This window comes from Hippocampus zosterae, chromosome 11, assembly GCF_025434085.1.
Source record: "Hippocampus zosterae strain Florida chromosome 11, ASM2543408v3, whole genome shotgun sequence".
Taxonomy (NCBI): domain Eukaryota; kingdom Metazoa; phylum Chordata; class Actinopteri; order Syngnathiformes; family Syngnathidae; genus Hippocampus; species Hippocampus zosterae.
The window spans coordinates 4,340,817-4,406,405 of record NC_067461.1 but is presented as its reverse complement, the minus strand read 5'-3'; the positions used below and the strand labels follow the sequence as shown (position 1 = coordinate 4,406,405).

The 65,589-nt window shown below is 47.7% G+C and overlaps 2 protein-coding genes across 13 annotated transcripts; one reads left to right on the top strand and one right to left on the bottom strand.

The window, feature by feature from the left end:
• The first annotated feature begins 7,411 nt into the window (after positions 1 to 7,411).
• On the top strand, positions 7,412 to 19,016 carry LOC127610583 (transcription factor COE3-like). Of its 2 annotated transcripts, none has more exons than XM_052080896.1 (6): positions 7,412 to 8,540; positions 13,702 to 13,767; positions 13,974 to 14,145; positions 14,571 to 14,756; positions 15,520 to 15,687; positions 16,769 to 19,016. In XM_052080896.1, exons 1-6 carry the CDS (start codon positions 8,412 to 8,414, stop codon positions 16,798 to 16,800), a joined length of 753 nt encoding a protein of 250 aa, XP_051936856.1. In that variant the 5' UTR covers positions 7,412 to 8,411; the 3' UTR covers positions 16,801 to 19,016. The 2 variants fall into 2 exon arrangements, with proteins under 2 accessions (XP_051936856.1, XP_051936857.1); XM_052080897.1 differs by having other exon boundaries at positions 7,416 to 8,540; positions 15,520 to 15,609.
• Positions 19,017 to 27,137: 8,121 nt separating this feature from the next.
• On the bottom strand, positions 27,138 to 51,111 carry mgmt (O-6-methylguanine-DNA methyltransferase). Of its 11 annotated transcripts, XM_052080915.1 has the most exons (6): positions 50,740 to 50,781; positions 50,573 to 50,666; positions 47,991 to 48,139; positions 34,880 to 35,043; positions 30,330 to 30,469; positions 27,138 to 27,411 (listed from the first exon to the last, which is right to left on the bottom strand). In XM_052080915.1, the coding sequence occupies exons 3-6, from the start codon at positions 48,125 to 48,127 to the stop codon at positions 27,247 to 27,249; spliced, it is 606 nt and encodes a 201-aa protein (XP_051936875.1). In that variant the 5' UTR covers positions 48,128 to 48,139; positions 50,573 to 50,666; positions 50,740 to 50,781; the 3' UTR covers positions 27,138 to 27,246. The 11 variants fall into 11 exon arrangements, with proteins under 11 accessions (XP_051936875.1, XP_051936878.1, XP_051936876.1 ...); XM_052080918.1 differs by lacking the exons at positions 50,573 to 50,666; positions 50,740 to 50,781 and adding an exon at positions 51,028 to 51,111 and having other exon boundaries at positions 47,991 to 48,136; XM_052080916.1 differs by lacking the exons at positions 50,573 to 50,666; positions 50,740 to 50,781 and adding an exon at positions 51,028 to 51,100.
• Positions 51,112 to 65,589: the final 14,478 nt, after the last annotated feature.

Below are 65,589 nucleotides of genomic sequence, written 5' to 3'. Positions count from 1 at the left end.
CACTCGGCCTCTATTTATCCTAATCAGTGACATCCACATAAGCAGGACTGCTTAAAATGAACCCCCTTCCGCGCCCTAGAAAACGCACATTTACCAGGACCCCCATTTGTCACGGGCAAATTGAGGGTCAGTAAACTTCGCTTGTATCCTCCAGTGGGGGGATCCGCGGGACATGCATCATGACGTTAGCGGAGGATGATTGGCGAAGGCGAGCTGTCACACATTTGTCAGGGGGAAGGAACATTATTTGCTAATTTCCCAAGCTGGGCACTGACAGGGTGCTTCGTCTTCAGACCTTTGGTGACCAGCATGGCTTCTCGGCTATTAGTACAAGTCAAGTGGTTTTTGTTTTTTTCCCCCACCCTCTCTCCTCCCCTTCTCACTGTAAAGCGGCAATAATAGGATAGGAGGCGCGATTCGTTCGACCTAACAGGCTGGCGGCGCACTTGGTTGAAGGATTTTGGCTGGAGCTCGACGCCCCCATGCAGCGAGCTGCTCTTGCCAGGGCGGCCGAGTTGAGCCCAGACAGCCCTTGAGGGCCTGATGGATCACAAACTTTACTCGTCAAGGTGACGCCATCGACTCCACTGCACCGAAATCTGACAAAATGGGTATGAGGCAGTCATTCATCAACATAAGGACAAAGGGGTCACGCGCGGGCTTCATTCGATAGAGGTGGCGGATCGGGAAATGTCGGGCCGGTGAAGGATGGAAAAGCAAGATGGGGGGGTGGGTGGGGGGTGAGCTTTATTTTTATTTTTTTACAGTTCAAGTCATTGTCGGTGTGGTATTAACTCAATCAGTACCAGCCAATTCTGGACCAAGACGTTTAAAAACGTCTTTGGGAGTGAATGAGTTAATGCTGAGGTGGGGGGTGGGGGGGGGCGTATTAGTAGTAGGGTTTCACTGAAGGAAGTCAAGTCAAGTCAACAATATTTATAGAGCACTTTCAAGCAGCCATCGCTGCGATTTAACATACACAATAAACAGTAAGACAAATCGGTAATAAAGGCGGTAGAAAGCACCAAGCAATAAAATCAAGAACAAATCTAAGTCATGCTGAGTCGAACGCCAAAGAATACAAGTGAGTTTTGAGGAGGGCTTTAAGATGGCCGTCAGAGCTTGTTCCAGTATGGCGCTAAATACTCCGGACAACTCAAATTAAGCCCGCTCCACAACTTTATGCACTCTTGGACGCTGCTCAAGTTTAATTTTATTTTTTTTAATCTGATGGAGCCCTGCGCTCTTCTGTAAATCAGGCCCTATCCTTCGGACTCCTCTCCACCCTCGCCCAACCCCTTTGAAGTCCCAGATTCAGCAGCTGATCAGATGCGGCGTTTCCGTTTCATTTCCTGAGCCTGCAAGGGTTGGGTTCGGAACCGCCATCGGATGCCGCCCTAGTGATGGGGTGGGGCCTACTGCAAAGATATGCCTCAATCAAAGGCCTTCGGGAAGGCATGTAAACAGATGCACCGGTATGGGGTGGGTGCTGGGGGGGTATAATTACATTTCCAATATTATTACTATAGAAGCGGAGGCGATGAACTGCTGCCACGAGAGCGGACTGAACAGGCATTGCTAAAAAACAAAAAGTCATGGCCACAGCCAAGTGGGTTGTAACCAGTTGGCAGCGGCCTAGTAGCATGTGTCAAGCCGTGTTATCCAATCGCAATACCTGCCTGTCTCATTACAAGCGGGATATTTAGCGGCGGCTCGGCGGGAGCGGAGCGGACTCCCGACTGCCAAGCTAGACGGAGGGGTGTCGTTTGAAGGCCTTGTGAGCTTGCGTGTGGAGCGCGACAAGGTCCCACAGAGGAAGGTCCTTGTGTCCAATTAGGGGGCTGACGTGACACGTGGCCGCGCTCCCCCACTGTCAGCCAGCTTGTCAGGTAGGCTTTGAGAAGCACACTGTGGGGGCATTATTCCACCGCATGTTATCAGCAAGTGACCTGTGAAATCCGACTCCAGGAAATTGATTGAAATAAGTACTTGGCCATGTATCCCCCCCCTCCACCCCTTTCTCTCCTCCCACCCCCGCCACCTTTCTAATACATCTCTGTGCAAAATGCATTGTGGGAGGAAAATGAAAGCGCGGTTGTATGTTTTCTCCACACTAAAGGATGGTAAGTCATTGATTTCATTTTAATTGGACAGACTTTTTGCCCCCCCCCCCCCAAGTGTCGTTGGAGGTGTGTTTTCTAATGGCCCTGAGAATGGATTGTCCTTAGTGAGTCACGGCATCAGTTGCCTGCCACTGGAAAGACAGACAGAGGAGGCAGGGTGGGGTGCAGGGAGTTGGGGGGGGGGGGGGTCTGGTCTTGATAGACGAGGATCTTTCCCCTCCTCTTGCCCCATTTTCGAAGCCATCCACACCCAGCGGGCTTGAAAAGAGCCCCCCCTCCCCCGCCTCTCCTCCATTGCCGCATTTTGATTGAAATTCATCGGCGAGTTTATTGAGAAATGAATGAGGGAGGCAGCGCGGTATTGACTTGGGGAGGAAAACACAACTCATCTTGAATGAGGGGGGGGAAAACGCAGTCGTAATTTAGCCGCCATCGATCCGCGCCTCCCCCGTCCATGTATTGATCTTCATTTTACAATATTAATTTGCGCTCGCAATCAGCTGTGAAGGGAACCCATTTGATTTCTGTCGGCCGGTAATGCGCGAAGGTCCGCCGTTGTCCTCAGAGAGGCGGCACACATACTTGAGATGTCATTCAAAGAGGGTTGAACAGGTGTCGGTCATAACACCGGCGAAAATGAAAGCGGTGCGGAATTATGGATGCCGGATCCGTACCGACGCTCCCTTTTAACCGTGTTAATGACATTTTCTCCGTTTGCAGGAGCAAATTCCGCGGCGGAGTGTTAACCGTCTGGCCATTTCCATCCTTGTGGGCTTCAAAGTTCATGAAATTTCAATGAACATTGATTTCTCTCCATTGATTTATCTTAACTGCAGATCTTTGAAATTTTAATTTCCTGTTCATCTCGAGGCCGCCGGAGGTGGAATCGCTCGCTCAATGATAACTGGCAACTGTGGATGGAGATGATATGGTCAGTGTCAAAGCAGACGAGGTTTGCTTTGCGTGGGTGTGCAGTGATGGATTCCAATTTGCCTTTGGTTTGAAACGCTCTTTTTCATCTGCATGCGTGTTTTGCCGCTCTCCCGGCGCCGTTTCCTACCGCGGAGTGCAAAAGCGTGGCATCTGGATATGTTTTTTTTTTTTGTTTGTTTGTATGTCCAACATCCGACCGTCAAGCCCTGGCCGGGGCTAACGCGGAGCGAACGGGCCCCGGTCGGCCGGCTTTGCGAGCGAAGCCTGATAAGGCGAGCTCTCTTCGCTGGGACGTTTGCTGACGCCGTTTGCTGACGCCGTTTTCCCTCCGAGCCGCGTCCTCCGAACAGATGTGCGGGTTGCCTCCGAGGCTTCGCTCGCACCGTTTGACAAGTCACAAATGCAATAACACTTGAATGAACTTCTGCCTGCGCTGTTTATCTGCCCCCCCTCCCTCCCTCTCTCTTTCCAACTCCCACTCCACCTCTAATTTGTGTTAAGGGGAAAAGGGGGGGTGTTGGGGGGGGGGGGAGAAATAACTGCTCAATGGTGTAGGAGGAGTGGAGATAAGCTCGAAGCAGTTAAGTATAATTAGCGAAAGTAATAGCTGGCAAATGGCAACAAGGCTAGGTTTTTATCTCCTGGAAAGATAGAGTTATCGTAATAAGCTGTAATGGCTGGCAGGAATGCTGGGATGCGGCGCAAGCTTCCATTCAGGCTCGTAGACTTAACAAGGAACAATTTCCCTTAAATTTACTGCTTTGCTCTAACATTTCCCAATGTTTACGTCCCGATTACGGTCAGTCGAAACATGTGCTCGATTCGCCTCCGTATGGAGCGAGGGCGCACGGCGGCGTCATCGCCATGTCAGCGCTTTTGGGCTGCCAATGTGGCAAAGGCGATTTTAGTACGGAGCCAAATCGGCTTTCTGAAGGAAATGGTCAGCGGGCCGACGATTAGGGCGTCCGATCAAAACAAGATGGGGAAGTGCGCATTCCCGTCTGAGGGTCCGGCGGGCCGGCGGGCGGGCGTCTTGTACGCTGTGCGCAACGCTGAAAATTGGAACCCAGACGGTCGCAGCTGCACACCGAGTCATGCATTCCATTTCTTCATATTCTGAAACTTGATCATGCGCTCGCAAGAGGAGCGGGAAGGTCACCAAAGCTTTCGCAAAACAGCATTCCGCAAAGACAGAATCATCGGGAATGACACTCGGGTCCTTTCTTTGTAATGATCGGCGGAATTTGACGCACGCCTCCTAATCTAATCATCGCGGATATTAAACTGTGGAAAAAAAAAAAGCTTGGTTTAAACAATTATATCTGTATGACTACGAGGGAGAGGGGTGGGGGGTGGGGGGGAAACACACCAGCAACGTAATTGAACAGACCGTGTAACCTGTCTAAATTTGAACAGAAGATGAGCAAGAAAATGAAAATTCTATTAGCCCAAAATGCCCCCCCCCCCATCGCTCGCTTTCCCGTGGTCTTCATCTGCTCTCCAAAGTATTCAAATGCAAGTCCTGCCTTACCTCCCCGTGTCTCTTTTTCTCTAATTATCCGTGAGGTCAGTAAGCAAAATGGGGAAGAAGCCAGGAGATCAATACAAATTATCCCTGAGCAAACCAGTGCTGACAGTTTGAATTGCAGCATATGTTTACCCAAAATCAGGCAATTTATCTTAATATCAGCCCAGTAATGCAGCAGGGGTCAGAGGTCACACAATCTCTCCACCTCATAATTACCCACCTCTAAAACAGGAAAGTGGTATTGATTGGCCGCGGGCCGGGAAGCGGGCGTGACTGGAACGTGCCAGCAAAACACCCCCCTCACCCCCCACCATCTGAACAACCCACCACCGCCACCACCCGTATCATAGCTATCCCCTGCCCTCTTCAGCCCCCCCCCCCTCCACTTGGCTAGACTCCCCACCCAGGGAAGGATTTATGGGATGTCTGCGGAGGGTTTCATGTTTCCATGCAGCGATTGAAAGCCCTCGCGGAAAGGGGGCAGGATGGGCTTCGGCATTCCCCGCCCAACCCCCCCCCCCACTCTCCTATGCCCCTTGATCATATTATGAAAACACATTTTGGTCATCCTACGGCGAAATAATGACAATACGGAGAGTTTTCTTTTCGCAAAGTTCAATGGCGCTGGCTGAGTGGCGTGCCAACCTCCTCCGAGGCCAAACAAAACATTCAGAGTCATAGATACCCAACTTTGTGCTTTTTGTGCCAGATTTTTATTTATTTTTTTTTGCTATTGAAGTTCATGCGTGGCTCAGTGGCAACATTTGGAAGAAAGGGATCAAGGATGTCCAACTTGAAGACTTTTTGTTTGTCAAGACATTTTCAAGGCCGCCAGGGCCAAATTGAAGACCTCTCATTTTCGTCTCACTGGAGCGGGCGATATGGGCTTATTCGCAATATCTTAAGATACGCTGCAGTTATGTTTTCGCGGTTACACCAAAGAAGTAGAAAAGACTTAAACGGCAACGACGCTAACTCAACATTTCAAGGATTCAAACCGGTAAAAAAGTCGGGCGATGCCCCCCCCCCACCCCCCAGATTAAAGCCCGATGGAAGAACAACCTAAGAAAATGGTTTCGGAGCAAACAATTTGTATTTGTATATTTGCAATCATTTATATTGGACAGTTGTTCCAACTCAAAAGTTGCGTCTGATCACAGAGGTGCAATGGGGGCATTTTTTTAGGGACTTTAAATTGCGCATCGAAGGATTAAGTGCAATTGCAAACGGACAATTAAGGCAGGTGACTTTAGAAAAATCGAATGTAAGCCTTTTTCGGGATCTATTGACACCTCGGTTTTCTCCGCTATTTGCATGCCTTTTGGACCCCGCCTCCAAATTTCATCCCTCCACGAAATCGGTTGCCGAATTTCTGCGCAGCCCCCCCACATGGAAAAACCATCTAAAAAAACTCCAGTGGAAAAGACGGAAGAGAGAGCGCCACTTGTCACTGTGTACAATCATTCCGGGAGAAATCAGGATGAAAGAAAATCCTTGTACAGAGGACAAAAAAAAAAAAAAAAAAAAATAATAATAATAATAAAATCGGTGGCGCGGCGCGCAGGTATGGCATTTCTTTTCCCCGTCTGCATATAAGTGCCCGGGTATATATCATCGGCGGCTCTTACGGGATTATCGACATTGTCGGCGTCCGCCTGCGCCGGCGTACATGCGGCGCCTACAAAACTGTCAAGTCATCAACTGACAGCGGCGTTTAGCGCTAATGCAAGTCTCCATCAACTGTCACAAGCATTTGCATGAAATCAATAGCAGATGGCGGTCCGTGTCACCAATTTCATTACGCCGGGGTTGTTACAAAGATCATCTCCATGATAGATGAGAGAGAGCGCGCCGTGTCGTCACACGCCGGCTCGCCGCCCGGCTCGGCCGGTGTGTTTTCATTCGCAGACGTGAGCGCTTAAGCCTGGAGGCCTTCTTTCAGGATATCCTATTCTCCCAAATCGCAACCCCCCCCCCCCCCGCAAGTCTCTCCGGCATCGTTATCATTGGCGACGCCGCGTCACACCGAGCAACCTCTCCCGGCCGAGGTCTCGTCCCACGTAGCGTGCTCGCGCGCCATTCCGGCTGCGTTTCCCAGCATGCCTGGCGGCTGGAGCAGGCCCCAGCTGAGGCGGAGGACAGGAGAGCGCGTGATGTATCGCCCCGAGAGCGCCCACTGACAGCCTCTGATGATGGATGGCCTGATTATGGAGTGCTTTTTACACATACACAATTTACATCACACAGAGCGGCGGGGTCTGGCGGGGGGGGGGCGTATGCGCGTTCGCCTTGCGCACGCCCGGGCAGGTGCATGTGTGTATGTGTGTGCGCACGTGCATGCACTCACAGATAAGAATGAGGCTGGAAATAACAAAGGAAAGTGGGGGCAAATTCCTCGCTACTGCCTTGTCATGTACGATCGATACGGCAGATCAATCCTTTATTAGGGGGGGGGGAAGATGGCGTTTGTCCACTCGGCGAGGCGGGCCCTTTTGTCGCCTTCGCTACGCATGATGAGCTGCCAAATTAGATTTCCAGTGGTGTATGTTACTCAGGTGAGCTGGGGGAAAATGAAGCTGCATATGACTGTAGTTGCAGGGGGGTTGGGGGGGGGGGCACTACGCTAGATCCTTGCTATCGATTAGCGGCCTGCGTCGGCCACGCTTGAACACGTAATTGCTGCGTTTGATCACGCTCGAGCTGGCAATTACTGTAGTTGCAGAAGTGGAGCGCAAAAGGTGCGGGGTTTGCATTGCGTATTTAGATGCCGGCGGCGGTGGGCGGGACGGTGAGGGTATCGTCAGGCCTCGCGCGTACGTTTGTCGCCTTTCTGTGCCGTGGAGCGGGTTCGGCGAGCTGCGCGGCGTTAATGTCGAAATGACATGCTGAATAATGAGTGATGGGCCAAATTACAGGCTGAACAATGAATAGAGGAAGACACTTCTTATTAGTCTCCATAGAAAGCCGTTGATTTATGAAGCGCCTCGCTCGGCGGAGTTACTCTCCTGAAAATGATATCTACATTGAGAAGTGATGTTCTCTATTAAGTCGCGCCCCCCTCCCCGCTCCCACACCTCCTTTTTGCACTGCTCTCCTCCCTCCCTCCTTTCTCTACGATGCGTGCACGTGATTGTTTAGAACCGGGCGGGCGCCGCGAGGAAGCCTTCAATTACCCATTAGGACTGTCAAGACATAAAGCGGGCCGCGCTCTCACCAAAAGTCTTGGTTATGATTCATTTACTTTGTGCCCCCCCTGATTCATCGGCCAATATGCCTCATGCTCCAGATTACTATTTGAGGGGTGGGAAAGATTGATGGCTCTGTGGGATCCGCCGCCGTATTTCACGGGCGCTCTGCTCGCGGTACGGTTCGGTCGGCGGGCCAAGTGTGAGATGACAGCGGCTTACACTAGATCAATGTGTGGACAGCCTTTCACAGATTATTAAAGCTCGGTTAGATTAAAAAAAAAAAAAAAAGGCCGGCTCTGTAGTTTAGCTGAAGTCATTATTCTACATTGGATCAGAAAGGGGGGAGGGTCCCTTGCAAAGGATCCCCGGCGCTGATGTAGGTCATCACGGCTGCTAATGGAATAACACTCTGTGACACGAGTGTCACAAGTAACTGTGTCATTTTTTTCCATCGCCACACACGAAGCCGCTGCCCCCCCCACCCCCCCACACTTTTTCATGAAGCGATTTGACACCCCCGGAGGTTTTGTTGAAATTAGCCATTCTGAAATGACTTTTGTACTGTAAACGCTAACAGATTGCTCAATTACTGTCTTCCTGTCTGCGTAACCCCCCCCCCCAACCCCCCCCCCCCCCTTTATGAAAACCGCTCATAACGCTCCTCTCGCCTCTCGCGCAGCCCTCAACGAACCCACCATCGACTATGGTTTCCAGAGGCTGCAGAAGGTCATCCCAAGACACCCCGGCGACCCCGAAAGGTTACCAAAGGTCAGTGCACCGTCTCGGGGAAAAAAAAAAAAACCCGCGTAAACCGCGGCCAAGGCGAGCATTTCACAGTTAGCGACCGACACGCGAGGCTTTAAAAAGGAACAGCTTTGCCTCACATATGTGGCTTAGCCACTAGCCGGCGTGGTAATTGCATTGGTTTAGTGTTAGAGGAGAGAGGCGTAAACTCTCTGTGCGGTAAAATAGCTCAATCAGGCGTTTTCCTCTCCAGTAGTCTGTGGAGATGCTAATCTGGTCAGAAACGACATCGGCGCCCTCATTACCCCACTCATGTTTTCCTTTCATTTTCTGCGGCTCGATTTGGTTTAATCTTTTGTTTACAGAACCCCGTGCCGTAAAACCCCCTCGTCTTACTGCCGCTAATAGACAAAGACCGCGTGTTCTGATGCTGCGGCTTTTCTTATTGTTTTCCCGTTTGAACCCGGGCGAAGCGGTTGAAAGCTAACGTCGCCGCGTCTGAGATGCGCTTGCGTGGCACGTAAACGGGCGGCGATATTGCCGCCGCCGCCGCGCCGGAACGGGGTGATCGTTCTCCCGCTGAGATGAAACTCTTTGATTCCATTACACTTTTTGTCCCCCCCCCCCCCCACCCCACACTCGATGTTTTTGAGTCTCTGGCTCCATCCACTTCCCATTGATAAAATCTCTCTCTGCGCTGTCACTAATTGCTACCATGCCGGTTGCCATTTCGGTGACTGACGCTCCAGATGTGTCAAGCGTCATCATATGACTGATTAGCCCCATTCAAAGTCGCGCAAGTAAAGCGGCGGCCACCTTAAGAGTTTTAATAACACCGTAAAACCTTTCAAGACCTTATCTATGAAATCCCAGCATGCAACACGGCAATATCATTAACGTCCAACGGACAATTTAATAAAGACCAAGACTGAAGCGCTCGCTTCAAAATGTTTGACCGGGGCCACGCGGAGAAAAGCGGAGCGTCGCAGCTAGCCCTTGCTTCGCTATATGAAGTGTTTCAATTAGAAGCCCGTCCCCTCGGAGACGGGACGTAACACCTTGGCATGAAATGTGACTCTAATTTTAGCGGGTAAACCCTGAGCGTTCAGATCCACTTTTGTGAAGACGGCGGGCATTCCCGGTCAATGCGGGCTGTGCTACTTCTGTTCTATAAAGTCACCGTGCCTTTGCAAAAAAAAAAAAAAAAAGAAAAACCACAGGCGCATTGTTAAACACGACTTTATTACGGAGAAAGCAGACTTCTTTCCATGAATACAAAGCGTTGCCGGCAGTGAGACAGCTCTTGACACCGGACCCGAGATTAGTTTCCCGGGCGCGTGTATACTTAATATAGCGCGGTCTCCCGGCCTTTGCATGAAACAATCACAGAGTGAGATGAAACCCTGCACTTCCAATAAACAACATAAATATTTGATTTGCTCTCTAATGGACCCAAATATGGGGTTCAGGGGGCATGTAAATGATCCCACCAAGTGATTCGTCATTGTTAAGCTTGCCATCCGAGGGTCAGCGCTAGGGGTCAAAAGCACATTCCCAATAAAAAGAGCCGGCGGCGGCGGCGGCGGCGGCTGCCGGGGCTCGCATGTACATCTGGAATGAGAACAGAAACGGCATGTCGACAGCGGCCATTACTGGCTGCAGGTGAGGTGGGTTGGGGGTGGGGTGCGGTGGTGGGGGGGTCTATAAAAAGGAGATAAAGCTGGAGCTGGAGGACGCGGGGTGTGCATTAGCAGAAAGGCAAATCGACACCCAACCCACTTCACCCCCCCCACCCCCACCACCCCACCCGCCCATGACTTCACCCTCCAGTTGATAATATTACTGCGCTATTGATTTCCACCAGCCTTCTCCCTGGGACCAGTAAGACACGTGGTAATTGTAAGGAGACAGAAAGCCAATATGGGAGTGCTCATGGATAGCGAGGGATGCACGCTAATATTGTTGCTACACAGAGAGGAGAGGGGGGTGGGGGGGGGGGGGAATAAAAAACATGGCGGGAGAGTGGAGGTGGCGATGGGCGGGAGGAGGGGGCGGTGGGGGGGGGGGGAGCTGTCTCTGATTGAAGTTTACCTCGTAATTCTAAGACAACATCGTAGATGACAGTCTGACCCTGTGGGAGGAGTGCAGACATAAAAATTCAATGCAAAGTCCAGGGTGAATATGAAAAGTAATAAGTGTGAGCAGTCAAGTGATGAGAAAGGAGATTGGTTTGCGGGCATTGCGTTAAGTGAAGAGAGACTTTGGAATTCCACCCCCCCCCCCCCCCCCCCCCCACACACACACACCCCTCAACACCCTTTTTAAGATCTTGTTATAAAACAATTTTCTGTTCATAATATAAAAAAGACAATTTATAATACCATTTTGTGCCCTCTGGCAGTAATGGACAAATAGACTGGATATCACATTATATCACACTCAATTTCTCTCTCTCTGTAACAAATTAGATTCATTATGAAATTAAAAGTGGAAAAACTCAATATTGTTTTATTATTAAGCTGATTGCCTCGGATTCTTTACTTTCCCCCCCCCCTCCGCCGCCCCAAAATGAGCATAAGCCCCATTCTTTTCCAATTCCTCGCGTAATCCGCCAGGAGAAAATATTACAAATGTGCTCATGTCAAGCAATTACCCATGTATTTAAATGAATCTCTCTTCCTGTGCTCTTTGAAGTACCTTCGTCTAATGGCCCCGCGCTTCTAAATGCATTCATTACCTCGGGCTAGAGCTAACAGAGTAATTGCCTTACAGTTTTATAATGGCATTAGCACTCCAAGCTACATAACCTAGGCCCTCTTTTATTAACTGCGATAATATAAATACAACATCCGCGTTAATCTACCGCCGCTCCACGAATCACATTCTTTGCGACCCCCCCGTTTTTTTTCCCCGCTTGTTTTACGACAACGCGTCATTTGTTATGACCCCCCCAACTCCGCCACCCCCCTCGTTTTTGCGCGCGACGCGCCCGAAAGCGGCGTCTAAATCTTGGGTGATCTGTCATGTGAGCGGCTCCATTTAAACAGTTGTTGAACACGAGACCTTTTATGCAAAGCGAGGCAAAGACCGGGCGGAAATCGGTCACGCGTTTGTCAGCGAACAAAAGGAATCATTTGAGGCCTTTAATTGTTTCAATTTAGCATGGCGTGTTCTGATATGTCTCCATGACATGAAAGCCAATTACACTTATTCTGGAGTAGCATTCGGATTTACATGGAAATGCCCCCGGAACACTATTCCGCGCTAATCGTATTCACAGCGTGAGCTGATCCGCATGAAGGCGTCTCGTCGGCAGACAACAAACTTGGTCCTTGATTGGGTGCGGCACTTCTCATCATCCTCGGATATGACTGGGCTGCCACTTAAGCATAGACCCGCCAGTCGGCTCGGTTAGTTAAGACACCGCCGCGGTAAACGACAGATTAAGGATGAGAGGCAATATCGTTTCCTCTCCTCCTTTTTTTCTTTTTTTTTTCTCCCCCTCCCAAGCTGTCCTTATGTCACTGCTGCAAAGTGCCATATGGACAAGGAGCGGCGAGGACGTTTTACAGCGAATGAAACATGGCCGGCGTACGAGACACTCTTAATTGCTTTAATTGTTGCTTAAAATTGAGAGCCGTGTAGGAGAAGCTGGAAATATGATAGAATAGATTATTGGTAATTATTAACCGCAGACAAAAGGAGAAAGAAAGCCACTTTATCTCACTCAGCGAGCGCGGGAGAAATCTGTTCTGCCTGATGAGAACACATCAAGACAGCTGGTCCTCTCATTTAGCCTACCTGCCTCACGACAACCGTAATTCTTTATTTGTATGCAAACGAGATGCATGCGACGTGGAGCATACACACCAATTTCAGAGGTAAATGCCCATTCTAAGAACCACCCATCCGGTAACTTGGGCTGGATTAAGCGATATGTTTCTATAAGAAAGCGTGGCCGCGTTGCTGGAAGTGACTTCTACAGTGATTCATCTTGATAAATCAAGCGCCGCGCTAGATATGCTCCTCGGGATGAAAGGACCCGTAAACACGGCCGGCGCGCGCACGCTAGCGCTAGCGCTACACACGAGGCGCCGGGCGGATGGAGGCCAAGCGTTGGAGGGCCGCCGTTTGAAGGCAACCGAGGCTGTGTTTACATTCATTTACGGCAGCTGCCGTCTTAATCCCGCTCGGCTATTGCCAAGCGATGGAACACTTCAGACAAATTACCGAGGACCCGCGAAAAGAAAACACAAGTGAATGTGGGAAGAAAACAAGCGCCATCTGAGATGTTTCTTGCTGACAGATTTGCATTGCTTTTAAGCGGGGTTCTAAGAGCCCCCGGTCAACAAATCTCCGCCTTCTACAGCAGGTGACAACCAGAGCCTTCCGACGTGCCTTTGTCGCCACTGAAAGCACTCGAAAAAAAAAAAAAAAAACCACGAGAGGGTCCCGCTTCCAGCATATTGCCTTCCTGTGTTCTAAAAGCAAAGAGAGCAGTCTGGTTCGCTTGAGAGGGATTTGGTTTGCGAGTGGCGAATTCAAAGACGCGACAAGCGGGCCAAAGCCTGCCACCTAGCCCGCAGATCGGAAAGGGAGAGCGACCGAGCGGGATCCCTTTGGAGGGGGGAGAGGGGGGGCAACTCGTTTTCGATGTTAAGAGCCAAAAGCAACACAGCTAATCCGCATTGTCGAGCCGGGGCAAGCGTGCAGACATGGATAAGACCACATCCTGAGCATCCGTGTCCCCAAGGCACGGGCACCCAGCTCCTGCTGGATGGGAAGTCATTTGTGAAGTCCTTTGCAGCAGCCAGTCAAAGAGGTTAATTGAAAAATTCCTTAATGTCATTACAACAGAACTAGATTAACCCACAGCTAATTCACTTTATTGTTCTGAGGAGAGGGGGCGGAAGGGGGGGGGGGGCTCGACGCTGAACTCTGCAAGCCCGGAATCGGGCGCGAGGTGTTGTTTTTAAAGGACTGCGCCGGTTTAATTAAGATAGGGAACATTATTCACCGCTCTGCATGCATGGGAGGAGTAAAGTAGTGTGTAAATGAAGGCGCGGCGCCTCTTAAAACGGGCAATGCGCCTCGCTTTTTTGGCGACCGGGAAAAAGGCCCGCCACGTTTTCCGTATGCTTTGTTACTGCGATGGACTCTGAGCATTTTCTCTCCCGTCAATCAGGAGGTGTTACTGAAGAGGGCGGCTGACCTCGTGGAGGCCCTGTACGGGATGCCCCACAACAATCAGGTCGGTATCCGCGCAGCGTTTGGACTTATATAAATGAGAAATTTACACCAGAGCATTACCATAGGGGATTTTCGCTCCGGCTATATCTGGAGCGAGATGCGCGCTCCACCATATAGCCGTGAACCAGGCATCAAAGCGGCCGCGCGAGCTTTACAAAAAGGAAACTCGGAACCACCTTTGCCTTTCCTCTTTCCGCGCTTCTACAGGAGATCATTCTGAAGAGGGCAGCTGACATCGCCGAGGCCCTGTACAGCGTTCCCCGCAACCACAACCAGATCCCCTCTCTCGCCAACACGGCCTCCCACGGCATGATGGGAGTCAACTCCTTCAGCAGCCAGCTAGCAGTCAACGTGTCTGAGTCACAAGGGAACGACCAAGGTAGGTGATGTGCTGCTCGGCCCCCCCCCACTAACCCCCCCCCCCCCCCCCCCAAAAAAAAACGTTGCGGTCACGGGAGCGGTGGAAAGCGGATATGTCTCCGGCAATGCGGACTACTTTTTATTTGATCCACCCCCCCCCCCCCCACCCCACTCTCACTCCACTCATTAAAAAAATAAAATAAAATGGATAGAAATCCACATTTTTTTTGAGTAACTGCTCCGACTCCAGAACAATATAGGCTGTTAAAAGCCCCAATTAAGTTCAAATCTCTGTTCTTATTAAAGTGCCATCTGCAGTGTGAGCTGATATAAAAATATATTTTATATATATATATATTTTTTTTTTTGATCGCAGCTGTAAATTTCACAATGAACAAAGCGCCCTTTTTCCACCCATCCCGTGTCCGTGTCTTGGTTGTGCAGTGGGCTACAGCCGGAACACCAGCAGCGTGTCCCCCCGGGGCTACATCTCCAGCAGCACCCCGCAACAGTCGAGCTACAACACCGTCAGCAACAGCATGAACGGCTACGGCAATGCCGGCATGAACCTGGGAGTGCCAAGCTCCCCGGGGTTCCTCAACGGATCCTCTGCCAACTCCCCATATGGAAGTGAGTCGCACTCAACCGCCGCCGCTGATTGAATTCCAGTTCCCGCATTGGTTTTCGCCTCAATGAATGATTGGCAACCGGCGTTCGAACATGGCTGCGCAAGCTAACGTGTGATTTTCGCTTGCGTGGCTCGCTCCGAGCGTTTCTCGGTAACGCGCCTAGTTCGGATCGAGACGGCCTTTTTGGATTTCTATGTGATGCGCGACGCCCGAAATCGGACGGTTGGTATCGTGACGGTACGATCGTTGGATGGTGAGATCCGACGGGGGCATCTGAAGTCAAATCCGGGGGACCTTCAGCCACGAGCTGCGAGCGCTAATCCACAGTCGCCGCTTTGGTTAAATCGAGTTGAGGAGGCTGAATTTCGTTGTCGGGGATTTCACGACTTTCCGTGAAAGCGCGTTGCGGAAGAAGCTTGTGGATTTTTCTTGTTCACCGAGATTAGCTTTGCGAGTTGCTCCGTTAGCAACCCATGCGCTCGTTTCGACGAGAGTCACGAGGTAAGTATCATTTCCCCTCCATCCAGTGACAATATATTTTGCATGAGTCTTTCAAATGTGTTTCAATCTGAGGATAGCGGGAGCCCGCAAGCGCTGATCCCATCCGTGCCCCCCCCCACCTCCCCCCTCCGCCTTCCCGACCCCAAAGTAACACTAGCCCAGCCTTACCTCGACCGCCCTCTCCCTCTCTAAGCACTACTCACAGCACGTTCTCACTCTCACCCGCCCTCCTGCCCTCTTCCCCTCCCCTGTCGTCTCCGCAGTTAAACAAAAGAGCGCCTTCGCCCCTGTGGTCCGACCCCAGGCCTCCCCACCCCCCTCCTGCACCAGCGCCAACGGCAACGGACTGCAAGGTGAGCCCCCCTCACCCCCTCATCCTTTCCCTACGGACTACTGGTCAGATACTGCTGCTCAGGCCTCTGTCCGGTTTGGTGAGGGATTAATCATTACACATATATGCATTTTTGACAGGCCAATTTACACATCACACACACACACACACATACATGCATACACGCACACACACACTCACACATACACACCCATACACACTCATCTTGCGACACGCGCCCTCGCTGCCCTTTGGTAAGGACGATCCCCGCCGACGAAAAAGCTCGCGAGAATTGTTTTCGGTCATTATGTTTATTAGGTTTTGAGAGTGTGCGCGCGTCACCGCCGACGTGATTGGTTTGAAAAACAAGCAAAGCCGTCGCGGGCGCGCACACGCACGCGCGCCCCAAGATTAATAACATTGGGCTTAATGAAGTGGGAAATTAAAGTTCATCTCTCAACACGTTCATACTTATTAATACATGTTGTGCAGAAATTAATGAGCAATGCCTCGCCATCATCATCTGCGCTGGCAAACTTAAAAGCATTCCAACCATGACTCTACAAATACACTCCCCCAGCAAGATCGTCATATATCATTCCCGGCAGTTCGGTCGTCGCCTAATTGTTCAAATGTGTGAAAAGTACCGCGTATATAAACTCTCCGGGTGAGGTGCAGTCGCTCACGACGGCCCCGAGCAGATGGTCCGGCTAACGATCGCGCCGAAGCTAGCGTGGATCGCGGCTAATCTTTCTCGGGGAAGAGCGCGGCGCGTCGTCCGACGTCAAAGGGGAACGTTCGGGTAGGGAAGGTCTGAGAAACGACGGATTGTGGGAAGTGACGGCGCCGGTGGGGGGGTTTTTGCGCCTCCCCGGAGCGTCGGGCCAACTGTTTGCCGTTGCCCCGACGAAATGCCCGAGTGGAAATATCACACGAAAGCAAGGCCCGGCGTGCTGGGGGCTGAAATGTCAGAGCAGGAGGGAGCTTAACAAAGTCTCACGCACTAGGAGGGAGCGCAGCTGCGGGCAAACACTGGCGGGAACGGCGGGCGGACATACTTGCAACACGCACCCGAACACGCACGCATCCACACACGTAGACGCACTATTTCATTGCATTTTTTTTTTTCCAGAACTCTCCGAAACTTGATGGACTAATCACCTCTTTCCTCTTTTTCTCAGCCATGTCCGGCCTCGTCGTCCCACCGATGTAAATGCACTTTCATCATCTCAAGCACCAGTCTACCACTTTCACAGGACACGCCCCCCCCCCACCTTCTCCCCCCCTCCTTTGGGCACACAACAGCAAAAAAAAAAATACAAAATAAAAAAGCACTTGTGCCATGTATAGTTCCGACTGCTCGTTCTGAATCTTTTCAAAATGACCCCGCGGAAGAAAAAGGATCTCACGAGGAAGCGCATTTTTTTTCTCCTCCTTTTTTTTTTCTGTGGGACTTCGCTTTTGTTTTGTTTGTTTCCCCGCCCCCTCATTCCATCACCCTTGACGAGGACACAGGATGATGAAGGGTTTATTTTGTATACTTGTCGGCTTGCGCTTCGGCCTTGGATCCGTCCGATCGACCACACGTTCAATACTGGAAGGGACTCTGTGGACTCGCCATTGTACAGTAAAACAAAAACAAACAAAAAAACAAAAAAAAAAACACTGATGTACAGTACATTTGCCAATGAACTTGTTTGCCTCAGAAAATTGTTGTTTATTATTATGATTATTTTTTTTTTTTGCTTTTTCCTTTTTTCTTCCTGTTCCGACTCTCTTTTAATAGATCCACACACAGAAGTTGTGCGTCTTTATAATGTGACTTTTTTTGTATTTTTAAATGTGATTGGGGTGGGTTGGAGAGGGGTGGGGTGGGGGGGGGCACATGGGCCAAGACAGTTTCAACTGGAAATTATAAGAGATATATAATGTAGTTCATTGATCATTAAATTACAAGGGAGGGTGGGGGGAACGAGGGGGGTTGGGGGGGGGAGGGCCGGTGAAGTTGTACCATGTTTCATTCCTGCATTTTAACTTAAATTTTGTAATTTATTGTAGCTCGGGAAAAAAAAAAAATCATCTTCAAATGGTAAAAAAAAAAAAATTCTCTTTGACTCAACAAGCACACTGATGTGTACAAAACACTGCTCTGTTGATGAATATGATGTACTTCCATGTCTAGAGCTTCCTTTTAAGCAAGTGTGTTTGCCATGTTTTTCAACTTTTTTGCTAGCACTGTATATTAATGCATTCCTAGGCTACTGTGAAGTCTGTTTCTTGTTGATGAGGAGCAGTCTCTCTCCCCTTCTATAGCTCCAACTCCCTTATGTGTTTTATATGTGGTTACAAAAAAAAAAATGGTAGACTATTGTGATATTGCCAAACTTGTGCTAAATATTTATACATCTGTCTTTTTCATGTTCTTTTAGATCAACACACAAAAAAAAAATGTGTAAAAAAAAAAAAAGGAAAAAAATGAAAAAAAAAAGTCCAAAAGCAAATCCATCGAGAATGTAGGCGTGCAGTAGTTCATTGTCATGTTTCTGTTCCAACACACACTTGCGCTCACTGAGGGAAATTTTGTAACATATCAACTATAAATAATGTATTTATCTCGGAAATTTTGTATATTGCTTTTCATTATGTATGTATTAATCGTCATTGCCCTTAATATAGTGATGCAGCACAGATAATTCAGCCAAGAAATGTTGCCTTCATTTGTTTTCTTTTTCTTTTTTTTTGTTGTATTTGATGAAATGCAATGTGCATATATTTCATGTGTATTCTCAAAAATTTGTGTTACTCCGTCAAGACTCTCTTGTCCAGTTTTTCTTTCTTTTCCTTTTTTTTTTTTTTAAAGGGGAAGTCAAACTTCATTGTTTATTTTTATATTGATTTTAAATTATCTATACAGACCATTTTTGGAGAAAACTTTGTTGGTTGTATTGTCAAATAAATTGTTTGTGACCCATATGATAGTTGTTAAGATCCAATAGATACTAATGTGCATGAGGGACAACTTGGAGATAAAAATCTGAAAATCAAAAAACAACAAGAAGAAGAAAAAAAAATAACAGGCTCCATTTGTGGTTGTATTATTTTCTGTTTTTGTAGAATGTAAAGAAGTCGTTTTTCCTCACCACTTATGACTCTGCCACATAGCTTACGCGTGTTTACGGGGGAGAAACATTAAAAATGTCAACATTTGGAATGGAAAATTGATGTTTTATGAAAATTTTTGCAGTTAAAAACAAAAAGCAAACCCCCCCCCCCAAAAAAAAAACAAAAAAACACGCTTTCCCCCCCCCCCAACACTGTGGACTTCTTGAGCGCGAGCAACCACTCAAACGGACCACCGGGAGGACGAGGTGCGCAGCTGAGATGACGTCGTTATGTGGTAAAGTCGAACCTCTGCAAAATATGGAGCAACCCCCCCCCCCCCCCCCTCACTCCCACTCTTGTCGACGCAGCGCTCTGACATTGTGAAATCCTCCCCGGCCCGCTTCAAAGCCTCATTGTCGCCATTCATAAACAGCAGCCGCTTCTTATTCAAGGCACCCCAAACGGGGCTCATTCAAATCCCTCATTTCATTGCATTAAGCCACCTAGTTAATAAAGAATCAATACATTGAAAGCGCAAGGTTATCCTTTGTCTAAACGAGCCGCAATCGTTTTGAATTCCTTATAGTTTGCGAGCTGAAAGAAGAGGGTGAGGGGGGGCGGCGGGGTGGAGGACCACTGTGAAATCTATACTCATCAAGTGGGTCAAACAAGAGGGGAGGGGAGTGTTTAGGGGTATGTGTATGGGGGCTAAGTTCTCCCTAAAAACAAGAGAGCATCTTATCTGGCGTCCTACGCGCCGCACCGGGACGCAGGTCACAAAATGTCAATTTCCCATCAAGGCAACATTGTCCGCGGGTCACCTCTCCTCCTTTTTAATGCACAATTAAGCGGTGGCAACCTGAGTGCCAATCAGCATATCGCGGCTTATTATATGTCAAGCGGCACGCGCGGACGCTGCCACCGCGCAGATAGTCGCGGGGAGGGGAGGGGGCGGCTGCTGATAGCGCAAAAAAAAAAAAAAGGGACAGACGCCCTCAAAAGAGCAATTTAATTTTCAGCTGCAATCGCCTCCCAGCCTCAAATCATTCCCCCGATAATCCAAAGTGTCTGATAACAATAGCGCCCTGACATTGCATTATCTGTTTCGGATACAGCGTTGGATCTATCGCCTTGCTTACCGCCGTCTCTATTATTCATGACAAAAATCTTGCTCGGGCAGGAAAATGCGCAAACTGTACATTTAGCGGGAGAGCGCGGCTGTAAATTAAACCCGGGCACCGACTGCCATGGCGGGAACAATAGCCAGCTGAGCAGAAAAAAAAGGAGGAGGGTGGAGGCAAGTGTGGTGGGGGGGAGGACAGACAAGTTGTGAGGGCGAAAGTACAATCAAAAATGACATGTTTGCTCAGTTGTTGCCAATTTTAAGCGCTCGCAGGCAAGCTGGAGGTGCACTCGAATCGTCTCAGCAGGTTTCCTCTCTGTGTCCAGCGAGCTGGGGGCCACGCCACTCAATCATTCTGAGAGCCTCTTTATTGGAAGAACTCTAATGGCCACCCTCCGCCATGATCTTAATGTGTGCATTAAATATTTATAAATCCTGGGTCAATAATGCCCCATAACCAGAGCCTGAGAGATCCCCCCCCCCCAATCTCCCCGCCGTAGCGTGCGGCCGCTCTCCCTCCCGACGCCGGCGAAAGGTGAGCGGGGTCACGCAATCAAAAGGGAGCGCGCGGCTCGACGCGTCCATACGTTTGCCGCTCTTATCGAGACCGGCCCTCGCTAGTGCTTATCTGTCAAAGGGAGAGAAATATTGAAAAGCTATATCGATCTTAAACGAGACTTGCCGAGGGGCCGCGCTTCAAACATCTGCTCGCGGATTGTTGTATGTAAAAAAGAAAAAGGGGAGGTAAAAAAAAAAAAAAAACGTTGCTATGAAAACAGAGTGCGGTAATATTGAACACCTCTGCCGGGTATAACTAACAGCCGCGCTATTAGCCGTCGCGGCGGTGGATTTATTGAAGCTGCCCGCGCAGCAATAAATATTTCTTCATTAGCGGCCCGAGTTCATGGCGGCGTCCGCGCGGGGCGACTCGGCCGCTTTAGGTGACCGTCGGCGGGACTTTTCAGGTGAAAGATTGCGCTCGGGTGATAGCGCGCGCACAAAAGGGCGGCCGGACAATGAGCCGGTCAATGGGGAGCGCCCGGGCTGAAAGAGCCACAATGGCCCCGTCCGTGCACGCTGGGAATTGGGCTGCGTTGATCGAAAGGAATGAAACGTTCACCGAAGGCCATGGAGGACACGCATTCAGAAAAAAAAAAAAAAAAAAAAAAAAAGAAAGTGGTTTTTGTTTGCGCTTTTATCAATCTGCACTTTCCCGGGAGAAAAAACAATTCCAGCTGACCTTAAAAAAAACGGGAATATTAGCTTACGCATCCGCTCCCCTTGTCGCCGTTATTGAGGAGGTTGACTTTTTGACGGGTGTCGCTGTGGTCACAGCTTTTGTGCCGGCGCGTGTCCAGACGCGGGGGGCATCAAACTCAAATAGCATGACAATAGTTTATCTTGGTGGGTGGGGGTGGAGGGGGGTGTTTAGACACCGTAGCGGGGATGCAACTGCTTTGAGTGCGCAACCCGGATGCACAACTTTGCGATGACATCGGCTCGACATCAAAAGAGGGCTGACCTTTTTTTGAACAATTCCACATCAAAACAATTTTTTTTTTCTTTTTTTAAACAGTCTGTGTGTGAATGAGAACATCCGATAATACGGCGCGCGCTCCCCCCCGCTACAACGCCACGCCAGGACGCCGTGTGGCTTTTACGTCGAAAAACTAGATCCGTACAAAGATTTCAAAGATTTCCACTTCACTCGGCGCAGTCAAGAAAAGGATGAGCAAAGTATCCCGGCGCGTTGGAAGAGCCATTAAACTTGAATTTGGGTGTCATTTGATACTTCATTAATGTTTCAATGAATTTCAAATCGGCAAATGCAAGATTTAGCCTCGACGGGGAGCGCCGCGTTCAACCTATTTTCCCTTTTACGAACTTCACCTCGTCAACGTAAAACGACTCCCTAAATGTTGCCCGGGTCCGGGAGCGCCGAGGTGCGGCGATAAAATAACTGCCACCGTCTCGCCATATAGAGCTCCTTTCATAGTACCCCCCCCCCCCACCCTCACCTCCTCTGTAGTGCTTTGTCCACTACTTCTGGATATGATATCATCTATTAATAATGTATTGGCAATGGATTACATAAAAAGGGAGCAGAAATAACATCCAATATTCATGCCCCCTGAGCTCGACTGTGTCCAATCCGTTTGGCCCATAAAACCTTCGCCCCCATTTCCATATCCGCTGTGGGTCACGACAGGTCCGCCGCACAAAGGCTCACAGAACAGCTCCAACTCAGGAAAAGGGCAGTTAAAAAAAAAAAACGGGTGGATTTCGGAACCCATATGTAGAGGCGCCCCCCTTTGGAGGTAAGTTAAAAAAAAAATGGGGGGCGGGGGAAGCTCTTTTCCGATTTCAGCGCCTGTGAGAAACCCGGTGCTGCTGCATTTCCCCTCTTTAATTGTGCCACTTGAGAAATTGACGTGCCTCCGAAACATGGCATGAATCTCGCAGTTATTGCAGTCCCCTTGGCAGGGAATGTTGATACAACATCTGCATGCTATAGAAAGTAATGGAAGTAGCAGAGGCGGCAGCTGCAACTCTACAGGAAGTGTGCCATTTTCAGGCAGCGCCGCTGCGAGAACCGCTAACTGCCAGCCTGGTCTTTGCAGGCGGGCTCTGATTGCCAGGACACTATGACAAACAGGCTGGGGATGGGGAGTGTTGCATCCTGGGGGATGACAGCTTCTGTTTGATTGTCAATAAGGCTCATTAGCAGGAAAAATGGGGAACGCGAGTGGAGATTAAATGGCTCCCCTCCCCCTTGTGTTTTATTTCTCCGACTGACTTTTTTGTTTGTTGTTGTTGTTAAATGAGTAGAGCGAAGAAAATGTATAGAAATGTGTGTTACGGGGGGCTTTTCTATTCCGCGTTCCGTCTTGAGAACGTCACGCGCACCTTGCGCATCGAGTCGCTCTCATTTTAGGAACAGCGGCGAATGTTTTGCCGCCGCCGCCCCCCCTCCTCAACGTCTCAGGAAAAGGAGCGGCCAACAAAGCGGCGTGTAAGGGCCTTTCCCTGAAGAGTCCTTGTCACGCCGCGCCAAACCTCTGTGATTATCGTTGTTTTTGCAGAGAGTGTCCGCGCCTGCCAATACCGCTGTTCCATAAATGAATTTGGCCCCTCGTCAACGAATTACCTAACACGCAGAACTGTGTATGTGTCACATCCAATTCCAACTCACCGGGCTTTGCTGGTGTGTGTCAGCTGGAGGACTTAATCATCAATCGTCAATCATAATAAGTGAAAGGCATGGATAGGGCGTCGTTCTGCTGCCGCCCCCCCGCCCCCTCCCTCCCTTCACCTCTCTTGCACAGTTAAATAAAGTGTAAAGTGAGAAGTTAAAACTGACCTTGTTAGATGGGGACCACAATTTATATTCCTAATTTAGTGTATGGATTAATTAGTCTTGGCAAGCGCGCGTATCAGCTTCCCATCTACGCCTTTCACATCACAGAGCGCTTTCAAAAACACATCTCTGGAATGATTTCTGTCAATGTAATCTGCATACGCCCGTGATGTGTTATTTATTTTATTTTGAATATTTCCAGCGCCACACTTTTAATTAATACTTAATTGGACAATTTATAGAGAGGACTTATTCCGCCGTTAGCCTCTAATCAATAGCCTCCATCTCCCATCATGCAAAATTAATCATTCTGACCTGCTAGCGTCGCGGCAGCCGCACGCGCGCGCGCAGCGCTACCTATGATGCTAACTGGCATGCATTTTGCACATGGGGCTGAGGAATCTGGCTTATATCCCCCCCCCCCCCCCCCCCCCGCCACCATCACCCCAACTACTCTCTGATCCAATTCTCCCCGTCATATAGATCGCAGTCTGCGGGGGCCATAGGCGCTGACAGAGCCCAGATGCTCCCAGTCTGTCTGGAGGTGGGGGTGGGGGGGGGGGGACCGGAGAGACTGGTGCCACGGGGTCCCGGAGCCTCTGAAGTGCCGCCCCCCCCTCCATCAACAGGACCAAGGCTAGACCTGCACTTTCTCCAGGCTCAGACACTCTCCTCACCACAACGCAGGCTCAAGATTGATACGTGCCGAGGAGAGGCTCCCGTGTAACGCGGCCCTTCATCAGCCGCTCCTAATTAGAGAACGGCGGTTCCGTTGCCGGGTTCGTAAGGTTACAATGACATAGCGATACAAGGTTACTGGCACACACTCACGCACTTAAAGCCGTCAGAGTTTCCTTCACTTTCTCATTTATTCCTGCTCCATCTCATCATGACCAATCCGAAGCGGAGCGTAGGGGGGGCTCTTTGTTCTAAAAGAAAGCCGACGAGTCGCCGAGCATCCCGCTTTCCCCTCTCAAAACACAAAGATCATTACAAGGGCATCAAAGGATGCCGTGTTTTGCGATGACATTGCTCTTTGTGGCGGCAAGCGTAGCACGGCGGCGCGCCTCGGTATTAGAGGCTGCCCGTGGCAGCTGTCGTGGCTGGCTGCACGGTGCCTCGGTGTCAGGGCCTACGAGGCCAGGCGGTCCCGGCAGACAGACAAGAGGGGGGGGGGGGGGGAAACCCGATAGCGCGGGCCAAGTCTCAGTCTGTCTACGCGAGCTATCTATTCCCGTGTCTGACTGGACTATCTGCGTAGCAAACACTCCTCCGGCTTCCCAGCAGCACTCTGCTGATCTCAGCTTGCCTAACGCGCTCCCCAAAAAAGTTTCTTATCCTTTTTATTATCATTATATATACTGTATATATAATTTTTAAAAAGCTTGCAAACTTTTGGGAAATAATAAAAGCTGCCATGAATGAATCAATGACGTGGCTGCAGGACCCCGCTCGGGTTTGTACGCTTCTACCGAGGGGGGGGGGGGGGAGCAGGTTGCAGAGTTATGAGCCGACATGTAGAAGGAGAAAAGACACGGAAGCGTGGAGTGTGTTTGTATTTGATGTGGGGGAGAAAATTGTTCTATAATGAGGAGGGGAGGTGGGGGGGGGAGGTGCCAGGATATGAAATGTAAGTGGGGAGTTGGAGACAGGATGTAAGTTATGAGAAGGAAACCAACGTTGGGAAATGTCGAGGCTGCTGCTGTTGTTGCGGGCGCTATAAGCTCAAATATTTCTCACCGCGCCCGTCGGTGATTAATGCAACCTGGCCCGGGTCAAAAATATGAACTCGCACTGGCAACGACACCCAAACATATTCTTTGTGGGGGGCTCAAATGAGTGTATGTCACGTGTGTGAGTCCGTGTGTGTGCGTGAGTGAGTGCATGTGAGGGGGGTTCATAAATGTTGAATCAAACGCCGCACGAGACACTCACACTCCTTAAGGGTTGCCCATTAGCGCTGTGTGGGTGCATGGGGAGTTTATCAGTGTCTGGGTGATTTATGAAGTCAGACTCAATATCATCCACTTCACCCACACACATATGGACGCTTCGCATGTGCGCCCAAGAGCACGCGTGGCCACGCGCTCATGCACGCTGAAACGGACGGCCGATATTAGGGCAAAATTAAAGCTTTGGCTTGATGAGATGGGACTCGGCCTCCCCTTTAATGGAATTCTCACTGTTGGAGATCCAAGACCATAAAACACTAATAATACTGCTCGTACTAATATATCATAGGGTATGTTTAAAAAAAAATAAACCCCCCCCATCCAAAAAAAAAAAAAAGGTGTGAAATATTTAATATAAAGCAATGCGCCTTGGGTACCTGAGCAATTACACGGCCAATTACTGGCAGCGTGGCTGACGCTTTGATGCTGGACTTGTTTTCAGCGGCTCCAGACAGCAGCAACTCTGCTCGCTAAATTTGTAGCATTCCGCGGAATTTAGTTAGCCACAAGCAAAAAAAAAAAAAAAAGAGAGAGAGAGAGAGAAAAAGAAAAGGAGGGTGCTTACAGTGCACTTCAGAGTGTGCCTGGCTTAAATGGGACCCCTTGTGGCTGTGTCACAACTCCCTTCGTTAGGGGGGGCTGACTGTAGCCTGTAGTCACCACAGGCATCATTAGCCCTCTGTGAAACCACAGACTGGCTCTCATTCTTCATCTGCCTGCCTGCCGCCTCGACGTCCGCGCTTACCGATGGCGCGAGCCAGTCCGGCGACGTGGCGAGCGCTCGGTCGGATGAGGAATTCAAAAATGCAGCAGGGAAGGAGGGGGGGGGGGGAAAAATAAAAAAGTTGAAATGTATTCAAGCGGAGGGCCACTTGGAATTGGATCAGTAAAGGTTAGAGCTGAGGTTATTTTGGGAGGGTGAATTATTAGGCTACCTGTGTTGCACAGAGGAGGAATAACTACGAGCGCGTCAGGGTCACTCCGGAATTGCATTAGACAGTGAGAAGAATCAAGAATTTTATAGGGCAAAAAAAAAAAAAAAAATGAAAAAGCATCAACAAAAGCACTGGAAATGTTCAGTCGAAGCACACGCGCGGCCGCGAGCGAGCGCACGCAAATTTACACCCACGCACTTCCCGCTGCCCCCCCCCCCCCCTCCATATGGTCCTTCCGAGATAAAATAACGCCTCTCAAAAGGGATTAAAGGCGGTCGCACGGGGAAATAAAATAACATACAAACGTGTAAGTTGCAGATCAAATGTGCAAGAAGGAATGCCAGGTTGAAATGCCGCGTGTCAGTTTTGCCGTTCTGTACTGCCCTCTAATGGAAAAGCCGCCGCTCGGAGAGAGCGGAAAAGAGAGCGGGAGCGGGCTGCTCTGCACACACGCCGCAAACGCACAAGAAGGACGTGCTGGCTAATCGGTAATGAGCCCGAGGCGGTCAACTTTTTATTGTAAATAAACGCAATTAAAAATGATGAAAAGCACTAATTTGACACGCGTCGATTTGAAAAGGCGTCTGTATGGAATGCATAAGACATCAGCGATTGGAGGTGGATTTTCAGACCGGGAGGGGGGGGGCAAACAATGCGATCTAAATGGAGACAAAACAAATACTCCACAACAAAGCTTTGTAGTGGCAAAATTCGGAGCCTTTATCACTGGATGTCGAACAAAGCACTCGCTTGGCAGGAAATTAAAAAAAAAACAACAACAACGAGAGGTACAAAGACTAATTCTGCTCTCAGGAAGAAAAAAAAAAAAAAAGAAAGAAATAATAACAACAACAACAACAATACGCGAGACATATTTTTTTAAGGGAATAATAACGCTTTAGAAAAACCATTCCAAGCACTATCTGGCAAACGCAGCGGAGGCCCACGGGAGCATATGTTTGTAATTCAGACTGTTCTCTGTTTAAGTTATTTTTGTACATTCTAATTCCGCGGCAAGTCGCGAGCACATTAACTATGCAGGCATCTCTATTCTTAGATTATTTTTGTATTTTTTTAAAAAAATGAAATGAAATTGAATATTTACGTACACACTCAACTTTGCGCCTTTTGTTTTTACGTGTGTTTGTGTGTGTGGAGGGTCCCCCCCCCCGGCCCCTGCTCCCACCTCTTAAATACTTGATACAGTTGGCGTCCGTCGTGCGTCAGCGCCTTCCTCGCGCCGCCTCTCGTGGGCCAGCAGCCATTGTTTGAGGTGGTCGCCCCCGCCGCTCATGTACGGGCCGCTCTGGCCGCTGCTCAAAATGACGCGGTGGCAGGGGATGATGAGCGGAATCTGGCGCGGGCAAACAAAAGAAGAATTCATCCCCCGAGGAAGCGGACGTGCAACTTTTGCAAATGTTGTGCAAGCACATCTCGAAGTCTGCTTTGATGTCTTATCTTTTTCTGGAAAGGTACAATTATCTTGGCTGCCTTTTTTTGTTATTATTATTATTATTATTATTATTGTTATTATTTTAACCGCCCCTATATTGCAATTCACTGCAGAGAATTGAATTTTAAGAAGCAGCCTATGAAGTGTAAATAGCGGGAAAACACAGAAAGTAGTCACGGGCGGTGCGGAGTCGCTCTCTTTTGACAAGCACTTCCTGGTCGGAATGTATTATGTATGAAAGCGCCTGTGATTTATCGCGTAAACGGCGACACTTGAAAGTCAGCGGCGCGCAGACAATGTGCACGTTTGCGGCTGCGCGAACGCTTAAAAAAAAAAAACACACACACAAACGCGGCTGCCGCGGCGAGAGCGGTCCGGGTTTTGATGGCGCGACATCGCACATTGGCGGCGATGGCGCCGTCTACGGCGATAAAGGTTTCTGCGCACTCTTTCAAAGTGTAAAGCAAAGAAGCAATCAAAAATTAATGGGCAAAAACACCAGCAGGATGAATATTCAATCGAGAGGGTGTCAACATTAAGATCTGATAACCCTGTGATCATTAAAAAGAGGAAGTCGGCGGAGCGTTTACTCTTATTGCCGACGACTGCCGGGGGGGGTCCCGGGTTTCTTTGTAAACTAAATGGCTGGAGAAAGATTAAACGAGCCAGCCTAAAACACTTCGATCATTGTAAACTCGGAACAAGGGCGGCGGCGACGACGCTCGCCGTGAATCACGGCGATGATTTCAAACGCTCCTCCATTCATTGGCGTCGACGTCCCCCCCCACCCCCCCCCCCCCCAAAAAATTAAAAACATTAAATAAAATGTCACTGCCAAACAGGTTGCGCCGTGGCCGTAATTTCTGGTCGATCATAACCGGATGGCTGCCGCGGCATATAAAAGTTGGATGCGCTGCGCGCCTCGCTTCAGATCCATCACTAAACCCGCTCCCATATCAACAGCAATAAAACTTTCCGAGCCCCAGATTAACCTTGCAGACAGAGAAATACTGCTCCAGTATTCAGATCGATATTGTTCCCCGGGTTTGGAAGGAGCGCAGGGTACCCTCAAGGCCTTCGGATCTGCCTCCTGAATGCGCGGGGAGGGTGGGCTGCGCCGGTGAGGGGAGGGGGGTGGTGATGGAAGGTTTAGCGGTGGATGTGTGAAGATGCTCCACAACGGGCTTATCAATACTCAAATCCTGGTGAGGAACGAGTGCCACGGAGAAGGAGAGGATCGATTGAGCACACTGAGCTTTTCGCAGCTGAAGCCCGAGCGGGAGCGGCGCTTGTTGACAAGTAATTGACACTGACAATCGGGCTCTGGATCAGTATCAGTGGCTCAGGGCTCAGGATCCCATCCTCCCCTCAGCAAAAGGGGAAGAAGTGTGTGTGTGTGTGTGTGTGTGTGTGTGTGTATGTGTGTTTCCAAAAAAAAAAAATCCGCAGAGAGAATATTATTCAGCCAACCAGAAGCAATGCCACTGGCTAGTGTACCTAATAAAGTATGTACTAAAAAAAAAAAGTCACATAACGTGAAACCGTCAGACGGGAAGAAGATGTGGCTGGACTCCATTTGTCTACGAGAGGTGTTCTCCGTCTTACACTGGCGGTGCCCACAGCACTACACGGGCACCGCTAAACGGCCTTTTGATCAAAAGGTTTGATCAAAAGGAGACATGCCACTTACCCCCCGGCTTTCCGTTTGGCACACGCGGTCCAAAGACGTGCGGGGCCGGGAGCTTCCTCGCTGAGAATTACGGTAAAAAAGGTGGAAGAGTGCGGTGAAGGCTCAAAATCCTGCTTGTTGTTCTCCCCCCCCCATATGCTTCTCCCTTGGACATACTGTATATTATATCTTTGTATTGCATCACCATTTCTAATACTGTTCTAATTTATGTCGACGCTTTGTTTTGTCTGCAGATGCGTTGTAAGGCCCAAAAAGTTGAACGGTCACAAGATTAGGTACACTCATGTAATTGGAATTTTTTTTCCCCCGTGCCTTTATTCCAAAAATATTATTTGGTCTGCATCATGCCAGAAAAGAGGAAAACAATCTTGATCAACACCTTCTGAAGTCGAACCAGATTAGCCAATGTCTCGTTTCAACACAAATGGATTTAATCAATCCGCTTTCTAAGAGGATCACAGAAATTCGGGGAATGTTTACGACGTTCGGATCAATTTGAATCAATGATCAAAATCGTCGATTGATTTGAGCGTGGATTTGTTGTCAATTTATCTTTTGCACCGTTAATACGGTTCTCAATTAGCTGACCCCGCTTCATCTGGACAACATTTCGTTATTTATATGTTCGGATTTAGCTGCTACATCAACTAAAGTATTTGTAACATCTCCAAATATGACGTAGTGGAGTTCTACAAAAGCGCAAAATACAAACACAACAGCAGCTCATTGTAAAAGGAACACTTTTCATGATTGATGGCTGTCATTTTTATGAAGGCAGATTCAACCGCCATATTGGATCCAATTCAAATGTGCCGTCGTATCTACCGGCCTGGTGTTTAGACTGCAAGTACGTATCTTAAGTAGCGACGAACATGACGTTAAGTCGACCAATTTTACGCCACGAAATGAGTCCGTATTCATCGCGAGAACCGCAACGTCTCGCTCGTGCTCATCAATCAACTTACAGTTGCTCGTCGCTGAACGGCGCAAGTCAAAATGTCTGACTATCATTGCCCCCACTGTGTCCGCACACAGTGGGGGCAATTCCAGATCATCCCTATCATCACACCAACGCAAAAAAAAAAATAAAAAATAGTGTGGGAATGGGAAACTCGTCAATCACACGTACCGGGTTCTTCCTCATGGCCCCGCCCACTGCTCGCGCCGCTCTTGGGTTTCCTGCCATCTCAGCTAAGCGTTTGTAGGAGACCGTCTCGCCGATTTTCACGTCCCTGAACAGGACGTTCAGCACGCGACCGGTGAACGTGTCTGTAGGAAAGAGGCGGGAGGGGGGGGGGGCAAAAAAAAAGATGAGATGAAGATCTGATTTCCTCATTTCATTCAACAAAGTGACAGTTGACAAGAGATGAGCACGGAAATAACCACTCGGAGCAACACGGATGGCCGCACCTCAGTACACAAATCAAAAGTTTTGACACATTCATCAAGGTTTAATTTGCCATCCGTTTCCCAGCTAAATATGCACAAGTCCCTCCATTTGACCTTAGCACTTGTAATAATACGGTACAGTAGCTGATGTGAGAAAATTATTTCCATGGCAGGAGGGGGGCTGGGGTGGGGGGGAATCTAGGTTATGCACTGAAAGGTCACAGCTAAAATTAAAAAAGTTGGCTCCTTCATTTAAAAGGATTAAGAGAGGCCAAAAAGACGGCAAATCTGCTCCAGATTTTTTCATAATAATAATTTGAATGTTGCATACCATTTGTGGCAGCGGGTTGACTTTGAGGTTAATCAGACCAATTTGTCCTTTTAATTGCTTTCTATTCAGAGTAGATTCATTATATCATCTCCGCTTAAATGGCAGAATTCTTCAAATCAGCCGCAGCTTAAGCGGCCACATTAACAGCTCTGATTTCATTAGCACTTTAGCGGTAGCTTCATCTTTTTTCGTAGATTACCAGGCAGGGGCGGCGAGGTTTGTCTAGGCTGCCATTGATAAAAAAAATAAAAAATAAATTAAAAAGATGCGAGGCATTTGAAGCATACGCGGAAGAAAAGAAAAAAAAAAAAAAAAAACTTGAGACGCTCCGACGGGCGCCGAGGCTTTTGTAGCGGGCGAACAACACTTTGCGCGCAAGAGAACACGACGCGGGAACAATGGTCTCGTTATCAAGAGGGGCTGAACTTTGTCTCGTGTACACACACACACGCGCCCGACGCGTGTACTCAGTCATGAAAATTCAATTAGTGATCTCCCATTCTCTCTCATTTATATGGTCGAAGGGAGCACACATGACAAGTGATGGCGGAGAAATCCTCCCCCTAAATTGGCATTGTGTGAAAACATGTCACACACCCCCCTGTCTCACTTCTACAGAGTGAACATCCTTTGCTCCCCAGGCTCCCTTTCGCTTACCTCGGAGTCACTCTCCGCTCCACAAAGCCACGGCGGCGACGAGGCAATTTGCCTAAACTGGGGGGAATAAGTGGAAAACCTAAAGGGGATACATTTGATTGATGCGCACCCATGTGAGTTCTTTGTCTTGAACAAGGCCCGTAGGTACTGTTTAATAATTTTTCAGGTAATAATCACGCTGTCAACGAGATGACGGGCTCTTACACAGACGGAACCAGCGCTATGACGAGGGAGGATACGCCCCCCCCCCCCCCCCCCATCGCACACTTCCCCCCTGAATTTCCTTTATGTATTACCCCCCTCCCCGGACCCCCACATGAAACTAAGTCACTTTTGGTCCCCCGCATGATGTGCATATTGATCTCGCTCTGTCACTGATGTGCAGACGACAGTTTGCCCAGACTTTAGCGGTGACAAATCCCGCGTCGGCGCTTCCCGGCAAACAACCCAAAGTCGACGTTTTATAACCCCCAAACGCAGCAACAAGCGCTTGCTGTTGTTTACCTTTTTTTTTTTTGGAGGGGGGGGTGTCCCCATCCCCTCACGACTAATTCCAGGCAGCCGCTTTTCCCGGAAGGCTTTCCCGGGCGACTGCAAAGGTTAAAGAATTGTGCCCCCTCATCAGTGTCGGTGACAGAAGCTTCGCACGGGTCGCTCGAAGAGAGCCCATCACGGCGCACCCCCCCCCCACCCTCCCCCTAGCCCCGTACTTCATAGAAAGACTAATACGCTGTTGTCTGAGGTCAGGACCCTCTTTAGATGGGGTACAGCGATGTCAATTGTTTAAATAAAAGTTGAGAGGAACCACTTCCATGTTTACAAAATTACGTCACAGGTCATTACCCCCGGCAAGAGGCCAAGGCGCTAAGGCGGGGCCCGATCGGGATCGAAGGGATCTCGTCATTACGAAGCGATCGACTCCTAGGATTGATTTGCTCATTATTTTGGATATGAGAGCAATTTGGACAAGGGAGGGACGGACTCACAATAAAAGTGAATTCACATCAAGCGCGCTAACGACGGATTGAGTGAGATGACTCGGAGCTGACAGTCACCCTCCTCGTCAGGCAAGCTCGAGAGAATGAAATACAAAAAAAAAAAAAAAAAACGACAATGGTGGAAATGCAGCTACCTCATTATCCTTTGTGTCTAATGGGAGGGAAGACTTTGACTCCCAGTCAAAGTGTCTCTCGAGTCTTGAGGGATCGGCGCGTTTGAAGGCTGACGGGGTGCTGATGATTCTCTGATTATTCGATATTCTGAAAACGTTCATTTCCCTAATTCCTCTCCACATCACAGGGGCGAGGCCTGGTGAGTGTCTCATCTCGCCCTGCGCTGCTGCGCACAGGGTGGGGGGGAGGAGGTTCAGGCTCCTGGAGGAACGCAGTCATTTGGGCTTTGAAGAGCGCCCCTGTAAGCCCCCCCACCCCCCCAACCTCCCACCACCAACCTCCCGTAGCCCCTTCCCGCACGTTCCCTGCGCCGCTTACCGAGACTAAGATCCTCTCGTCTGTTACATATGGATGTATAATTAATGAGATAAGAATATGCATCGTTTTAAGAACCCACGATGGCGTCTGTATTTTCCTGGAGGTGGTGTGTGCGTGGGGGGGGGGGGTGTACACACACACACAGGCGCGCATAGCCGAACGCGAATGACACACGCACGCACTCGCCATCCTCGCTACCTCAGAGGACCCGAGTTACGTGTGATGTTGCGTCTGACAATCAGTCAAGACCCGGTGGGGAAAAAAAAAAAAAAAAAAAAAAAAACGGCACCTCGGCTCTCCTTTCATGTCACCTCTGCGGCTCAGGTATATGGTGACAGCTAATATGAAAAGTGGCTTGTTTTGTCACAAACGTGTAAATAAACATGGCAACACTTCAAGCGAAGGTCACAACTCAATATTACATGACAAGAGTCGCGAGATCGCTGTCGCGTCGAGGCTCTCCCGATAGATAAGCGAGCAAACTAAAGTTGGCTGTCACACATTATAACGACCTGATTAAACTTGTTTTCTTTTTGTTTTTTTTTTATTAGCTTGCTCGCTTCCCAAGCATGCGACAATGAAGCCTCATCTTTATGAATTAACCACAAAAAAAAAAAAAACCCCAACAACACATCCCTCCATTGTCCTTCCTCAAAAGACAAATCCTCCCGATGCAAACATTTAACATTTTTAACCACGCGTGGACCGCGGTTGCGACTACCGAGAGCAATCGGCCCCCTTAAAAACGGTATTTACCGAGCCCCAAAACAACAGGCGAGGGAGGCGAGCTGCAACGCGGCACAATCACCTATTCAGATCAGGTACTAATGAAGAATTCCATCTATCCTGAAATTTAATTAAAACCCCAAAGACTTGAGATGAGATGCGATTTGAAAGAGCGCCCGGGGCTGGTACACAAGCACTTGGTGGCAAAGGGAATCGCACTGAAAGGTGATATCGTAATTGGTCCTGATGTATTTCTGCATTGCCTTTGCGGGAGCGTGGGACTCTGTAGCTGTATACGGGAAGGGGGCGTGGGGAGGGGGGGGGTGTCTCGACGGAGTACCTGCTCATTGAAAATGCCATCACTCAAGCACTGCTGGTCTGCATGAAATTAGAAGGAAAGTGAGGCCTGATTGCGAGGGAAGGCGGACGATTGTTAAATGCATATATTAGATTTTTTTTTTCTTCTTCCTCACCTCCGCGTGTACGTGTGATTCTGCGTCAAAATGAGCATTTTGGAGGATTTTTCATGCGACGCCGTGTCCAAAAATGGCTCGTCAGGCGCCGGCATTGTTTTTCGACCTGGACTTTGGTCTTGATCCGCCGCCACGCCTCATTCACACGGGCGGCGTGAAAAAAGGACGCGCATTTTTTTGTTGTGTGCCGCACTGATTCCGAGGGCCGAGGTGGCTGCCCGCCGCCGACAATAAGCTCATTCAAACTTGACCACCATTCACATGTTCTCATTAAAACAGAGCGAGGAGGGGGGGGAAAAAAAAAACAGCGCTTCCTGTCTGAAAATGTCAAGAGTGGAATTCGATCAGTTTCTAAGAATGTGCCAAGAATCATGGGAAAGCTTGCCAAGACTAACACGCGTGCTAAGAGCCGCCACAGATTACTGAACCAAGTTACAGCTCCGTGTTCTTGTTCTTCCCCCCCCCCCCCCCCCCCTCTCGCTCTCTCTCTTGCAGCTATAAAATACTTCATTATAAACACAGAGCGCCAGTGAGTGTAAGTGATGTAACTGACAATTAAGAGTGAAAGGCTGATCCCGGCCCATGGCTCTGCAAATATTTATCCATGACAGACCTGCTCCGAGGGCGGGGTGGTGAAAGGCGGGCGGCGGGAGACTCCCAGCGCTGCGCGGATCGGCGAAGTACGCCTGGAGCCATTCGAGGCAGCGCCGCAACTCGGGGCTCGTTTCCGCCGAGCCGTCGTTGACCGGGCGGTGGCTCGGAGGGGGCTCGCCGCTCCTGTAGGCAGGGAGAGAGAGGGGGCGGGGGTGGGGGGATCAGAGGAGCGATCGCAAGACGACATTCCAGCTTGAGCCTGTGCTAAAATGCGCCACGAGGGTGTAACTGGATGCCCGCGGGGGTCACGCGGGCGCGGGATGACATAATTTACGGAGTGAAATGGAAGTTGTTATGAGGGACATGGGCGAGTACAACGTTACACCCTTCCGCTGTCACTCTGCTTTACGTGAAGGATAAAAAAAAAAAAAAAAAACAAGCTGAAAGAAATGTAAAGACGTTCAAGCGGTCACTTGGAACACGGATATTTTGACCGACATAACATTTTTCACACGTCCGTGTGGTTTTTTTGGCCTTTCATCCGGAGGGAATCTACGGTTCAAGTCACACGCCGGTCACTGAAAACTCAAGACTGTTTGTGTTCTTACTCGAGTTTTTCAAGGGGTGGCTTTCTTTAAGATTCTGACAGGCAAAAAAAAACAAAAACCTAAAACTAAAACAAACAAGTAAAAACTTTACCCAGGAACTCTTTATGGCTTTTAATTCAAAATGCAACAACCATTTCAGTCACACTAGTGGTGATTATTTAATCAGCATTTTAACATTTTAATCGTCGATTAATCTCTTGATTATTTTGTTGATTCATCAATGAAATGAATTTGAAAACATTTTCAAATGAATTAAAATTCAGTTGCTGGTTTGGTCCATAAATGTGAGAACATTTTGAGAATTATTTTTCAAATAATGTTTTATTTTGATAAAGCACAAACGTCTGAAATTCTGAGGACTAGGACTGTTTTAAACTAAACAATTTGATAAAGCACAAAAGTCTGAAATTCTGAGGATTAGGTAAAAAAAAGTCTTGCCAAGTCAAGTCAGGGAAAACGAGAGTTTCAACTCTGCTTGGGTCTGGTTGAGAGTTCATGACAAGAATAAATTGATTTTTTTTGGGGGGGGGGGGGGGGCAGAGCCGCACCGGCGAGGATCGCGCTGCACTTGGACGTGCATCTTAGCATGAGTCGAGGCTTGGAGGAATTTGCCGACGGTTGAGTTGGCATCACTTAACAGCTGAATTTCTCTCCGCCGCTGACCACCCCCCAGGTCAACGTGAGCAGACTGACCCATATTTGACACTTAAAGACCCTACTGGGAAGGTCCTCTCTCTCGCTCTCTCTCCGCCTGTGCATTACGGCAAAGTGGACCTCAAGCTGTGATGCGGATCTTAGAGCGGGGGTCGCCAATTCCATTAACTGGTGTACGGTGCTTATAAATAAATAATGTCACCATTTAAGTGCCTCTCTTTCAAAATTGGCTTATCCTGTACAGTATTAATAATGGACATTTACTTTGTTAAACACACGACGTGCCCCCCCCCCCCCCAACCCCCTCAACCTCCCTTCGCCAAAGTGTCTTTACATTAATGCGAAGCATCTTCTCACCTCTGCAAAAGGGAGGAGGCCTTGGATGCCATTTGTGGTTAGTTAGCAAGCAGAATTATGCAAAAGCTATCAAAATGTTTTCAAAAAAAACTTGGGTGGAGGGCGAGCACACGGACCAAAGAACATCCCATTAAATTTTGGTGTGGATCCAGATTAAGAACAAAAAAAAAAAAAACGTAGCGATTGGGAATTGTTCCTTTCAAACGTGCGTGAACATTTAAAGGGCAATTCTGAATAGAAAAATGATCGCTGATTAAATCATGAATTGTCAGAATAAAACGCTCTTGCCGAAGGTTGGCTCCTACGCTCTAGCGCAGTGGTGCCCAAACTTTTTGGATCGAAGATCCACTTTTTGATCAACTAACCTCACGGGATCTACCCTTACCGGTGCGCACACACACACACACACACAAATTTAAGATTTACCTGCTTTATTTTATTTTTTATTTTTGTGAAAATGAGACTGATTAGTGTGCAGTGTATATTAACACCAAAAAATATATTACTAACATGTACAAAGACACACAAATGGTTGTTTGTTTGCTTTTTCTTCTCGACACTCCTCGGATCTACTTGGGACCTGTCTTAGATCTACCGGTAGATCAGGATCTACCTAATGGGCACCCCTGCTCTAGCGTATAGCTCGAGAGCAAAACGATCAACTCTCTTGAACATTCGAACTGTCTGAGACGTGTGAGAAACAAAAAGAAGTGAAACGCTGTTATATAAAGACGACCAACAAATAAAACCCAAGGCCTCAAAAAAAAAAAAATGATTTTGTGTCACAGATCATGCCTATCATTTGTTTCTATGCATTTTTATACATTCTTACTTTTCACTCTAGAAAAAATATATATATAATAAATAAACATAAAAGCTAATTATCAAGTTTGATAACTCTGAAAATACTGGGACGCCGCTAGCATCTTATTGCTTTGAACGCGAGTCTTGAGTACTTCTTTTGAGGTAAATGTCACAAAACTAAGCCAAATAAAAGCAAAACGTTATTGCATGTCTTTCCTGATGACGACTTTGAAGTTTTATGCAATTTCACACTCCCCCCCCCTCTTCCCCTTAATTTGGGTCAAACAAAGAATACAACTTCAGGGCAGATTCAACTGCATTTGGTGCTGATCCAAATGGAGGACTGATTGGCAGAGAGGTCCGTGCTCCGCTCGTGGCATTCTCCTAATTGACGTGCGATGATGCCAGCCTTTCGTGGTGGTCTGTGACTGAGCATTTCCGCCTGCTATCGTTTGTGGCTGTGTGTTGAAAAGCCTCCCGGGTGCCGTTGAACGGCAGCGGCGGCGGCGGCGGCTGCTGTAAATACAGTCCGAGGTGCGAATACGCTCATTTCGACAGAAACCACGCGGCAGTTTATAAGGTGGCAACTCGCGGCCCCGCCGGTGGGAGTCCTGCGCCGAGACCCTCTCAAACAATGGCCCTGGCTCATGGCAATCTCTAGTCGGCATGGGTGAGTGCCCAGCCAGCTCCTACTTGTCATTGTCTCTCTTTTCTAACCCCCCCGCAGCCCCACCCTCGCCACCGACAACACCACTCCCTCTTCTCCCTCACCATTTCTCTATCCTCCCACTCCAGCTCTTTCGCTTCTCTACCCTGACCCCCCCCCCACCTCCTCTTTCTCCCTGCAAGGATCTTCAGGCCACCTCTCTTCTCTGTACCCCCCCTCCCTACCTCCCCCCACTCCATCAACACCACATCCTCTACCCACCCTCCACCCCCCCCGCCCCCCCCCCACACACACACCCTTACTGTGAGAGGATGTTCCAGCCGCTGCACACTGACAGCTCGGGGATATTGTGTGTGGAAATGTTCCTGCTGGACCCGCAGGCCCTTACAATCTACCGGACAAAGGCGAGCGCACCTTTGCTTAAGGCGCGTCACCTTTGACCCCCCCCCCCCCCCTTCCCCGCTCGCACTTCACACTTGTCACCGTGGTTAATTCCCCCCCCACCCTCTAAAAAGACCCAGCATCTCTCGCCTCTTCCCCTCCCGTCACGGATGCGCCCCGCTTTCAAAAGGTGAGGGCGTGGAGTGATACAACATTGACAGTGGTAAAAGTTAATGCAATGCAGCACATGTTATGGCTGGTAAACAAGAGCCAAATAAATAAATAAGAGACGGGTGGTGGGGGGGGGGACAATAACATGAGTGGAGTTGAAGTCTATCACCTCCAGGTACGATGGGGGATTGTTTCTAAAGAGCACGAGGGCAGCGGAGAAGATGTATGTTCTGCGCAGGCAACATTTCCAACTGTCCTCTGCGACTCCTAAATTACGCTGCAACACAACAACAGTGCGGATTGTGAAACTACACGTAAGGGATGTCATCATCGGGTTGTCTTAATTGCTCGTAAAACGGCCCCAAAAAAATAAATAAAATACAGTGGCACCTGACACCGGTTTAATTCATTATTGCGCTGCTGCACTGGGTCTTGACTTAAAAGTGCCGCAGCTTGTGAATTTTCAAGTCGCTTGGATGATTTTATTTTTCGGTGTTGCGAGTGATCTTAAGATCCATGTACTGGGCTGACAAACGGTAACCCGTTTCAATATGAAGACTCATTCATTCATTCATTCATCTTCCGAGCCGCTTAATCCTCATTAGGGTCGCGGGGGGTGCTGGAGCCTATCCCAGCTGTCTTCGGGCAGTAGGCGGGGGACACCCTGAATCGGTTGCTAGCCAATCGCAGGGCAGACAGAGACGAACAACCATCCACGCCCACACTCACACCTAGGGACAATTTAGAGCGTCCAATCAGCTTGCCATGCATGTTTTTGGAATGTGGGAGGAAACTGGAGCACCCGGAGAAAACCCACACAGGCCCGGGGAGAACATGCAAACTCCACACAGGGAGGCCGGAGCTGGAATCGAACCCGGTACCTCTGCACTGTGAAGCCGACGTGCTAACCACTGGACTACCGGGCCGCCAATATGAAGACTATTTTTTTATTTTCGCAAAACGACGCATTGTTAGATTAGGCCTCTTGACATGAGTACGGACGTTGTGTCTGTGTGACCTTCATTTTCTTATTTAGCTATTCGAAACCTTGCACACTTAGCAGTTGAAAGAGATTTCCACATCTCCACGGCCGCATCTTGACATTTCTTGTCATCCGTTAAATTGTTCAACAGAGAATATACAGTCTATTGGGAGTTACCGTTAGCACGGTTCGCGTAATATTGCGAGAGCATTAAAAGATAAAAGGACCGGTAAAAGTTCATTCCGGACTTTTCAATTGGTGCCGTGACCCGGATTTTACGTACATGTCACTGGGCCACAGGTACCGTTCCGTTGTTCCGTTTGTCATGAAACAGAGAAGATTTAGAATGCTACGTTGCCGCCTCCTGGTTGCTAGCAAGCTGTCGGTCACTTGCGATCAAAAAGCTTTGAAGATGTTATTGCACACGAGTGGCAAATACTTGCGTGCGTTCATATGAACAGTGCGCTATGTGCATCAAAAACTTTGTGCTGTGTGAATTGATGTTTAAAAATGCACAGACATTGGTACATAGTTATTTATTTTCCGTTTTGGCCTTTTGTTCACATCTAACCTGTAATTGAGGTCAAGGAAAATCCGCCCCCCCCACCCCCTCCCAACTCCAGCCACAAATGTACAGTAATTGCTTCCAAAGCGCTACTCCACTCGTGTTTTTATCCAGACAAAGAAAAATATCTCCATCTATACAAGTCTTGCGGCATAGTTATCATATTTTGACTCCATCACAGATAATAACAAATAATTCAGGGCTAGCCAGGATGCGCTGCACTAAAAAGAATATTTCCCTTGATAGCAGCTTGTGATTCCAGAAAATTTCTAATATTGTGCTCCTGTCACAATCAATTTCCAATTACCATAAATCATTGCCGCGCAAAGTGGGAGTCATTTGGAGCGCTGCCTATTTCCTAATATAAAGAATGAATTGCGCATTTGTATAATATCGCCGGTTATTTTATTCATCCAGGAGGAAGCAATCAAAGGAGACAAAAGAAGAAGAAGAAGGAACTTGTTGACTTGAAATTTGCCAATTTTCTCCGCTGTACTTTGAGACCTCCACTGGCGCGAGTCTTCAGTGAGACTTTTTCTATCAAGGGCAAGAATGAAACAGGTTAGCCACAACATCTAATTGAAAGGAATCTGGCGAAGGGTGTAATGGTGTATTGCACATAAAAAAAGGGGGGCGGGGGGGGGGGGGGGGCGGGTAGGGGGGAGACATACAGAGAGAGAGCGAGAAAAAAAACTCTGAACTCATGCCTCCATCCTGTGAAGCGTGATGGCGCTCATCCTGACTCGATCGGCTGTCACTTTTGACACAGCCTGCCAGGGTTCTCCTTCACCGATCATGGGTAACATGGCGGGTCAGAGGATGAAATAGAAAAGGCCAAGCCCAGTCCGATATTTTCCTCGGCCTTATAACGGCACATACTTAACTCGGAGACGTCAAGGACTCAAGAGAGCATGAAAAAAGCCTAAAATGACTGTCTAAAAAGGCAAGGGGAGGCGGGGTTGGGGGGTGTTTGAGGCAAACGCAGCATGTCTCTATGAATGTCAAGATCCTGACGGTCTCCGAAGCAGGAGGCTGTGATACAATCGTAAGCCACTTGCTCAATGCGGCTCGTTCGACCATTTGAGGATCATTCAAGATGTCGATCTCGCGACTGCAGCATTAAAGTCAAGAGCTTTCCGGGTGGCTGGCGGGAAGGGATGCTTCCTCTGCGGGTTCTATTTTGGTGAAAGCGGGGTTGGGGAGGGGGATAAACGTCTCTCTAGATATCCAACTCCTCCTATTAGCGAACGAGCGACACGGACTCGATGCGATGCATAAAAGGTGACGGCGGCAGGTGCGCGCAAGGAGGCAACAAAGCACACAACAATTAGGCCTTCTCCCAGCTGGCGGGCCACAGGAGTCGGCGACGGCGTGTAATACCGCAGCCTTAACTCTTACTCCATTATGTTAGCGTAGCCGCAGCCCGAAGTCGCAATGTTTATCTACGAGAGACTACGGCGCGGTTTCAAATCGCATTTTTTAGCCCCCTATTCTCAAGTGCCACGGTAAAAAAGATTCCAATTACCCGAATGGTAAGGAGCCAGCGAGGGAGGCATAAAGTACATTAGGGATCCCCTGCAACTGTTGGGACCTTTTAGAGGCTCCACTGAAGAGGGCTGAGAGACCGGGGAAAGGGAGGCGTGCGCTGCGGAGGGAGCGAGGGAGGAGGAGGGGGGGGGGGGGGGGTACGGGACTGTGACCCTGCATGGATAGCCTCTGTCAAAACTTGACCACGTCAAGCACAAAGGCATTATGGGAATCCGGTGTCACCAAGTCCTAATTACTGTCTGTGTTCAGAGCAAATTACTGCCTTGTTCCTCTGATTAGCGAGGAGGCTAATCTTCACCTGTGTACGCCAGCACTGCTGAGGGCCCTCGAGTGTTAGCGCTTCGTCTTCTGTAATTTATTTTTAAATCAGTGCCCGCTCCCAGGAGTTTTGAGTGTTTTGTTGTGAACCGCTTACCATGATCCCCACCACACCCCCCCACCCTCACCCCTAAATCCTTGACTAAATCCTTGTTTGGTGCCGCAGGAAGATAAGCAAGAACAACACTTGGGCATAATTGACTCGTACTCCTCTCCGAGATGTCAGAGCGAAATCATCTCTCTGCATATTGCCTTAGTACGTCGCGCGCCGCACACTTCTGCATGTTGCAGATACAGAATCCAATCAAGTTGGAAAACAAACTAGCTCAAGCCTTTCGCGGCGGGGAAAGACAAAAAAAAAAACTTTCCCTCTCGACAACGGGGGGAATAGAGGGGGGGGGGGGGTAAAAAAAGTGCAGGCGAGCTGCTTTTAGCGACGCCGGGCGGGAACTCTCGCCGCGCCTCCCGACTTTACCCCGGAGGTTGCGTTTGGGAAAAAAAAAAAAAAACGCAACATTTGCAGTATTCTGTCAGTGTGTCGTCTGTCTGTGCGTGGCGCGTCACAGGTAGTGTTACACAGGTGCTGCTCTGCACAGGAAGTGGCACACCGAGCTTGATTGGGACGGTTCCCGGGAGAGGGAGGCATAAACATAGTGCACAGATGGGGTCCGGGGGCCAGTGGGAACAGCACCTTAATGAATACACAGCTGAGTACTACACTTCACAACATGCAAAACAATATTCACAGGCCGCCGCGGTGGAAAAAATGGAACCCCCCCAAAAAAATAAAAAATAAGATCTGAATATCATTACGCGATGAATTATTCATGGCCATTTCTAGAGAGACCGCGTCAAAAAGTCCCTCGGCCTCCCCGTCTGATGGTTTCATTCAAGATCTCAGCAGATATCCGTTTGTATGACAAAGCAGTTTCAGTTACAAATGTAAGCAGTTTATTTAGGACGCAGTTGGGTCTCGGGCACCGTCGACATCATAATTACGAGTGATTAAGAGGATGCAGGCGGCCCGGTAGTCCAGTGGTTAGCACGTCGGCTTCACAGTGCAGAGGTACCGGGTTCGATTCCAGCTCCGGCCTCCCTGTGTGGAGTTTGCATGTCCTCCCCGGGCCTGCGTGGGTTTTCTCCGGGTGCTCCGGTTTCCTCCCACATTCCAAAAATATGCATGGCAGGCTGATTGAACGCTCTAAATTGTCCCTAGGTGTGAGTGTGAGTGCGATTGGCTGTTCATCTCTGTGTGCCCTGCGATTGGCTGGCAACCGATTCAGGGTGTCCCCCGCCTACTGCCCGGAGACAGCTGGGATAGGCTCCAGCACCCCCCCGCGACCCTAGTGAGGATCAAGCGGTTAGGAAGATGAATGAATGAATGAATGAATAAGAGGATGCACTGGGCTAAGTATAAACAGACCGCCCCCCCTCCCAAAAAAAAAAACATACGTTGTTGATATGTTTCCTCTCGGTGTGTGAGCACATCACGTAAACAGGCCCCAAAACAGGGAAGCTATTTAGCATAGCGCTATTCAGCGTGAACCGGGACATTGATTCACAACACCACGCGAGTGTGACAAGAGTAAAAAAAAAATAAAAAAAAAACGATAAATGCATCACCTCAGATATTTCACACCAGCGTCAGCACTGTGCAAAAAGCTGTTGTGACAGCTTGGCTATGGGGGGGGGGGGGGGGGGGCACATTTGGATGGAGGATGCCCGGCTGCGTACGAATGCCAAATGCGCGCGGGGGTGACGGCTTTGACAGAAAAAAAAAAAAAAAAAAAACCTACGCCTCGGAACAATTAGGTGCTTCTCGGGGCCCCCCCGTCCCGTGTTGCCGGCGATAATGGAAAGCTGTGAGGATAACTGGTGATAAATAGACTTTAACACCCTCCTCCTTAAAAGCAATGCGGGCCTGCCGTCCTCTCATATGCTTAGCTAATCATGACCATGGCCGGCAAATTCGTACAAAAGACTAATTACTGTTGTACTTCACTTGAGTCTCAAAAGGCCTCTTATAGAAGGACTCGGGAGTTTTCCTGCTTCTTTTCTCCTCTTGATGGGTATTTTTTTTTTGAACAAGGAGGGCCTGGTACGAGACAAAAGCGTTTAAAAATCGCTGATTGCTTTCATCCTCTTTAATTACGTTCAGAAATGGCATTTCTGCCACATAATATACCCCTATTGTTTCAGAATTATCTAGCCGGGGGGAGGAAAATCTACAATATTTGACGTCGCCGCCGAGCTAAATCGCCTCTTGAAATTGAAAGATGCTCTCGAAAAGCCCAAAAATAAAAAGCCAGCCCGCCGCCGCTGATATACCGGAGGACTGCTTGGCATTCTGCGGAACGCCATTATTATGCATATCCAGGTAGAAAATTAATTAACCCAAAGCTTAAGCTAATTATGGTAGCAGAATGCTATCAACCGAGCGCTTTCAGTCAGACAGCTGTCCGGAATTTCATTTGCTAATCATTTGTCTTTTGCCAGAGCATATGGTACGTTTCCCCCCGCTATCACAGCAACAACAAACAGATGAAAATCATTAACTTAAAAACAATGAGCGATGTGAAATAAATCAGACGCAGATTTATGTGGCTTTGTTGTGCAGGAGGAGGGGGTGGGGGCGGTGTGAAAAGGAAGATTTGCGGCCCGGCAAAGCACAAAGATCATTTTTTTTGGTTGGAGCCACTCAGGATTTTAGGCAGATCATGTGACCTCCCGAGCGTGCTGGGAATTCAGATGCGCAAATACATTGTTGATATCTATATGCAAATGAGGCCCAATGTTTATCCGTGTTAAATTAATTACAGTTTCATATAGGCGCTTGTTTCCGAACACTTTTTAGCTCCTAGCGCCACTATTTTTGTTGTTGTCGGGGCTTTTTTTTTTTTTTTTTGGTTAAAAGAAATCCCTGAGCTCGGAATTAAATCAATTATTTTGCTAGAAATGTTTCATGCATTCTTCCCCCCCCACCCCCCTTCCCCCCCTCACTCCTGCTCACGAAAACACATCACAGAGGCTTGTTTAAGGGTGATTGATATCGGCATTGCCTTGCGACATTATCAGGCAATAAAGGCTACTCAGGTTCTAATGCAACATGTCATACACGGACGGGCTCCTGTAGTACGTTTCTATTGAGGACCTCACAGGCTAAATTGCTTTCGCCCCCACCACCACCACCACCGCTGCCCCCCCCTACCTCCCCCTTTTTCCTCACATCTCAGCCCGCTTGACAGACAAATTGATCAAAGCATTGTAAAATAATATGCTCACAAAATGTCTCGGGGCAGGAGTCCGGACTTTTTTCCTCTCCATTTTTCATCTTAATAAAAAAAAAAAAAAATTAAGGGGGGCGGGGGGAGGAAAGAAAAAAGAGCAGTACGATTTCCTCAGTGTTACGCCGGCGTGAAAGACTCGAGCAATATTATATTTCATACAATACGCTGTAAACAAAATATGAAGCATTATTTTCCGTTGGGGTGGCCATGCTAACAAAACGAGGAAGGGGGCGGCGGGGGTGGGGGTTGAGTCTGGTTAGCAGGAGGCTGGTACGTCGGGGCCCCAACTGGGGTTGTTGGAGATGTAATGAATTTGTTCATGTGATGGTGCCTTCAGGGCTGTCGTTAAGACTGGCAGAGAGAGAGAGAAGGTTGATTTCGGCAAAACGTTGCGAAGATCAGTTAGGGAGCAAAAGGGGCTTGAGACGTTTCTATTAGAAAGAGCTGACGGTCATGGTGCGTAAGCAATACTTCAAGGGCGTTTATGTGGCTATAATGGCGGTTATCAATAACTATCTATCAATGCCACCAGCGCTTTTTGCCGCTGCAGCTGCTCGGGCGAATTTGGCAGCGAGGAGAAACAACGGCGCACTCGTGCGGCGCTCGCACGTCTTCTCGCGATGCAGAAAAAAAAATGGATTTCCCTTATCCAAAATATGGGCTGGGAGAGCATTTATCAGCCTGACTCGAAGATGTGGACTTAACTTTCTAAGAAATTCCGTTTTCTCAACAATAGATGATTTTTTTTTAAAGGAGAAAATCCAACCTTGAATTTTATTCATTCATTCATCTTCCGAGCCGCTTGATCCTCACTAGGGTCGCGGGGGGTGCTGGAGCCCATCCCAGCCGTCTCTGGGCAGTAGGCGGGGGACACCCTGAATCGGTTGCCAGCCAATCGCAGGGCACACAGAAACGAACAACCATTTGCACTCACACTCACACCTAGGGACAATTTAGAGTGTTCAATCAGCCTGCCATGCATATTTTTGGAATGTGGGAGGAAACTGGAGCACCCGGAGAAAACCCACGCAAGCCCGGGGAGAACATGCAAACTCCACACAGGGAGGCCGGAGCTGGAATCGAACCTGGCACCTCTGCACTGTGAAGCCGACGTGCTAACCACTGGACTACCGGGCCGGTTGGATTTTATTCAGTAAAGGGGAAAAAAAAAATCCCACCTGAAGAAATAATCCTTTTGCATCAAATCACGTGTAGCATAATTATTAGCACCCGTGATGTTAATAGCACATGCCCCTTTTGCAGACAGAACAGCACCTAATCTCCTCCGATAAAAGATGGGAGGGTACCGAGAGGGGGATAGTCGAGCCTTCCTCTGTGCGCAATCTCTCAAAATCATTCGGCGAACTGGCTCCTCTCCTCCGCACTCAAGTTTTCAATGGGGTTGAGGTCTGGGGACTGAGGCGCCCGTGGGAGGAGGTGGATTCCGTGTCCGGTGAACCATGTGTCCAATTTTCAGCTCGAGTGTATGCTTCCGCAATAAAAAACTGAATTCATCGATAGGCCTTTTAACACATCGCATAATTCTGGAAGGCACCGTATTATTGTTGGAACATTTTTGATGACCGAAGCTCCCCTTTCGCCACACGGCCAAAGCCAAACATTTTCTTTCACAATTTTCTGCCCGGCACCTTGGAGAACGTGAGCCTGGCTTCACTTATGACCGACACCGCAAAAACGATATTAAACCGAGAGATGATCTAGTGGTGCGAATCATTAAATTCATTTGCATATTCCTACTGAACCCGAACGCACAAATTAAAGCCCGCTCGCAAAGAGATGGGAGAAAGGTGCCCGGGCATGGTTATAGGACATCTTCCATCATCAAAATTCCATATTATTAATCTCTTCACTTCAACTCATTAACAACAAGTGGAATGTTTTTTTTTTTTTTTTTTTTTTTTTTTTTACTGCTTGATGAATTTGAGGCCATCGCACACAGCCAGGAAACACGTGTTGAGGTAGAATATACAAGGTCATTAATGGGTTTCCATAAATTAGAATTTCAACATAGAACTTCCTATCCGGGGTGCATTTGGAAATGGTTTAATTTCCCAAACCATTCAAGGTTATCAAATGCGAAGCTGTGATACATGGATATTTAATTCCAATCTAATCACAACTAATCTGCGACGTCGGGATGTGGACCTGCAGAAATAAGGAGGAACTACGTATTAGCGCCGGGTTTAATCAGTCTCAATCGCTCCAGTAAGACCGTCGACATTCTGACAATTTTGAGGGATGGCCGGGGCGTGAAATGCAATTACGTTTGCCGCCGCCGTGGCTGCGCGCTCCAAAAGTGCCCGCGCTCAACTTGCTGGGAAACATAAATAAACAGGAACCGGCGCGCCTGGCCCCCACCGAGGCGCGCTCCCCAACGTGGCCTTTTGCGACCCCCGCAGACACGGCGCTCTAATCGACTCCCGCGTGAGTAATAAACCGGTTACTTGGGTGAAATTTCAAATACGGAGCGAAAAAAAAAAAAAAAAAAGAGTGAAAAAGTAAAAAAAAAAAAATCACAAGCGCGCGCCGCCGCCGGAAATCCAATTTCCAGGCCCACCGTATTCGAGTGGCCCTCATATTTCTAGCGCCTCCTCATATTTGCCCAACTTTCGTGCGGGATATTTCTTGTGGGATCTACAAAAAGCGCCCCCCCCCCCCCCAGCTCACGATGAGCGATGGCGGCACTCCATCACAGGAGTGGATACTGTCTGCCTGTAAATTTCACACCTTTGTTTATGGCGTCAGCGGGCCGGCTGTGGTACGGTACCTTTCAGCAGGTGCGACATCCATTAGAATCCGGACGGCGTGCACGCCGCTGTCGCACGCGTCGACTGGGACGGTCCCCAGGGGACTGAGCAACGTGGCCGTCTGGAGGGCGCACGGGCTCTCCCTCCGCTTCGTCATCTGGGCGCCCTGCTAAAGGAAGCGCAATTTACACCTCACGTCACGGACGTCGGCACGTGGCCACTTGCCGCAATTTCCCCCACGCGCATTTGCATTTGAGTGATGTATCGCGAAAGGCGCGGGCGGGCCCGCCCAACGGATGATGGCTTACATGTTTGAGCACCTCGCCTCCAAACAATGTCATGATGTGGCTTGATCCCGACATTGCAATCCAATATTTCTTTGGTGCACGGGAAGGAATGCGCCTATCTCGCCAATAAATCGCCCATTTTTCCCCCTCTTTCTGTTCTATATATCACATAAATGAGAAAAACAATGCAGTCTGTTCCCTTGTCTGGTGGGGGATTCCCAAGATAGCTCGACATTATTTTCAATCCGTCATTTTTGGTTGATGGCCGGGATGTTTTTCTAGCATTAAATTTGTTCCTTGGGGTGCAACTCCAATGGGATTCTGCTTTCCAGCCCTTAACAACAGCAAAAACGTGCAGCTTTTCTGACGACTGAGATGGATACTGGCAATAACCAGACAGCAGTTGCTTTTTTATTTTTACTTTGAGGGGGAAGCGGGAGATGATTGACTACGTTATATGTGATTTTTTTTTGAGAGATGGGGGGGTAATGACAAATAAAGGTCACATTGATTTGAAGGAGTTTTAACCAAGGAGACCTTTTCCGTCCAATAACCTTTACTTGGGAAGTTTCTAAAACCTGGAATCAGATGTGTCTATTGTTATCCCAGAAACTTAAGGTTATTATTTCAGTCTTGCATAAATGTTCACCTTTAAAAATCCTGTAATTTGTACAGTATTCGACAATATAGGGGGAAATGGTTTTATTACAGTTTCCTTGTGACAGTCGTCGAATTAAAGTAAGAGAATAGGAACCTAAGGCATGGGGGCCAGCATTTGATCAAGTCCACCATGTCACTCTTAAAAAAAAAAAAAATTGCCTCAGAGGAACTGCTCAGAGTCAAAAAAACAAAACATTTAACTCACGAATGTCTCAAATAAAGAGTGCGTTCCCCAATTTCATAGTCAAATCTTGCTTCAACAAGATATGACCGCAAAAAATAAGATTCATGGAGGTGGAGTTACATTGAATGCTAGTTTAGTGCTTAAATTGTTCTTTTGCTGTGAAGAATGACTTCACGAGCAATGAAACTGTGTTTGTGCGTTATGAACACACAGTCAAGTGCGTATTGTGCATTTTGGAGAAAATTCAAGAAAAACACACCAAACCGGAAAGCAGATTTGGGCATGGCACAAACAATTCAGAGGAAGGTAATATTACATTAATTTGTGGAAAAGGTAGCAAGTCAGATATGCATAATTCACATCATTTTTGGGGAACACCTTCTATGTACACACCATCATAATTTATAACTCATGTACTATGGCCCTTGGAGGACTGATTGTGAGACAAAGAACTGCACCAGTGCTGATTCCAGGCTTAAATTGTACATGTTAACACTTTCGAATGAATTGTGGGGGGAAAAAAAGAAGCTTCTTTAGCCGTGCATTAATTAATGGTCACGCAGGGAAGACTGTGGCATCCAGTCTAATTTACGTACATTTATTGGTGATTCGACTAGAGGAAGCAGTGTCTTTACATAGAGACTTGCAGAGCCTCCCTTCCTGACACAAGCACACACCACATCTGTCATGGTATGTGATCACAACTCTGTGAGAGTGTGCGTGGTGTGTGTGTGTGTGAGCGTGTTTCAACTTTCTTGTTTCTACTCTTCTTCTTGCAGCTCTCACAGGGGGTTTGCCTGCACTGACAATAAAGGCGAGCACATTTCTGAGCCAAACAATAGTTGTACAGCGTGCACTTTGGATACGCACCGAGCAGACTGCCTGCCATTTAGCAAACCGCTAATAGACCCCGCAGAAAAAAAAAGAATAATGGACTTTGGCAATTATGTCCCGGCTAATAGTCTGCTCTGATTAAAAATAAAGCCATCACGTCGGCACGCCGAGCGCAGCAGACGACGGCGGAGGAGGAGGAGAAGACACATGTTTGTTGCATAAAGTGTCAACACGCTCTCGTACTCCAAACGAAGTAGCGTAACTCTACTTGACGAAAGCTACTATAGCCTCTATTCACTAAATTAATGCCCCTTGTTTGCTTAAAAGTAACATTCACAGTAGTAAATGAAACCCTTACAATGACAGGAGTGTCCAAACAGCGTCAACGAGGGGCACCGGCTTTGCTTCTCATCACTTCCTGCTTCCTCGCGTGCTTGACGGAGTCGACCAATTACAGGACGTGAAAGTTGTCTCCCTTTACTGATTGGTCATCGAATTCTCTACCCGAAAATAAACAGTACTAGGATACGCTTGACATAATGTATAGCTTCCATCCCATTACATAATTACAAATGTATATATTTTTTTAAACTGAAAGATAAAGACTTATATTACTTCCTTTGCTTCTCATTGCTACCTTTTTTGAAGCGCGCGTCGTAACCGACCAATCACACTAATCTCCCACTCGGTGATTCGTCAGAGGCACTCCTTTTTGACGCAAATTGTCAGGTCTGTTCCATTAAAGGTTTGGTTGACTTTAAAAAGACTAACACAGTAAATAAAACTCACAAATACGTTCCGAACCTCAGTACAGCGTCCGTTCATTACTGCATTCCTTCTCATCCTTCCCGTCGCGCAGGTGAACCGACCAATCACATTAATATTAGGTAGACTATAAAACCTCACATCGAAGCCCCCCCCCTTTCAGCGACTAACAGTTGACTCAAGAGTTTACTTACAGTACTGTCTTTGTCATAACCCATTTCGTGCATTCCATTAAATGTCCTGACGTTTGTTTAAAATACTTTTTAAACCCCCCACTGCAAATTAAACATTTACAATTAAGTATTGGACCTTTGTGCATTCACTTACCTTTCTTCTAAGCGCTTCCTCTTTCTCCCCTAGCGTAAATAAGAAGCCCAGTCACAAATTGCTCAAAATGGCTCCCCCTTAGTGTTGGACAGCATACAAGACCCTCCCCCATTAAAGAATGTCCCAAATAATACAGAATAGAATTGTAAAAAACTTTATTGGGATTACATGCTTCACACATTAAAATTGGGGAATTAAACATTAGGCGAGCATAGCGTCCATTCCATCAAGTACTGAGCTATATTTGGTGTATTTGTTTAAAATAAAAGGAAAACGTGTGTGCTATTTCTCTTATAAAGTGGAAAACAAACCCGTATGATATTAAGCCTTCTTATGAATCACTTTAAAATCTCCTTTGTCATAACTTCCTGCTTCTCCCTGCGCACAAACCAGACCACCAATCAAAAGAGGCAGAAATCGGTTTTCTCGCTCAGCGATTGGCCAGCATCCGCAACTCGGCCCCTCCCCTGTCAGAGACAAACACGAGGCTTATCGAATATATGGCAAATGGGCCTCAAATTGGGATTTGGCGTCTTACCGGGGGTCCCAACACACCACAGACAAGTAATAGTAATGATTTAGATACTTGATTTGTTTGATAGTTTCACAAGAGAAATACGATTATACGTGTATCCGTATTCATTTATTTTAGACATGTTATAGTCCCACTTATAGCAAAGACATTTATCCAGTTCTCTTGTCTCCTGTGGCTCCTCGCTGAGGTCTATAGGGGTCCAGAGTATAATGCCTGTGAATAAAAAAATACCCGCGTGAATGCATGTATGCATGACAAACTAATAAATCTGGCATGTCACTATAAACAACACACATGGCAGTGCACACTCATTTTATTGCAGTTTTTATGTAGTCGAAAGTGGAGCGGACTTTTCTTATGTCCCCTGGAGCAGTCGTACGTTTAACTCCAGCACAATATTTCAGTCATTTTTGTATTGTTTTAAAAAAAAAAGCCCTTTGTCCTCGCCAGCTTTATTTTAATTTCAGCCTCCGTTTGGAATGCGCAGGCCGGCGTGGGCCGGTGGCCCACACCCCATCTCAGTGGTGAGGTTGGTGGGGGGGTGTGGGGCTCGAAAACGCCACCCCTGCAGAGACCATTTTGAAATCTGTGAGGATTTCTGTGCCATCTGGACCCGCTGCCAGTCTGCCCCAGATAGTAAGGGTTGGCAACGGTACCCGACGGTGCAATATGGCTCTCTCTTTAATGAACTACTAACTGTCCCCCGTTTTAATTGATGTGACATTTGAGCCATTTATCTCTGACATTTCAATGAAGGACGATTCTCAGCCTTGCCATTTACTTTTTTGGTGCTATTTTCTAAGAGCCATTTGCATTTTTCTTGCTGGAAAAAAACCCTGCTTTTTTGTCTCTCATTAGCTAATTAGAGAGCAACATGCACAATTAATAAAAATGAACATAGCCTAGTTTGATATAGGCTTGATGAGGGATCATCAGGAAACGGCTCTTTTCTTTATGTCCATCGGACGTGATGTGAAGGGCCGCCTCTGCTGAAAGGTGACTGGAAGACGCCCCTGTGACCTTTTCGCCGCATACCAACATGGAGCCTCCAGTGTGGCACAACTTATGTTCCCAGCATGGGGAGAATCAGGCCCAATTAATCAGCATATGATTGCAGTGAGCAGCCCCCTCTGCTGGAGCCGGGGAGCCACACGCTTTGAAATCATGAGGAATGCTCTTCTTGGTGGCCAGGAAGGATTGATTACCATATGTGGCAGGGACAATTCATGTGCCATTTCAGCTTTAATGATGAATATTTTTTTTAACAGTTTTGATTTAAAAAAAAAAGATAAAATAGAGGGTAGCGTGTACATAGCCAGGAATGAAGCTCAAATGCACAACAAAGAGACAATTACAGGAGGGGTCCTCAAAAACCAACACAAAAACATACATGTTCAAAGAATCTCTTAAAGACTCAAAAAATGTTTTTTTTTTTGGGGGGGGGGGGGAATTTAAAAACGGATTCACATTTAGAATGCCAATTTAGGGTTCTGTATCTCGCCCAAGGACACCTCGACAGCAGGCAGTCAGACTTTGGACTCAAACCGCGGACCCCGTGGTCAACTGAGCCACACCCGCCCAAGGTAAAATTGAGCATTTGTCTAACGGGCCCCGTAACTCGGACCGGCTCCAGTTCGAACGTGACCCTGACGAGGACGAGCACGACAGGAAATAGATGACTTGTTGGAATAAGATGGTTATTTGACTTTTGAAAGTCAAATTAATTAACGCAAGTACAGCAGATGGGTCCCATCTGTCCACACATTAAACATTTTGTTTGTGCAGTCGCCGTCATTGGTCTTTGAGTACAGGAACTAGTGTTTGACGGAACGCGCCGTCACAAACGGCCATGTAAAGTACGTGTGAATGGCAACGAGCCGTATATCAAAGAATCCAATTGTTTTCCGTCGAAGCGGGGCACATTTAAAGGTTTTTTAAGATATCCTTTCAAAACAGGACTCCAGTGATGACGACGGTTCCTTTGATTGTGAGCCGCATCATTGCCAAGGTGTGGGGCCTGTCTGGACTGATCTCTTTTGTTTGAGACTCGCAGAGCTGCTTTTCCTGCGCGGTTTCCCTCACTATTTTTGTTTGTGTCAGGTGCTGACGGACTTATAGCAAGACCGGCTTCCTTTTGGCATATGCCGGCAGATGTTTGCGACAATAACAACCCCCGGCCTTTTTTTTTGGTCATATATTGATTTTTTTGGTCACCTTTGTCCAACCTGCAGTGTGTGATTTTCAGAGCTCCATCACGTGTCCGGTTCCCTTCCCATGTGCTTCTTAAGCTAGGTAGACACGTAGCCGATTTTTAAGCGACTTTAAAAACGTGAGCAACCACTACAAGACGGGGGGGAAAAAAATGCCCTTAAGGATGTGTGATCGTAAAAAAAATTTAATATTGTATATTGTATATTGAACAGGTTTAACATTCAAGACCGTTTTCCAAGCAGACCGGGACGGTGGTCGTATAGTTTCGAAGCTCGGGCAGGACTTCGCTTCGGTCCGTTTCACATCCCAATCGCCGAGTCTGAACTCGGGTGTTGACCGCACCCACGAGGATTTGCGATTGTCAACCTTTAACGGGTTGAACATTTCAGATTTTTTGCCCCGCCCTGTTTTCGAACAGATCAGGAAGGCTAATCAGTCCGAATTATCTTTTAGAAACACCCGCCAATCAGGCCTTTGTTTACTTTAATTGCAAAGGGGGGGGGGGACCCCTTAAACTCGGCCTGTGTGTATCCTGCTTCTATGGCGGCTACCGTTCTAGTTTACATTGCAACCGCGGTGTTGGTGTTGCCCACACGCAAGAATTGGTGATGGTGAACAGATTAACATTAAACAGATTTAACATTTACGACTGTCAGCTTCTACGCTTTTACTGAATCGGTCTGGGCGAAGGAAAGAACCGCTGACACCGACCGGAAGATTATATTCCTGCATGTACCGTCCTAAATATGGCTGCCATGTTGCCTCGGTTGGCAGAGCGGAAGCCATTTGATTAAGTCCAGACAGCTTGAGCTAGCCTAGCCGTGTTAGCTAATATGGCCTCTCCGGGCCTCACACGGCACATCTGGGGCTTTTTTTTTTGTTGTTAGTTATTTTGGGAATCAACCAAGTGTACAAAAGCTGTGAATCCAACTTGTAAAACCACAACATGTTCGTTTCTTCCTTTTACTTGGACACTTTCCCACCCCCTCTCCTGGTTCCTCTCTCAAGAATTAGCCCGATAGCCACAAAGAGGCGGCACATTTCCCCGCGTCCGCCTCCAGTGTCCACTTACTTAGCGCTGCCTGTGTCCCTCCATGTCTGATGTGATTTTTGCCTCTACTATTTAGTTTGATTTTTAAATTTTTAAATTTTTTATTTTTTTTTTTACTGTTGACACACGCCGCCATGAATGTGAATGCGCCAGCACTTTTGCAAATGAAGAGGCTTGAACTCCTGACAGGCGGCGTCGCCGACGCCATGACACACTGGCCCGCACATGCTGCGCGGCATAATGATGACATTAGGATCCAGTGATAATATCAGGACGCACTTCAGATAAATGACTGATAAACCAGGGGTTGTGCCTCTCGTATTACACGCTTGACAGAGCAGCTAATCAGTGTCCAAGTGACTGCTATTACATAAATCATGAGCTCGACTTTGATGCATATTTCCATCCGTGTTCCCTATTCATCACGTCATCTGAGGCGGGTGGGATGGGTGGGGTGTGGAAGGGGTGGTGGGGGTGCGGGGGGGGGTTGACTGGATGACTGGCTGCCGGGCCATCACACATTTTAAAAGCACATTATGTTTTCATTAGAATTTGATATGATCCATTCCAGTGTTGATTTGATTTTATGCACTCGGGTCATCTGATAGGAAGCTGCCATGGAGAAAGGGGGGAGTGGGGGGGGGGGAGAGTAAGGTATGTGGCTGGGGGTGGAGTTCTTATTGTTACACCGTGTAAGCACAATTCACATTTACAGTAAAGGTGCGTTTTAATTGCATCACGTTATGGATTTATTGGGATATAGCTTCTTAGCGGTGGACATAAAACAGCTGAGGCGAGGGCTTTCTTTTGTTTGGTTTTTGCAATAAAAAAAAAAAGGAAAAAAAAAAACAGTCATCGAGAGACAGAGGCTGAAGTTAGCCACCGTGTATACGTTTTATCCCGGACTATTGGGGTCAGAAGATGTGAAGGTGGGGGTTGTTAATTTAATCCCCATTCTTACCCAGAGCATGGCCACGCTCTCTAAGGAGCTTTATCTCTGACAACTGTGTCAAATTAGAGCGACCACGAGCTTCCTCGTAAAGAATATGTCTGTCAGGCTACATTGTTCCTGCCCCGTGAAATCTACGGCCGGGCGAGAGAAAAATAGAAGATAACGTCGTCGTTGTCCCACCGTTGGACGCCGACATGATGAAATCATCGCCAAGGCCATGCGATGCCGACAGCAGCGAGACAAAACGGCTAATAAAAGTGACGTCGCCACTCGGCGCGTTACGCCCGTAGCCTTTCCATAAATACGGCTGTATTATGTTGCCAATTATATCATCTCGCTAATGCTAATCAAATGCTTGAACGGAACGATTCGGAGAGCTTTATCAGCTCCTAATTCATTGTAATTCTGCCGGCCCGAATGTAATTGATGGCGGTGTAACATTCCATTAGGCACGCTACATAACTCCAGGTCGGTCTACTATGATAAGTGCCCGTCATTTATCTCGCCGCTATCATCGCCGTGTCCCGCCGTCAAAAACATGTAAAACAACTCTTAATGTTCTCTCTCCCCCGATTCCCCCTTTGGGTGTTCCACCCTGTTATCTCCATCTCTTGAATTCTACGGGGACTTCCTTGGGAGACAACATTTTCGCAGACCTTTTTGACCTAAACCATATTTTCCATTTGAATGGTCCGACGAGTGAATATTTACAAGCGTGTTTAATATATAATAGAGCTCATCTGTGAGGATCAGGAGCCATTTTCTGCTCAGTCAGCTCGCCCCCCCCCCGTTCGCTCGAGGTAATATTGACCCCTTTTAAAAACCAAATGACCTAACGCCTCATTTAGGCCAAGTAGTATGCATGCGCCTTTTTGTACAAGTCCTGGGGGCATACATGTTTATAACAAGGAAGCGCCGGCTGTCTCCAATGTAAACATCTTAGCACTGTAATATTGTATCAGGCCAGTCCCAGAAGGTGCCAGATTTAATAATGTGGGTGGATTATATAAGAGAGAGAAATAAAGTAGTAATTTGAAATTGTTTGGGGACCTTTTGTGTCAGTGGTTATAGAGGCTAGGGGACAATTGCCCTCCCTCAGGCCACTGTTAAAAAGGCAATGACTTTTTTTTTCTTGCAAGCATTTTGGAATCTACATGCATTAGAGGGGGGGGCACGGCGGGCTTTTATCACGCGATTAGTAATGCATCGTACATTTGATTCTATTATCTCGCAATGAATGAAGACGAGTGAAAGGAAGAGCAGGATGAATAGGACGGCGCCGCAGAATATATATTTAATTTTCAAACCGAGCTTGTTGCTTTTTTTTTTTTTCGCTTGCTTATACAACAACGAGCTTTTTAATCTCTTTCTTGCCCATGAAAGTGCCAGTAATTGCTATATTTCCTTTTTTTTTGTTTCAAGGACCTTTGATGATCCCTTGGCTTGCATCAGAGGGCAAAGTCATTAGTGGAGAAATGAGCTCAAGTGAGGAGGAAGAGATTGCGGGGCTCCCAGCGTGATTGGGAACTTTGCTTCTTTGCCTTGCATCCTCATTTGGAAGGCACCCACGCAAAGTCATCGGGACAATGAAATAATATGCACTTTTTTTTAGTTTGGAGCCTTCCCGTGTAAACTAAGACTCAGCCCACCTTTGATCAATGTGCAAATAGGGCTGAACGATTTTGGAGGGGGGGGGGGGTAAATAGTAATTGTAATTTTTTTTCACCCCCCCTCAATATTGCCATCACGATTAAACCCTTTCAGGGATAACGGTCAGTGCAGTGGATGCATGAAAGGGTTAATATGCCATTATTTTTTTTGCAAGGTCCTCTTTCCACAGATTTTTTTTTTAACAACAAACATAAGCAAAAAGAAATATCTGTATCAGTGTAGGGCGGCCCGGTAGCCAAGTGGTTAGCACGTCGGCTTCGCAGTGCAGAGGTACCGGGTTCGATTCCAGCTCCGGCCTCCCTGTGTGGAGCTTGCATGTTCTCCCCGGGCCTGCGTGGGTTTTCTCCGGGTGCTCCGGTTTCCTCCCATATTCCAAAAACATGCATGGCAGGCTGATTGGGTGCTCTAAATTGTCCCTAGGCGTGATTGTGAGTGCGAATGGTTGTTTGTCTCTGTGTGCCCTGCGATTGGCTGGCAACCGATTCAGGGTGTCCCCCGCCTACTGCCCGAAGACGGCTGGGATAGGCTCCAGCACCCCCCGCGACCCTAGTGAGGATCAAGCGGCTCGGAAGATGAATGAATGAATGTATCAGTGTACAATAAACAATATCAAATTTACATTTAGGTCTTAAAACACCAGTGAAGTTTGTTGACGAGAGCGAGTATCCGACTAAATACCTTGACATGCCATCTTTTAAGTTTTCACAAACCTCACAAAAGGCTACCAGACGTGTAGCAAACAAAACAAATTACGCAAACATATCTGTAGCTGTAGCTGTGTATCATACGGTTCCCCAATTTGCTGGCATCCTTGATTAAAGAGAATAATATGAATGGAGAAAAATTGAAAACATACCACATAAAGAGCAAAACAACAACAACAACAACACTCTTTTCCCATATTTGCAACTGCAGTCTTTCAAATTATTTTTTAAATCATGTTTTGGGCTTTTTCAGCCATTTTAGTCAGTTATTATTATTCATTCATTCATTCATTCATCTTCCTAACCGCTTGATCCTCACTAGGGTCGCGGGGGGGTGCTGGAGCCTATCCCAGCTGTCTTCGGGCAGTAGGCGGGGGACACCCTGAATCGGTTGCCAGCCAATCACAGGGCACACCGAGACGAACAACCAACCACGCTCACACTCACACCTAGGGACAATTTAGAGTGTTCAATCAGCCTGCCATGCATGTTTTTGGAATGTGGGAGGAAACCGGAGCACCCGGAGAAAACCCACGCAGGCCCGGGGAGAACATGCAAACTCCACACAGGGAGGCCGGAGCTGGAATCGAACCCGGTACCTCTGCACTGTGAAGCCGACGTGCTAACCACTGGACTACCGGGCCGCCCGTTATTATTATTATTATTATTATTATTATATTCCTTTGCTTTGCTTTTAAATGTCTTGAACTCTGTTGATAACTGTTTTTAAATGTTGCACAAAATGAGTGCTATTCACAGGATTATGCCGCATATATTAAAAAAAAAAAAAGCCCATTGACTATTCAAAGCCAAGTAGTCTTTTTCTTCTCCCGCAAATTGTATTATTATTACATTGTGATGTCAATATGGAAAAAAAAAAATAATTGCTCAGCTCCACCTGTAACGCGAGAGGAGCTGCATTGCACATAAGTGGGAATGTGACAGCACTGCCGCAGTCGAGTTGTTCTATGAGGCTTAGGGGGGTGAGGGGGGGGGGGGGGGGTTAAGCAGGTTGGCTGCATGCGGAAAACGTGCGAAATATGAAATGCTGTCACTCAAGCGGCGGTGCGCACCCTGTTGCTGTCGGGTGACAGTGTTGCTTTCATGTAAATCACAGGCATTAGAAATAAAAGACGGGCCTGTTGACTCGTTTCATGCTGGGAATCGGCGGCCCAGCATGTGTTGCTCTGCCTGCGCTCCACTCTCCTGTGGAACCGCTGTCCCCTGGGCCCCCCTACCCCCCACCCAGCCCCACACTGCTCCCTGGGGTGCACTGCCTATAATTACCCACAATCCACCCTGAAACAGCTCTCATTTACAGTAATCAACAGTCTGCACTTCAAAAGATTCATGGAGGCATCAAATGGAAGGAGCCGGCAAATTATGACGACTGCCTCGCAGTTACCTACACACACACACACACACATACACACTTGCTGGGGGTGACGGCAATGTTAACCCTTTTCAGGGACAGCAGTTCCGACAGTGGACAGCTCTTCATGTTATCAGGTTACGGGGTGCATGAAAGGGTGAACGAAGGAGACCGTGCGAGATCTCAGCATGTGTCTATTTGGCCAATTCAAGTCACGTTTTCCAACCCGAGATGAGCGAGGGCACACATTTGATCAATCTCACAGCAAAGCGCCAGTCAAAAATGTCACGAAAAGTAAAACTGATCTACCCAAACGATGATGTTGTCACACTGACTCACTCTGCGTGAGAATTTCGACCCTTTTGACTGGAATGGAACACAAACATGATATAAAACGAATTTGCGACAAGGAGTGTCAGAAAAGTTGAAGAAATGGTGTCACAAATGTTTTTTCATCCAAACAAAAAATTGTTTAGGGATGTAATCCCCCTGGAATCTGACACACTTTTCCCCCCCTGCCTTCTCTGCCGCACCTTCATACACTCCTGGAAGGATTCATCAGGGATCCCCTCTAGGCCCCTTTGAGTTTTCCCCAGCACGGTGATCTTTTTCCTGGCCAGGAACTTTCAGATATACATTACGAGAAGGCGCGTCGTCATGGTGATCGAATTAAGCGTCTGCACGATCTCATCGATGTGCCGGTGGATCATCTGGCCCCCAATGAAGGGAAAAATGGGCGCTTTGGGAGTCAATCTCAATCTGGAACTTTTCCGACACAACTTTAGAAATGTAAAAACAACTTTTTAAATGTCAGTAACAGCGTTCTAAATAATTTTTTTTTCAATAAGGGGAACTAGATGATTTTCCACAGCGCAATAAAATGTGCAGGGACGCAGCGGTTGGGACTCTGTATGAAGGGCTGATGAGGACAGCACTGATGTGCTATACGCTGATAACAACTTCAAAAGCAGTCTTAGTTCAATAAGAGGTCTGAACAAGAGCAGCAGACAGAGTGGGAGGGGGGTGGGATGAGGGAGGGAGTCCTGGGGCGGGGGGCCTCATCAAGGGCTTTAATTTACATGACTAACAAATTCTCTCTCTCACACACACACAAACACACACGGACGCGCGCACAAAAAAGCAAGTGAAGAAATGCAAGCTCATTTTGATCATTTGGCAAAGGCTGATGGTGGTCCGTGTGATAATGGTCATTATCATAAACTGGAGCCATCATTAGGCTTGATTTCAGATAATGGTCAGCGTGCAAATACAAAGAGAGGCCCTGGCGCCATTAAAGCCATATTAAGTGAATTAACTCCCACGCAGTGTACTGCGCTCTTGTGTTCGGGACAATAATAACACGCTACTCATGTGAAGTCATTTCTCTTCAAAGCCCCCCCCCCCCCACTCCACCCCACCACGCCCGCCCCTAAACTCCCATTTACATTCATAACAATTTGCATGGCGAGCCCCATGCAAAAGTATTCTCATTATCTTGGTTTAAAAAAACAAAAACAAACAAAATAAAGACACCTGACCTGCTCCTCCAAGGCAAACATTTGCCGTAATATTTACACACAATCGACGTTTGGGATGCTTATTTCCAGATGGCGCTCTGTGCATGTTAATTTAGTCATTACGCTTCGAACATGACGTAAACATCATATAAAACATATGTGCCGCTAAACGAGCATAATTGTACAGCTAGTAAATAACGGCGCTCTAATGTTGTGTCAAAGCTGCTGTAATTACGCAGAACAAAACACGAGCGTCGACGTGTAAATCGCTTCCCGCGTTGCGTTACAGATTGTCTTCAAGTTTTTTTTTTTTTGTCGTTGTCGTTTTTTTTATGGTGACACTATAAAGTGGCCATTTTGTTTAGATGAGCGGATAAAAGTAACCATATAACGCGACAGCGCTGCAGTAAATCCCTGCTTCATATGATTGATCTAGTTCGCTGACGACAGAAGAAAAAGGAGATGAGAGAAGAAATTCTTTTCCCATAGAAATGAATAGGAAATTAAAATTTCCGACATTCAGAGTCAAACTATGAGTTTCCCTTTTAAGACTTGCACCCGGGTGATGCTTGTTTTGATTTTTACATTGGTAAATGTAATCATATGTAAGTGTCAAAACAGGTGAACTCTTATTATTATTATTATTATTTTAAATTCTAGGGCGGCCCGGTAGTCCAGTGGTTAGCACGTCAGCTTCACAGTGCAGAGGTACCGGGTTCGATTCCAGCTGCGGCCTCCCTGTGTGGAGTTTGCATGTTCTCCCCGGGCCTGCGTGGGTTTTCTCCGGGTGCTCCGGTTTCCTCCCACATTCCAAAAACATGCGTGGCAGGCTGATTGAACACTCTAAATTGTCCCTAGGTGTGAGTGTGAGCGTGGATGGTTGTTCGTCTATGTGTGCCCTGCGATTGGCTGGCAACCGATTCAGGGTGTCCCCCGCCTACTGCCCGGAGATGGCTGGGATGGGCTCCAGCACCCCCCGCGACCCTAGTGAGGATCAAGCGGTACGGAAGATGAATGAATGAATTATTTTAAATTCTGAACTGGGGGAAAGGAGCAGCGGGAAGGTGACCGTGTGAGCCTGGGAGGTGAGTCTCTACATAAAGACCAAATTCTACACCACAACAAAAAAACATGTTTGGATGTCACATCTAAATGCATAAAAATGTCAGCAAAAGGGACTGCACTCTAAAAAAGAATACATTTCAAAATCCATATCGGTTGGGCCCTAAATATAATACCCTGGCACGTGGGCAAGGAAAGCCACAGCCGCCGATGCATTTTCGTCCGAGTATCGAACGGGACAAGCAATATGCGAATAGTTGCAAGGCGCAGTTGTCGCGCCACGACTCACAGCCAGATGCACACATCTTAACTTAAATTTGTTCTTGATTTTACTGTCTGGTGCTTTCTACCGCCTTTATTACCGATTTGTCTTACTGTTTATTGTGCAAGTTAAATCGCTCCATGTACAGCACTTTGTATGCAGCGATGGCTGTTTGAAAGTGCTCTATAAATACTGTTGACTTGACTTGACTTGACCAACCTGTCGACTCAACTCCGGCACTTTATGTGACTCACGAGGCCACGCCTCTTAAAGGCATTCATCTAACACACAATTACAACAGTATAAACAGAAATGAAACTTGACTCAACCAAATTAATCCTTTCACGTTATTCATTATATATATATATATATATATATATATATATATATATATATACACACTCCTGGAAGGATTCATCAGGGATCCCCTCTAGGCCCCTTTGAGTTTTCCCCAGCACGGTGATCTTTTTCCTGGCCAGGAAAAAAAAAAAAATATATATATATATATATATATATATATATATATATTTTTTTTTAATATCATCCAAAATCTGTTTGTATTTTGGTGGCACTGGGACATATTAAAGGCATTTCAATTCAGCTTAATTGATGATTTTTTGTGGTACCTTTCTGTGTGCCAGTGGCATCAAAAATACAAGGCAGAAGAAAAAGTCGTTTCAACAGAATTTGCTTTGCGATCACGGTTCGACCTTGCAACTCCCCATACGACTTGATGGCATTCGACTTTGGAACTCCCCCCCCGCCCCCTCCTTTTGTAATTATTGCAATTTGTCATGCATTTTAGCCATTTGTACACCCGGCTATATGAACACATCCCAGAACCCTCAGTATGTTCTAAATGGACATGGGAGAGTATGTCCAAATATACATTACATACCTCAGTGATTCTGTAATTCAAAGATTCATTTCCCACTTACCTCTTGGCAGAAAAAAAAAAAAAAAAACGCCTGCTTGTGTGTGAGCCCCCACAGAGACCAGCGTCAGACATGACATGCTCTGCTCTCCAGTGGGAAGAGAGCAGCCTCGTCTCCTCCACAGGAGCTGCCTCTGACCCTCTGGCACTGCTGGGCCTCATCATTGCCGCTCCATTAGGGATGCGGGAGCAGGTCTCCGAACGGGCACGGCCGCCCTCGCATTACTCCTGCTGGCAGCTCCCCTAGTGGCCGGGTCATGTCATGGCGTGGGTGCCCTGTGAGCGAGCTTGTCGCAGCGCTGCCCTTGACACGCCCCCTTTTTACCATCTCCTCCGCCTCCTCCTCCTCCTCCTCCGCCGATCGTCCGGATGGGGCACTGGGGGTGCCAGCTGGTGCCAGCTGCGAGGGGAGATATCCAAGGTGGCGGACACCTGTCCTCACGCCCAACCCCCACAGCTCCCACAATGCATCTGGTGCGGCCCCGCAGACCCATCGTGGGGAAATGAGGCGCTAACCTTGAGAAGAAATGCTCCCAGCGTCGCATTAAGAGAGGCCCTAATTGCCGAGCGCTCGCACTGCCAAATGGCATTAGGAAGTGCTGTCGTTTACTTTAACATAATGGCTCAGCGGGTTTTTTTGGCCAAACTTGCGAGGGTTCTCCGAAGTGTAGCGCCGCCGCGGCCACTGCTGCCCCGGTCACGCGTGAACCGCGAAGGACTCCGGGACCATAACGATTTCGGAAGACGACCTTTCCAAAGACATTTGAGATGTTGAGACCATTTCAAAGGTGGAATGGGCAAGAAGAATACGGCGCGGCAGTGGTGGCTGGAGCATTTGAGACCTGCGGCCTTTCACTGGGGACTTTCCTGACTTAAACCAACCACTATCACGTCGCAATCGTAGAAATTAAAAAAAACCACACAACTGTGCCATCATCTGGAGCATTTGGATTTGTTGAATTTTGATGATAGTTATTTTACATTTTATTTAGTTTTTTTTAATGTAGCTAGTTTTGATTCGTTTTCAAGAGAGGGTTTGCTTTTTTAATTTTTTTTTTAAATTTTACTTATTTTTTTTGTTAATTTTTTTCCAAAAATGTTTCATTTTAGTTGTTATTAGTTTTAGAATTAGTTTTAATTTTTTCGGGAGGGTGTATTTCTTGTCTGCAAGATTATCAATCCATCACTCTATCAATCAAATTTTGATTTATAAAGAACTTTTCAAACTTAAAAATGCAACTCAAATTTATGTTTCATTTTGAGTTTTTTTTTTAATGTAGCTAGTTTTGATTAGTTTTCAAGAGTGGGTTGGTTATTTAGGTATTAGGTTTGTTTTTTTCTTAAAAATGCTTCATTTTCATTAGTATTACCGTAGTTTAAAAATTTTGGGGGGCGTATTTTTTGACTGCAAGATTATCAATCAAATATTATTTCAGACATAAAAATGCAACTCAAAGTGCTGCGTAATTAAAACAGATTTGCTCTGACCAACCAGAGGACACATGCAGACTAACCGGTTCCTGATTTCTTTATATTCTCTGTTCTATATTCCTGTAGTCAAAACGGCTAACAAAAAAAATATAGTGTTTTGAAATGGTGAACATTGATTGCTATCTCAGTAAATAGTGTTCAGATCTTGGTCATGGAACAAATTAAAGTCATTAAGTCAAGGTACGACTAAAAATTTGAAGCCGCATGGGTCAACACGGCTGATTCTGAAGGTCCTGGGCAGATTTTAGTTTTGAGGCCGAAATCTGAGCGGACAAAAAAAAAATTACGAAAGAAATCCATCGGAAGCAGTGCAACCAGAATTCATATAGTTTCACGAAACAAGTATCAGAATTGCGGTCATAAATTTAAGTCAGCGACAGCTCACCTCTGGCATGTCAATCGCGGCCATTTGCGAAGGAGCGAGTGCATTAACTCCGCAAGCCGGTTGAGTGATTGTATTATTCATTCGCTTTTGTATCGGACTCTCGGCTTTGTCGTTTCAAAGAAATACTAGCGCGGTCCACTCAGTGTGATTAAATTAAACAAGCGCGCTCGTTACATTATGCATACCGTATTAAGAATAGCCCTGACCGGTCGCTCTACAGCCGTGCGGCGGGGCCCCCGTTGAGAATGATCACACGTTTTGCCACTGTACTCGATTTTTGGGGCAGCCATTAGCAGAACAAAAATCACCTTTGATTTAATGAAAGGTGCTCATTTGCTTACCGGCGCCAGCTCACTTACGGGCACATGGTTAAATTAGGCACACCCCCCCAACCCGCCCCGGATCTTCCCCACCA

Coding starts and splice junctions, on each gene's coding strand:
- LOC127610583 (XM_052080896.1), top strand. CDS start 8,412: ATGAAAACCGCTCATAACGCTCCTCTCGCCTCTCGCGCAGCCCTCAAC. Junction 13,768..13,973: donor GGATGCCCCACAACAATCAG/GTCGGTATCCGC, acceptor GCGCTTCTACAG/GAGATCATTCTGAAGAGGGC. Junction 14,757..15,519: donor TGCCAACTCCCCATATGGAA/GTGAGTCGCACT, acceptor TCGTCTCCGCAG/TTAAACAAAAGAGCGCCTTC.
- mgmt (XM_052080908.1), bottom strand. CDS start 48,332: ATGTCGGGATCAAGCCACATCATGACATTGTTTGGAGGCGAGGTGCTC. Junction 48,140..48,278: donor GAGGCGAGGTGCTCAAACAT/GTAAGCCATCAT, acceptor CGCTTCCTTTAG/CAGGGCGCCCAGATGACGAA. Junction 27,412..30,329: donor GGGCCATGAGGAAGAACCCG/GTACGTGTGATT, acceptor TGCCCGCGCCAG/ATTCCGCTCATCATCCCCTG.